Source organism: Leptodactylus fuscus, chromosome 7 (assembly GCF_031893055.1).
Source record: "Leptodactylus fuscus isolate aLepFus1 chromosome 7, aLepFus1.hap2, whole genome shotgun sequence".
NCBI lineage: Eukaryota > Metazoa > Chordata > Amphibia > Anura > Leptodactylidae > Leptodactylus > Leptodactylus fuscus.
The window spans coordinates 141,466,542-141,538,630 of NC_134271.1; the positions used below are offsets into that span (position 1 = coordinate 141,466,542).

General features: G+C 43.6%; 2 protein-coding genes across 2 annotated transcripts; one reads left to right on the plus strand and one right to left on the minus strand.

Moving 5' to 3' along the window:
* Positions 1-13,806: 13,806 nt before the first annotated feature.
* LOC142214597 (T-lymphocyte surface antigen Ly-9-like) lies at positions 13,807-23,479 on the minus strand. Its single transcript, XM_075283540.1, has 5 exons — positions 23,410-23,479; positions 20,354-20,677; positions 18,088-18,369; positions 14,791-14,845; positions 13,807-14,011 (listed from the first exon to the last, which is right to left on the minus strand). Exons 1-5 carry the CDS (start codon positions 23,477-23,479, stop codon positions 13,807-13,809), a joined length of 936 nt encoding a protein of 311 aa, XP_075139641.1.
* Positions 23,480-29,827: 6,348 nt separating this feature from the next.
* LOC142214598 (uncharacterized) lies at positions 29,828-38,748 on the plus strand. Its single transcript, XM_075283541.1, has 9 exons — positions 29,828-29,896; positions 34,256-34,558; positions 35,696-35,740; positions 35,835-35,942; positions 37,297-37,353; positions 37,496-37,549; positions 38,432-38,477; positions 38,574-38,604; positions 38,719-38,748. Exons 1-9 carry the CDS (start codon positions 29,851-29,853, stop codon positions 38,746-38,748), a joined length of 720 nt encoding a protein of 239 aa, XP_075139642.1. The 5' UTR covers positions 29,828-29,850.
* The last annotated feature ends 33,341 nt before the right edge of the window (positions 38,749-72,089 follow it).

A 72,089-nucleotide genomic window follows, 5' to 3' on the forward strand; every position in this document is an offset into this window, starting at 1 on the left:
TAACTTGTCCTCGCAGTTAATTGTTATTTACTTGCTCTTTGCTGTGTTGCCCTAAATAAGTTGTTTTTGTTTCTACCTTATACGGGTTGTGAGATTTATACTTTATACCATATATGCATAGGAGTAGGGAGCTGGAGCGGGTTAGTTATACAGGTTAGGCTATAGTAATAGTGTAATTTCCCGTCCCTGTTATCTCCTTTGTGGATAGCCTTCAGGTTTCCTTTTTGCTAATACTGCACTCGATTATACTCGTCAATATTGTTGTTTTTCATCTAGCCTTCTCTCGCATCTCACCTCTTTCCCTTCCTTTCTTCCCTCCCTCTCTTTTTTTTCGTTTTCTCTCCCTTCTTCCTTGTTCCCTTCCCCCTATTTTTTTTCTTCTCCCTCCTTTTTTCTTTTTTCTTTTCTTTCCTTTCTCTAGGCTCTTCTCGTCCCTTCTTGTAGCCCGTTCCCTATTTTTACAGCTCATCTTCCTCCGAAGGGACAGGTAACAAATCAGGGGCTCGACTGGGGCCGTGCATAACCTCTGCGGAGAATTATGGCAGCCGTCACCGTTACTTCCTTTAATGTGAATGGCCTGAATTCCCCACAAAAGCGTCATGGCATTCTTAGGTTGGTACACAAATTGAAGTCGGACATTTTAATGTTACAGGAGACCCATTTTAAGGCCTCTAGAATACCTACCCTCCCTAAAAGATACTTTGATCAGTGGTTCCTTAGTTCCCACCCTCTATCCGCTTCTAAGGGAGTGGCCATTGCTGTTGGACGCTCCACACCTTTTACTTGCAAACAAACTCAGACAGACTCTGAGGGACGTTATGTCTTTATTAAAGGGCTATTGGCAACAAGACCTATTACATTGGCGTGTATCTACGCTCCGAATGAAAATCAAATCCCCTGGATCAAGCAGACCCTCTCAGATCTTCAGCTCTTCTCAGAAGGTGATGTTATTCTGGGAGGAGATTTGAATGTCTCTTTAAATCCATTATTGGATGCGTCCACCGGCAAATCGGCCATTTCCCAAATAGCGCTCAGTTCCCTGATTAAGTCGATTCAGAATCTACATCTAGTAGATACCTGGAGAACGCTTAATCCGTCAGTTAAAGATTATACGCACTTCTCCCGCCATCATAGGTCCCACCAACGTCTCGATTATGTGCTTTGCTCAACCTCTTTATTGCAATCTTGTGTCTCAGCTAGTATAGGCGTAGCGACCCTCTCGGACCATTCTCCTGTTTCCACCTCCTTTGTCATTCCGGAACTTACCCCTACAGAATGGAACTGGAAATTGAACGAAAAGCTGCTAAACGATGTGGTTTTTGTAGATGATCTTAAGCTGAAGCTAGCTGAATTCTTTCGCCTTAATAACTCCCCTGAGGTCTCCATGGGCGCAGTTTGGGAAGCCCATAAGGCTTTCGTACGAGGTATATTAATTTCTAGGGGCACTTTCCTTAAGAGAGAGAGACAGAAGGAGGTGGATTTGCTGTTGTCCCAAATTTCTACAATTGAGAGAGCACATAAGCGATCACGCTTGGCATCGCTACAGGAGGATTTGCTCTCGCTGAGGGCTAAGCTCAAGCGCATCTTCCACAACCAGACTACCAAACACCATTTTTACTATAAGCTACGTACATATTCCCACGGGGACAAGGGGGGTAAGATGATGTCAGCTCTTATAAAAAAGGCCCGAGCAAAATCATTTATACATGCAGTTAAGGACGATTTAGGTGTTACCCATCAGAAGACGGTGGATATTGCTCGAATCTTTAAGGCTTTTTACGAGAAATTATACAATATTGAGAATACTGGCACTGACGCAGACAGAGTGGCTGCTATGGAAGACTTCTTACAGTCTCTCCAACTTCCTACCGTGTCGTCGGCTGACGCTGAAAAACTGATTTCCCCTGTCACTTCGGAGGAACTCAGAGATGTATTGAGCACCTTTCCTTTGGGGAAGAGCCCCGGTCCAGATGGACTTACAAATCTATACTTCAAAAAGTTTCAAGATGTCTTACTTCCTCAGCTGGCTACTCTGTGCAACGCTCTTATGTCTGGTGAATCTCTTCCGAAACAATCGCAAGAGGCTTTCATTACCTTGATAGCCAAGGAGGGTAAGGACCCTCTTTCCTGCGGTAGCTACCGCCCTATATCTCTCCTCAATTCTGATATAAAAATTTGGGCCAAGTTGCTGTCCCTCAGGTTGTGTCGGATCCTGCCGAGTATCATTCACGAGGAGCAAGCTGGATTTATTAAGGGCAGGGAGGGTAAGGACAATTCGCACAAACTGTTACATGCTATCTCCCTCGCAAGGTCTACTGGCCGGTCATTGGTCCTTCTCGGAGTAGATGCCGAGAAGGCCTTTGACCGCGTCAGCTGGTCTTTTATGGCAGCGACTTTGCGAGCTTTTGGCTTCCCCCCTACATTCATTGATATGGTGTTTTCCCTTTATTCTGCACCGCACGCCAGACTTCGAATTAATGGTACTCTCTCTCCTGCCTTTGCGATCCTGAATGGTACTCGGCAGGGCTGCCCCCTTTCTCCATCCCTTTTTATTTTAACTTTGGAGACCCTCCTGAGTGCAGTTCGACTTCACCCCGACATAACTGGCTTTCAAATTGGACCTAGAGCGTTGCACAGTTTAGCTTTCGCAGATGATGTCTTATTTTTGGTTTCTGATCCTTTGCGAAGTCTGCCCATCATCACTTCTTTAATGAACCACTATGGTAATTTATCTAATTACAAACCCAACATCTCTAAATCTGAGATCTTGGTAATTTCGCTACCGCTGAAGGAAAGGCGACTCTTAGCTCAATCTTCTCCATATATTGTCAAATCCCATTGCATAACCTATTTAGGAGTTAAGCTAACTAGCAATTTATCTGACCTGTATAAGGAGAACTTTACACCATTGTTACAGGATTTGAAAAATTCGTTACATAATATGGATCTACCCTTTATGTCATGGTTTGGGAGGCGTAACCTCTTACAGATGTACGTTCTCCCGAAACTGATCTATAAGATTCAGATGCTTCCTATAGCGCTGCCTTTGAAGTTTCTTAGAGCTGTGAGATCGCTTTTCACAAACTTCGTCTGGAGGGGAGGGTCAGCAAGACTTTCTTATGCTATTCTCAAAAGGAAGAAGGGAGAGGGGGGTATACAACTCCCAGACATCGAATTGTATTATTATGCCAACTTGCTCTCCCGATGGCTTTCTCTGGTTGCGCCAGTGGGAACCTCTTTGATCCGAGATATGCTGGACTTACAATATGGCGCTCGACTCCTAGATCACTTATGGGCACCAAACCCTTCCTTTTTGAAAAGCTCCAACTGTGATGTCCTACTTAAAGGCCCCTGTGAGATGTGGGCGAAATGGAATGCGAAACTGGCCCCTCCCCCGTCTAGATTATGCCCCGCCTCAGTCTTACCGAAACTTTTGCCACATCCTATGACGGGATATTCGGATTTGTGGGACAGCCTCAGCCATGTCACTCTGTCGGAACTATATAACTTTAACCTGGTCCCTTTAACCCTGGAACAGCTTCAGTTTCATCTCCCCGAGACTGCTGTTACTCACCTTCATTACAATCATTTCCGATGGTGTGCTGCTTCCCTGCCTCATCGAGGTTTGTTGTTTCGTCACCCTACGAAACTGGAACAGTTGATCTCGACTTCTTCGAGAGCAGGGAGGAAATTGTCAGCCTGTAAATCACTGCTCCTTTTCTCGTCCTCCTTGGAGAAACCCCACTTTATCACGGCATGGGAAAAGGACTTTGGTACTCAGTTCTCTGATGATGATGTTACATGCATTTTGAAACACTCGCATGGATTTTCCAGGTGTGTTAGGCTTCAGGAAATGCACTACAAAGTTGTTACACGATGGCACATAACTCCTGACTGGCTGTCCACACATGATCTTTCTGACGACCCTTTGTGCTGGCGCTGCAGATCTGAGAGAGGCACCCACCTACACCTCTGGTGGAGCTGCCCAGTGATCCAAACGTACTGGTCTCAAGTCCAAACTCACATTCAACGTATAGTTGGCTACCCGATTGATTTGACGCCCGGGGTTGTCCTCCTCTCTCTCCCTTCCGATGGCCTCAAACCAAGGCGTAACAATTTGGTGACCCATCTCCTTGAGATTGCTAAGTCCCTGATACCTTGTTTTTGGCTACAACAGACAGCTCCACCCATTTCTCTCTGGATTGAGAAGGTGTCCCAGGTGGCACAATTTGAAGAACTATTGAGCTGGACCAATGCTTCTCATGATCGCTTCTTGAAATTGTGGAAACTGTGGCTCTCTGACAGAAACATGCTCCTCAACTCGGACCACTGATGAATACTACTTCTTGGTGGTTGGGAGGAGACCTCCCTGTTTGGTCTCCCCACCCTCCCATGTGACTGCCTATGTATTGCTCTCTCTACATCCTACCCCCCCCCCCCTCCTTCCCCTCCCCCTTCCCCTTCCCTACTGGAAAGAGGTCCCTACCAACTGTCTTTTCTTGTGAACTCTCTTTGACGTTCTCATCGAGTGCACTGTTTACTTATTTCTATTCTCTTAGCTTTTAGTTAAGATGTAACTACGGATATTTACCATTTTCTTGTCAATTTTTTCCATATGTATCTTTGTTCCAGACTGTAATTTTGCTTTGAAAATTAATAAAATTGAGAGTATAAAAAAAAAACAAAAAAACCTTGGGCACTTGACATCACCAGAAAGTGACAGATACTGTGAAAAGGTCCAAAAGAGGTGAAGGAAGGTATAAGGAGTATAAATGGTTTTTATTTATATTTTTTACACCTCTTTTGGGCCTCCGTTTATTTCTAAGGTGGTGGCTATTTTTTTTCGTAAAAACAATTTTGAACATTCTAATCAAACCGGCTTGTTAAAAGTCAATTCACCCATCTTTATTTACAATGATATAGATATTTAAAAAATATCCTGAAAACACTTTTCAAGAACCTGTTGATCTCTGCGATCACATGCTTCCACCTAGCAGGATGCAGTGGAGTTACTGCACGCTACCCATGTCATCTTGGACCTGGTAACTTTAGCTCCTCTAAGGCATTGTTATCCTCTCACTTGGGTAGAAGCTCTGTCGGTGGAGGATCTACATACTCTGGTATAGATGGTTACAAAACCTTACTTAAAAACCTACCCTGTGAAGAACAGAATCTATCGCACCCACCAATGGAAACAGTGAGTTCTTCTTTTCATGAAAGTTGTGGTCACAAAATACTGAGAAATGAGAGTATGGGTGTGTTTTATGTTCCCACACGAAGTTAAGGGTCTTGACTTTGTGAATTAACTTTTGTACATTATTCCGTGTCCAGCACCATCTCATTCGGTAGTAGGTCATAGTAGGGACTCACCAAAAGAAAACCTTAAAAACTAAAATGGAATCACAAAACATAGAGCCCCCTAAATGTAACAACTATAGAGGAGCCTCCATTGCTGACGCCAACCACACAATGAGAGAAAGGAAACTCGAACTATAGCTCAAGAATATAAATCTGTCTAGTGGTTTCCACCATATCCTTCAGACGTGATGAGTGGTTTCTCATGTCTACTGTGTGGTCATCACCTCTCCTCCCCACATAGCTGTCTTATCGAGTGGGATGAGAAAAGATTTGTGCACATGTATGTAATAAATGGAAATACGATGAAAACATTCCTTGGTCATATCTAGAGATGGGCGAGTCTCTCAAGATTCATTTTGGATTCGGTGGCTCGACTAGTGACCACTTCCTTTTCGCCACACACTGTATCTAGCTTTAGGTTCTCGTCTCTTCACCCTTCATCGTATTTAGGGGAGAGGCAGGTCCTAAGGAGTGTTACATGAACAGAGGATGGTGAAGAACATTCTGAAACCTCAGCTTTGTGGGTTTGTTGTAACGGGGCCCTCTGATGTATTGGCCAGGCATGGTGTGATGGTATCTCCTCCCCCTTCCTGGACAGAAGGGTGGTGAGATACAGTACATCACTGACACTGGTAGATGTGGAGTAAGTCTGGATTGTAGCTGCCGCCATGCCGAGTTACACATTAGAAATTCTGTCCATTGTATTGGCAGCGAATCTCATCATCTCAGAAGTTGAGTGCTCTGTATAATATCTGTAACCCCAGATGGATCTATTTTAGTCTAGTTTAGTAAGTTAAGCCCCCATCCCACCCCATAGAAACCCATCATCTACCTTCTGAGATACACTATGGGTTACCCCTGGTTCACATCTACGTTTGGTAATCTTTTCGGGGAGACCCCCCCGAACGGAATCCCGAACACATTGGCAAGCAGTGTGCAGTGAAAGCCTAGACTATCATGGGGTCTGTGTGCTTTCCTCGCTCTGCCCGCACAAGTCATGCAGACAGGAAAGTAGATTATGAACTACTTTCCTGTCCGCATGAGATTGGCGGCAAGCCCATGGACCCCATTATAGTCTATGAGATCCATGTGCTCTCATAAGCTCTCCACTTGCCAATGCGTTGGATATTCCATCCAGGTGGGTCCCCATGCGGACTCCCCAAACGGATTACCAAATTTTAGATGTGAACCAGGGGTTACAAACCTGGATTCTACCAACTCCTTCCCCAACACCACATAACACTTCTGAGGATCAGATATCATTGGGGTATATACTCGGTACTGGGCGGACCTGACTGTACCCGTACACCAATAAGTGAACGGAAGGGATAAAATAACCATTTTCTTTTTCATTCTTCCACGTGATTCTACAGATCACTATAAGGAGACCCAAATTATGTTCTTTTTATATGTTTTTGTATGAAAATTATTCGTTTTTTTGTCGTTGCATAACACTATGGTTTTTCCATTCATGGAACTGCTATGGGCTTGTTTTTTGTGGGATGGGTGCCTATGACTTTTTTATCATTCTTATTAACCCCTTCCCAAGATGCGCCATAATAGTACGGCACATGTCGGGTCTGTAACTATGGCGACCGCCCGGGAGCTGGACGGCCGCCATAGCCACCGGGTGTCTACTGCTTTTAAGCAGTAGACAACCGGCTCTAATGCCTCCGATCGGTCCCCGGACCGATCGGAGGCATTAAACCCTCCGGCACCACAGTCAAAGGCGCCGGAGACGCCATTTTCCCGGCGGCGCATGGGCATGCTCCAGGGCCAACGTCACGTTGCCATGACAGCCGGGAGCCTTGTACAGGCTCCCAGGCTTGTCTGCAAATTCTTTCTTTTGCAGGCTGGTCTATGCAGCCTGCAAAAGAAAGGATGATTTTTTTGCAATGCATTAGCATTGTAATGCATTGCATTAGTGATCAGACCCCCTGGGGTTCAACACCCCTAAGGGGTCTAATAAATGCAAAAAATAAATTTAAAAAAAGTAAAAAAAAAATATAAAAAAATATAAAAAGTATTAAAAATTCAAATCACCCCCCTTTCCCTAGAACACATATAAAAGTAGTTAAATACTGTGAAACACATGCATGTTAGGTATCCCCGTGTCTGAAATCGCCCGCTCTACAAATCTATAAAAATATTTTTCCTGTTCGGTAAACGCCCTAGCCGGAAAAATAGTCAAAAGTGCCAAACCGCCGTTTTTTCACTGTTTTGATTCTGATAAAAATTGGAATAAAAAGTGATCAAAGCAATAACATTTCCCAAAAATGGTAGAACTAAAAAGTACACCCGGCCCCGCAAAAAAAGACGCCCTATGCATCCCCGTACACGCACGTATAAAAAAGTTACAGCCGTCGGAATATGGCGACTTTTAGAAAAAAAATTTTTTAACACCGTTTTGGATTTTTTTTAAGGGGTCAAAATGTAAATAAAACCATATAAATTTGGTATCCCCGGAACCGTACCGATACACAGAATACAGGGGACATGTCATTTTGGCTGCACAGTGAACTTCGTAAAACCAAAGTCCGTAAGAAAGTCGCAGAAATTTTTTCTTCAAATCCACCCCATTCTGAATTTTTTCCCTGCTTCCCAGTACATTATATAGAATAATTAATGGCGGCATCATGAAGAAAAATTTGTCCCGCAAAAATTAAGACCTCATATGGCTCTGGGAGCGGAGAAAATAAAAAAGTTATGGGGTTTAGAAGGGGGGAGTCAAAAACGAAAAACGAAAATCAAAAAATGCCATCGGCGGGAAAGGGTTAAATTTTTTTACAAGATTGAGTTAATAAAAATAATTTATTTTAGCAACCTATTCTGTACGTAGTAATAGGAGGAATTTATTATTCAGGGGCCGGGTCTCTCCGCCTTACTCTGCAGACATTGCTGCAGCTTCTTCTATGCACAGGCCTCGCACGTCTTCCAGGATGACACAGATTTCTCACCAGTTCTCCAGACTTTGGTTCTGGTTCCTTCTACTGGACATATTTCACTGTTGGGCGGCCTGCTTACTTGTCTAATGGCTATGTTTTATGGTTCAGACTGTATTGACTGTATTTATAGCAGTACAAGATTATTGCAGTATATTGTACAGGGGATCAAGTGATCCACGGTCAAATCCCCATATGGGACACAAAGCCATTGTGTGCGCCAACATTGGAGATTGAAGATTGTAGGGGAGACAGGAAAGGTTTATGGGCAGAGACTTCAGGGTGGTGCAGAAGGGACTTGTGGAGTAAAAGGTCTTGTGAGGAGTAAGTGGGATATTATATGTATGTAGGAGGAGGAGGTGGACTGTCTTGTAGGTCAATGTAAGTCTGTAGAAGGATATTATAGATGGGGCCCAATGGAGGGATTGGCAGAGGGTAGAAGTGGGTGAAGCATGTAGTGGATAATACAGTAGGCTGCAAGGGTGTAGGGTTGGCCACAAAATGGGATGTCTAATATTTATAGCATGCCCAGATAGATCTGGTTGTAGTGCTGGTGGGTGACACCAAGCCAATGCGCACCTATCAAAGGAGACATATTGCCGGTCCAAACCTGAAAGCGAATAAAGTTCACATGACAAGACAAGTATACTGTAATGTTCTGTCCACTGAGCGCTCTGTTTGCCTTGTGTTTTTAGGTAAACCGAACGCCCCTCACCCAGTACATGGAGTAATAAACCAGTCCGCTGATCTGACACTGGACGTGAACCAGACTGGGGATATACAAGAAATCTACTGGACTTACAAGACATATATTCTGGCTAGTTACATGAATAATCATCTGGTTGTAAGACATTATGCTTTTGCTAATAGACTGGAGACCCTGAACAGCGGCACAACCCTGAGGATCACTAACCTGAGGAAGGAAGATGGCGGCATATATACTGTATCTGCACATTTTATACACAAGGAAATAAATCAGAGATCCTATAACCTGACTGTATATGGTGAGTTTATCATGGACCACTCAGACGATCATAGCTCAAATATCAGCAAGTAGGAAAAGAGTTTTCTTCAGGGACTAATGTTACAATGTTAGATAAAGGAACGATAATATATTCAGGTGATGCAATACGAGGTATATAGATGACGTATCTCTGAATGTCAAGGAAGGGTTCATCTCTTGACTTGGGATATTTATTAGTAAAACCTTCTACATGATAGACAGCATCCATCCATGTGTCCTAAGGGAGCTTGGCTCAGAAGTTAGTAGAACATTGTATCGTATTGTCACAGACTCCTAGAAGGACGGGCAGATGACTTAAAGGGGTTGTCCCATCACAAAGATCAATACTGCTAGTTTATGTGGCTTTAAGACTTTTCCTAAATGCATTGCTTTATCAAAACTACTTTGTTTGGCCGCTATCTTAATTTATTCACTTCATTGTTTACAATCCTTTTCTATGGCCCTTGGGATTATCTGCTCATTTGTCCAGTGATGTAGCTGCCTGCTCTCAGGGGGGAGGGGGGGGGAGGAGCTGGGATCAGCTCTGAGCTGTTTGTCTGATACGTAGTGGAGCTTCTCAGATAGCGGAGGGGGGAGGTGAGAGCTCCTGGATTTCTGAGCTCTTATCAGTCAGTTTAATTGAATTTGGCTGATAAGGGCTGAGATAGGGAGTCCGTTACCTCTGTATGTAATGCAAACTGACTAAAGGGATATGTGCACACTGGCAGTCCCGATAACCACAAACCTCCTGCGCCATGTCCTGATGGAAGAGTCTTCATTGGCTGATGCTATAGTAATGGCAAAAATGGAAATGCTGGGAAATATGACTAATCCTATGTAACAGGAGAATTCCTATTTTCTCATTACAGATCCCGTTCCCTCTCCGGTTATATGGACTGAAGTGAAGGAGGACACCACAGACCAGTGTAATGTCACTCTCTATTGTTCTGTCCCATCATATACATCAGATTTCTCCTATACATGGATATACAGACATCGGGACTCTGAGTATCAGCCGTATAATAACGGAAGCTCCATCCATATCTCAGAACCACCGGACCACGCGGACATGGAACTACTGTGTATAGTCCACAACCCGGCCGACAAGAAGAATGCCTCTGTTAATGTGCGACACATCTGCCCCAATCTTGTCACTATAAACCATAGGAAATGTGGTAAGAAAGAGATCTTTTATTTCTTAATGTACAAGGAAAAATTAAAGGGCTCTTAATCTTCTGCTTAACCACACCTCCCAACTTCTGATGGGGGGAAAGAGGGACTAAATTTTATGGCATGGTTAACACGCTCGCAGATTTAAGCGTTGTAAGTCCTACCCCCTATCTAGGCCCACTTTAGCCCCACCAATTCCCACTCATGTCCCTTTTCCCCCCCATACAGTAACAGTTGCCCCTTTTGTGGCCCTACATGGTATCATGCCCCCTTTTGGTCCCATACACAGTATAATGCCCCTCAATATGGCCCTTCTCGATAAAGTCCCATGTAGAGAGGCCCTCTTCTGGGTGGTACCTGCACTTTTCTAACTCCCCGGCTTTAGGTCCTGACAAGACTTCTGGCAGTGGGGTGATCCTTCACCCCTAAAGAGCAACCATGGCCTATAAATGTATAGACAATGGACAGTGCTCTCTCTGACCCGTCATTGGCCATAGGCTGCTATGACAGACATAAGCCTAGCCAAGACACCCATGGCTGCCACCCCAACACGGCATTAGGCATTACCTTGGCACAACACTTCGGGGTATAAGTCTATTAACAATCTATTTTAGGTCAGACATTTCATGCAGATCAATACCTTACTATATTTTATTTTACTGCTACAAGGCTCCAAAATCCCATACATAGTCCTAGAGGTAATTGATAAATTGGTAACTGCCTGTGTCCTCCCCTAGGGGGCGCTCAGAGGAATACTGCACACTGTATAACTACCCCAAATGTAAAGCACCATGGAATTAATGGTGCTATATAAATAAATAATAATAATAATAATACTCCAGGTATACAGTCACACATTTATTACAGACTATAATACATTTTCTTACTATTTTAGGCAGAGGACTTCTCTATTACACACTGTACAAACTTGGTTTATCGGTCTTGGTATTGATCCTTGGATGTGCTCATTATAAAACAAGATAATAGAAGGAGAAGGGCAAGAAAAAAGGAGAAGAGGTGATTTTATATGAAATGAAATGGAGTGGTGTCTTATAGAGACTGTGTATTATAGAGACTGTGTATTATAGAGACTGTGTATTATAGAGACTGTGTATTATAGAGACTGTGTATTATAGAGAATGTGTATTATAGAGAATGTGTATTATAGAGACTGTATATTATAGAGACTGTGTATGATAGAGACTGTGTATTATAGAGATTGTGTATTATAGAGAATGAGTATGATAGAGACTGTGTATTATAGAGAATGTGTATTATAGAGACTGTGTATTATAGAGACTGTGTATTATAGAGAATGTGTATTATAGAGAATGTGTATTATAGAGACTGTGTATTATAGAGATTGTGTATTATAGAGAATGAGTATGATAGAGACTGTGTATTATAGAGAATGTGTATTATAGAGACTGTGTATTATAGAGAATCTGTATTATAGAGACTGTGTATTATAGAGATTGTGTATTATAGAGACTGTGTATTATAGAGAATCTGTATTATAGAGACTGTGTATTATAGAGATTGTGTATTATAGAGAATGAGTATGATAGAGACTGTGTATTATAGAGAATGTGTATTATAGAGAATCTGTATTATAGAGACTGTGTATTATAGAGACTGTGTATTATAGAGAATGTGTATTATAAAGACTGTGTATTATAGAGATTGTGTATTATAGAGACTGTGTATGATAGAGACTGTGTATGATAGAGACTGTGTATTATAGAGATTGTGTATTATAGAGAATGTGTATTATAGAGACTGTGTATTATAGAGATTGTGTATTATAGAGACTGTGTATGATAGAGACGGTGTATTATAGAGACTGTGTATTATAGAGAATCTGTATTATAGAGACTGTGTATTATAGAGACTGTGCATTATAGAGACTGTGTATTATAGAGAATGTGTATTATAAAGACTGTGTATTATAGAGACTGTGTATTATAGAGACTGTGCATTATAGAGACTGTGTATGATAGAGACTGTGTATGATAGAGACTGTGTATTATAGAGACTGTGTATTATAGAGACTGTGTATTATAGAAAATGTGTATTATAGAGACTGTGTATTATAGAGACTGTGCATTATAGAGACTGTGCATTATAGAGACTGTGTATTATAAAGACTGTGTATTATAGAGACTGTGTATTATAGAGACTGTGCATTATAGAGACTGTGTATGATAGAGACTGTGTATGATAGAGACTGTGTATTATAGAGACTGTGTATTATAGAGACTGTGTATTATAGAGAATCTGTATTATAGAGACTGTGTATTATAGAGATTGTGTATTATAGAGACTGTGTATTATAGAGAATCTGTATTATAGAGACTGTGTATTATAGAGATTGTGTATTATAGAGAATGAGTATGATAGAGACTGTGTATTATAGAGAATGTGTATTATAGAGAATCTGTATTATAGAGACTGTGTATTATAGAGACTGTGTATTATAGAGAATGTGTATTATAGAGACTGTGTATTATAGAGATTGTGTATTATAGAGACTGTGTATGATAGAGACTGTGTATGATAGAGACTGTGTATTATAGAGATTGTGTATTATAGAGAATGTGTATTATAGAGACTGTGTATTATAGAGATTGTGTATTATAGAGACTGTGTATGATAGAGACGGTGTATTATAGAGACTGTGTATTATAGAGAATCTGTATTATAGAGACTGTGTATTATAGAGACTGTGCATTATAGAGACTGTGTATTATAGAGAATGTGTATTATAAAGACTGTGTATTATAGAGACTGTGTATTATAGAGACTGTGCATTATAGAGACTGTGTATGATAGAGACTGTGTATGATAGAGACTGTGTATTATAGAGACTGTGTATTATAGAGACTGTGTATTATAGAAAATGTGTATTATAGAGACTGTGTATTATAGAGACTGTGCATTATAGAGACTGTGCATTATAGAGACTGTGTATTATAAAGACTGTGTATTATAGAGACTGTGTATTATAGAGACTGTGCATTATAGAGACTGTGTATGATAGAGACTGTGTATGATAGAGACTGTGTATTATAGAGACTGTGTATTATAGAGACTGTGTATTATAGAGACTGTGTATTATAGAGAATGTGTATTATAGAGACTGTGTATTATAGAGACTGTGCATTATAGAGACTGTGTATTATAAAGACTGTGTATTATAGAGACTGTGTATTATAGAGACTGTGCATTATAGAGACTGTGTATTATAGAGATTGTGTATTATAGGGATGGCATCCTCACTGTCCGAGGGACACCATCATGCCAGCTGCCTCTTAGCCTATGTAACCACTAAGCTCATTGCCTCTGTAACCTTTGTGACAATTGCCACTTTTTGAGTAAAGCCTTCTTTAGATTTATCTTCTGTGTCTCCTGTGTGTTTTCTTGAGTAGGGTAAATGTACCAATGATACTCATACTGTAGTATGTAGACTCGCACCTCCCCAACTTGTGGCTCTCTTGATGTTTCCTGCAGCCATCGGGACATGACATAATTTTTTGAGCTGTAAAAAGAGAGAAAAATTAACCATTTGGAATCTGTATTGATGTTGCGGCACAGAACTACACATTTTTGCTTCTCTCAGGCCTGGTTCACATCTACATTCAGTATTCCGTTTGGGGAGTCCGTATGGAAACCCACGAACGGAATTCCAAAAGCATTAAAAAGTGGTGAGCAATGAAAGCACACAGACCCCATAGACTATAATGGGGTCCGTGTGTTTTCCACACAGTGTCCACACGAGTCATGCGGAGAGGAAAGTAATTCATGAAGTCCTTTTCTCTCTGCGTGTTCTGTGCGGATACCGCATGGAAAACACATGAACCCCATTATAGTCTATGGGGTCCGTGTGCTTTCATAAGGTCCTGATACTCTAGGGTTATGCTAATGCTGGTTTGGGGGTATAACTCAGGCTCCAACTCTGAATGGGCACCAACAATCTACACTGGCAATTGGCTACAATGGTCGGATGGAACTCCGGATTGAAGACTCCAAGAACCTCCTTTTATACAGAGACTTTCCTTTAGGGCCGTACCCTTTAGGCAAAATCATCTCCAGAAAGTTTCAAAATAAAAGTGGAGGCGCAATAGCTCAGCACAGTTAAGGTAAGTTCACACAGCAAATTTGGCACCAGTACCAACCATACAAATTCCAATGCAGAAATCTCCATTCACTCCAATCACAGGTTTGGTTAGAATTTGCCCAAAGACCAAAAGAGGACACTTATATTTTTTGCCTAATTATAAAACCAACAGCTGACTACAGTATATAACCCTTCGGTACCGGAGCCTACAGAACACTATAACCAGCTTGTGGACTTGGCTATTTGCTTCTCCTCCTGCAGACACATCAGAGATTATTATATCACATGTTATTCGGGTTATCTGATAATATATTAATCAACCTAAACCATTCTATAATAAAGTTTTGTAACTTTCTATGATACTTTTTGGTTCAGTTTCTCTCCTGTGTCTGGCCCAGACCTTCATCAAGTCTTCTTCCATCGATGACTACTTGTAGATACCTCCAATGCTCCCCATATTGCACCCACTGTGACCAACTGCCTCATTTACATAAACTTCAATGTTTCCACCAGCCCGGATTCAGTGGGACAGTCCTGTGTCCTGTCCCGGTCGGCAGGAGGTATGTCCCTGCTTCAACTCATCTGCATTGGAGGAGAGTTGGATACAATGGTGGAGCAGGAGTCATCCACCTTCTGCTTCACCATTTAGCCCCAGTATGCTTTCGGGAGCTGTAGTCACCATCCTGCCCATAACATATTAACCCAAGCCCTGCAGATACATAGGTTATGGTCACCTAAATATACAGTTTTCCGATTTGGGAATCAGTGACTATTATTTTTGCCAATATGCAAATAAGCTGTATGGTACAAGACTGGAGTTGCCTCTTACCACTTTGGACAACCTAACCAATCTGCTGGGCAGGGTTGATATATTGAGTTCATTGAAAATTACTCTGGCCCTTGGGTCAGCTGCCACCTATACCGGGACTACTCCAAGAGTAACCAACCTGGTGCTCCCTGCAGGGAATACCACATAGATATTGCCCTCTGGAGTAGCCCAAAGCCAAATCAGGGGGATGTCTAAACGGGGCAATCTGTATAATATACATAAAGAGTATAATATCTACCAGCTCTGGGCCATACTACTGTAAATGAGTCACCAGAACTGATGCCAACCACAAGACGAGATAAAGGAAACTCAAACTACTTCTGAAGAAGACAAAACCGTCCTTTGGTTTCCACCATATGCTGCAGACATGATGAGTGGTTTTCTATGTCTACTGTGTGGTCATCGCCTCTCCTCCCCACATAGCTGTCTTATCGACCAGGATGAGATGTATTACAAGAAGGAAGCCGCCCCCACATGTAATATGCAGAATGGTATGGTGCATATTTGGTGCAAGAAAGGTCATTTCCCGAAAACTGGCCTAGTGGGATAGATAAATTCCCCTCACCGTGCTGTCCTATATACGTGCATGTACATAACTGAACCGCAGGACCTTCTGCTCTTCACATGGGCTGTAAGACGTGGAGATTTTACAGTAGATTTGTCTGAAGTGTAAAATCCAGTAGGTGTGAATCCTCCCTAATAATTCAGGTGTAGTTAGATAGGATTAGCCCCAATATCTCTCATCCCTCCATCTCACACTCATTGGGTTTCAGGAAGCTGAGCTATGAGGAGCTGTTTGGTGGATCTCGCTGCCTTTTGCTACCTGTGACCTGAAGGAAGCTCCTTGATTTTGTGGCCGTTGTTCTTCATCCACGTTCATGAAAATACAGAAGCTCTACACGATGGAGACCAAGCCAAAAAGCCCCTCCTATCTCAGCTTCCTGGATCTGTATGGAGGTCACATCTTCACAAGCAGTAATGGTATACACTTCTTCACTTCATCAGGAAACTTGTCAAATATCCTGCGATCGCGGGAGCCGACCTGTTCTTCCGACACCTGGGAGCCTCATGAAGGCTTTCAGGCTTGTCATAGCATTATAGCTATTGAGGCTGGTTTATGACCGGCCTCAATAGCTATGTAGCGAATCTCCCATAGATTGCAATACTGTTGTGTTGCAGTCTATGGGACTTGCAATCAAATGATTGCAGGTTCACACCCCCTGGGGAAAGGAGGGGGGGGGGCACTAAAAAAATAGTAAAAAAAAGTTTTAAAAGAAAACCCTAAAAGTTTAAATCACCCCCCATTTACCTAGAATTCATATACAAGTAAAATATTACTGTGAAACACATACACATTAGGTTTCCCTGTGTATGAAAATGCCCAGTCTACAAAATTATAAAAAGATTTTTCCTGTATGGTGAACGCCAGAAAAAATCAAAAGTGCCGAACCAACGTTACTCAGATACAGTTCAATGAAGAAGAGAAACCACAACAGACACCGATAGAAAAAATCAGTTCTTTTTATAAGAATTGTGGTGACACAATAGACAGGAATAAGGTCACAGACGTTTCACTTGTTCCCACATGTGACTGTATGACTGAGCTCTTGGATTCTTCTTACTGCTCAGCCCCATCTGATTCTTGTGGCTGAGAGATCCTGGAGACGTCTTATGTTGGGGTTGATAGGACCGTCGCTGTATCCTGCACATGGAGCAGTGTCACACTGACTTTACATTGTATTTGATCCCTTTCCTTGCCGACCCCTGGTATCTGCATTATCTATTGAATGTGTCCCCTGGATGCAGATACAAAAAGCTTCACCAGTTTTACAAACCCTTCCTCTACTTCCACCAGGATTTCCCAGTATAACCAGTAATAAAGGAGAGTGGTTGGGCCTGGACAGCATGGCATAGGAGATAAGTTGGAGACAGACCGGCATTGTGTTTCCTACTCCTCTGTAAGTAAGAACCTGCATAGAGAAGGTCACATGGTCCGTTCTGTGCAGGTCCAGAAGCTAGAAAAAGACATGGAAACTGTGAGTTGCTTTAGCCACTATACAGTATACCGTATTGTTTGTCCATCATGGTAGGTTGGAATTGATGGACCCAGTAGAGGGCTGAAGAAATAGTCCAGGTAGTAACACAATACAGGACCTAAGGCAGTTCAGTCCAAGTGTATTCTAGTTGTCCTTCCATGAAATGTGTTTGAAGACTGGCCCATCTTAGATATAGGAGATAGAAGAGAAGTCACTTCTTCATTGTTGTTTCATGTCTTCAGATAATGCACTGCCACCACCGATAAGGAGAGAATGGCGAGAAGTGGAAGATAGATGGAGAGTTTTATCCAGCACGTATTGTCTACAATAACTAAGGAGAAGATGGTTAGAATATTAGCCAAAACTGTGATTCCATGAAGCTATTATGTTTACTATAGCATTAATATTGCACATAGGGTGGAGACTGGAGTCTTATCTACATCCATGGGTGGCTGGTTCTATACATGTCTTATTAGCCGTGAGGAACATATTGTGAGTAGTTGTATATATACTGAGCAAAATGTAAACCCGTCTTATAATGTTATCTGTGGACTGTCATGGTGACAGAGATCACTTATATGGAGTTTCCAGATGTGTCCACCATACTCTCCTACCTCAAGATAACATCTTACCTGGAAAGTTACACATCTCTTGTACTCGGACAGAGACATTCTTCTGGTCGGCTGGGTTGTGGACTATACACAGAAGTTCCATGTCCTGGTGGTCCCGTGGTACTGAGATTTGGATGAAGCTCATATTATTATACATTCGATACCCAGAGTCCCGGTGTTTGTATTTCCATGTATAGGAGAAAGCTGATGTATATGATGGGGCAGAGCAATGAAGAGTGACATTACACCGGTCTGAGGTGTTCTCCTTCACTTCAGTCCTTATACTTGCATTGTGAATGGGCTCTGTAATAAGAAAAGAGTAACATTACGTCTGTCTATGATGTCTATGATGTTCTTCACTTTATTCCACATTGATGGAGAAGGAACAGGTCCTATAAATAAAATACATCAGTCATAAGATGACCATAGACATGACATGGATGTTGCCGTGCCATTATAATAACATCCGTCCCCCACTATGGTGCACTATACATTATGTAATACACAGACGTGCCGTACATTATGTGGGTATCGGTGTCACATGGTATAATATCATACCTCTCAACTTTTGAAAAGTAGAAAGAGGGACAAAATGTGCGGCGCGCGCAGCGCGCCTCGACAAATTTGGATCCGCCCACTTTTATGTTGATTCCGCCCATTCTTATTGATTTTTCACGTGCTCCCACACAGTATAATCCTCCTACAGTCACCCGTAAATTATATGTCCCCCCTCTATCTCTCCCCCAGTTTCATATTCACCCTTCATCTGCCCCCAGTTTCATGTCCCTCCTCTATCTTTGCCCCCAGTTTCATGTCCCCACATCTCTGTCCCCAGATTCATGTCTTCTCCATCTCTACCCCCAGATTCATGTCACCCATCTCTGCCCCCAGATTCATGTCCGCACATCTCTGCCCCCAGATTCATGTCCCCACATCTCTGCACCCAGATTCATGTCCCCTCCATCTCTGCCCCCAGATTCATGTCCCCTCCATCTCTGCCCCCAGATTCATATCCCCCATCTCTGCCCCCAGATTCATGTCCGCACATCTCTGCCCCCAGATTCATATCCCCCATCTCTGCCCCCAGATTCATGTCCTCTCCATCTCTGCCCCCAGATTCATGTCCGCACATCTCTGCCCCCAGATTCATATCCCCCCATCTCTGCCCCCAGATTCATATCCCCCCATCTCTGCCCCCAGATTCATATCCCCCCCATCTCTGCCCCAGATTCCTGTCCCCCAATCTCTTCCCCCAGATTCATGTCCCCCCATCTCTACCCCCAGATTCATGTCCCCTCCATCTCTGCCCCCAGAGTCATGTCCCTCCATCTCTGCCCCCAGATTCATGTCCCCCATCTCTGCCCCCAGATTCATGTCCTCTCCATCTCTGCCCCCAGATTCATGTCCCCTCCATCTCTGCCCCCAGATTCATGTCCCTCATCTCTGCCCCCAGATTCATGTCCCTCCATCTCTGCCCCCAGATTCATGTCCTCTCCATCTCTGCCCCCAGATTCATGTCCCCTCCATCTCTGCCCCCAGAGTCATGTCCCTCCATCTCTGCCCCCAGATTCATGTCCCCCCATCTCTGCCCCCAGATTCATGTCCCCTCCATCTCTGCCCCCAGATTCATGTCCCCTCCATCTCTGCCCCCAGATTCATGTCCCCCCACATCTCTGCCCACAGTTTCATGTCCCTCCATCTCTGCTCCCAGTGTCATGTCGTCGTCCCCTTCACCCCAGTTTCATTTTCCACCTCAATGTGTACACACATTAAACTCACCTTTTCTTCGCTCCCCCGACGCTCTCTCTAAAGTCTCACTAATGCTGTTGTAGGTGTGAGGTGATGACGTCACAGCCACTAGCCGGAGTGCAGCGGCAAAGCAAGGAGCTGAGCTGTGACAGCACCTCGCTTTAGTTGCGTATGTATTCAACTCAGATCTGAATCCTCCGGACGCATATCTGAGTTGAAATCGGGACATACCTCCCTCCAACCGGGACCGCGGGACACGTCACCGAAATCGTGAATGTCCCGCGGAAATCAGGACGGTTGGGAGGTATGTAATATATAACCAAGGCCTTAACCTTGGCCTAATAACACTAGGAATAAAGAGCTGGTCTCGGGAAACATGGAGGAAAGTAGGAGAGGGTATGTGTAATATACAGGTAGTTCTAGAGGTCTATAGGGGGCAGGTGGTATATTGAGGTAGTGGTAAAAATGGGGGAGGGGGATTAGTAATGTATGTTGTTTAAATGACCCCAGATACTGTGCAGTCAATGTGAATACATACCATAGACAGTGACCGTAAATGAGGAGGATTGTAATCTTCCATTTATATCTATAACTTCTATACTGTACATCCCGCTGTACGCCATTGTCAGATCCTTTATGATCAATGTAAATAAGTCATCAGATATTAGTAGACGATTCCTGAACTGAGAAGGATATAGAAAATAAGGTTTCCTAGTAGTGTCCAGGATTGTGATACGTTCTCCATTATTATATTTCCAGGCAATAAATGTTACTGTTTCCATCTTGTGTGAAGGAGAATACGTAAGAGTGACAGATCCGTGTAGTACGGCCGGCTTGTGGACTTGGATATTTGCTTCTCCTCCTGCAGACACATCAGAGATTATTATGTCACATGTTATATTAAGACATATAAATCAATATATTATAATATTCTGCAACTTCCTAATATAACTTTATTCCATTTCCTACTATTTCTTAGACCTCTGCTTCGTGTTAGTGAATCGAATCCCCCTCATAGGGGTCACAGGGCTTATGCTAATAGTCAGGCTTAGTTCCCCATCCCAAATATAGGAAGTATCTGACTTCAATCAATTTCTTCAGATGTAGACTACATTGGAATCGTGGGTCAGAATGGGCGCCCACTTTTCCTAGAGCTCTGGGACCCCGGCGCTGACTCTTGGCTCTGCTCTATCACCTTTCTCTATGAAATCTTTGGCAAGAGCTGACGGCATCAGTCCCAAAGGTGTCATGTCTGTAAATTCATGTCACATTATGTAAATTCTAGAGAAACCCATCAACCAATACAGCGCCAACTAGAGCCCCAACATAGTACAACACTCCATCCCCCAACGCATGATGAGAGTCCTCACCATAAGCAATACTAAAAGAGCATCAGTGGTGACCCCGGGCTCATGACACCACCAGAAGAGTAGAGATGAGCGAGTAGTGTTCGATCGAGTAGGTCTTCGATCGAATACTATGGTACTCAAGATACTCGTACTCGATCGAGCACTACTAGCTGTTCAAAGATTAAGGTTCGATGCAGAACCAGCGTTGATTGGCAGAATGCTATACATTCTGCCAATCAACGCTGGTTCTTCTCTTACCTTTAGAAGTCTTCTCCGTGCAGCGTCCCTGCGACGTCTTCCGGCTGGAATTCACTCTGCCTAGGCATCCGGCCTAGGCAGAGCCGACTGCGCATGCGCGGGCATGCCCTCGTATGCGCAGTCGGCTCTGCTCAGGTGTCGGGTCGAACAGAGCCGACCGCGCATGCGCAGTCGGCTCTGCCTAGGCCCCGATACCTAGGCAGAGTGAATTCCAGCCGGAAGACGCTGCGAGGGCGCTGCGCCGGGAGAAGACTATAATGTTATCGAATTTGGCGTACCCCTGAAACGAGCATTTCCCCCCATAGACTATAATGGGGTTCGAAATCCGTTCGAACAGTCAAACAGTGTGCAGCTGTTCGAATCGGATTTCGAACCTCGGACATTTTAATGTTCGCTCATCTCTACAGAAGAGTATTGGATGTTGCGAGGAGGCCCAAAACAGGTGATTATAAATGGTTCTTTGGTTTTTTTCACCTCCCCTGGGCCTCGAAGATGTATCCACCATTGTTTAGTTTCGTTAAAAACCAAATAGTTTAGAATATTGGGGTTGAACCGGCTTGGATGGCCACGATCATAACATTCGAACACCCAAAAGTAAAAAGTGAAAAAAATCAACCAAAAGATCAATTCCCCAATATTTTGCTGGGATATGTAGCAGTGTCCGTGTTGTGTACAGATCTCCACTAGAGTTGAGCGATTGGGATCGGAAAAGATCAGATTCCGATCGGCGATCGAGTAAATTTCACGATCGCGATCGGAATTCCGACCCGATCTTTTCCAGTGGGATCGAGATCGGAGGTTATCTCAAGATCGGCTCAACCCAAAAGTGACTTTTCCCATAGAAAAGCAATGACTAGGTTTGAAGATCGGGATCGGAAAAGATCGGATCCCGATCAGCGATCGAGCAAATTTCACGATCGAGATTGGGATCGAGATCGGCTGGAAAATGATCGGAAATCGGATTTTAAAATCGATCTTGAAATCTCAAGATCGGCTCAACCCTAATCTCCACATCTTATTTATCTTAGTTACTATAGACACAAAACCACTTCTGTCTTTTCCAAAAAACCGCAAGGTCTATATATATAATTACTGAGCCAACAAGACAGGAAATGTGTGGTTGGGGGATGCTGGTAACGGGAAGCGACCACTCTTCCGGCAAGACTTACATATACACATGTATATTACCTACATGAAGAATTCTCCTCTAAGTGGTTGAGACTTGTAGTTCTGGTACATGATATCGCAGACAATATGAAGATCCATTTCGAGTTTGGGATTAGAAAGATTTAATAAAACACTTTAGGAAGACCTGAAAACGTTCCAAATATTTGCCCCGTAACTACATCTTAATATTTTGGTAGTGAGGACATCTGATCTCCACCACCATTGATATGACCATCACTGAGGTCCATGTGTGATCACTCAGCCTAGAGTAGAAGGGCTAGAGGATGGTAATACGGTGGCCTTAACAATCCATACACAGACACCCTCCATATTAGCCTTCTTTGGCGTACCCAGGTATGTCCGCCAGTATGACCCACAATACTCAACCGAGTGTTACAAATGAATTTCAATGGAAGAGGAGCCAACAGAATTGACATGGACATCTGAGTCAAGTCTAAGGGGCCAAATGCTCAGTAGAGTGTCAATGCCCATTCTTTTGGTTGTTTGAAGTCTCTACTTATAGTATGGTCTGACATATCTCTTTATAAGTGATATACCGTATATACTCGAGTATAAGCCGACCCGAATATAAGCCAAGGCCCCTAATTTTACCACAAAAAGCTGGGAAAACTTATTGACTCGAGTATAAGCCGAGGGGGGAAATGCAGCAGCTACTGGAAAATTTCAAAGATTAAAATGGCCAGAGTTTTTGGGTATATATATATATATATATATATATATATATATATATATATATATATATATACAGTATTCATCTTGCCCCTATAAGATGCAATATAATAAATAAAACATGACCCACCTAGCACCAGTAAGATCACGGCAGTAAACAGAAGAGCGTAGATGTTTCTCGCTGGATCCTGGAGCTTCATGGTGATGAGTAGAGGACCTCCTTGGTGGTGACTGAAGACGTAAATGAGACACGAAGATGTGAGAGAGAAATGGCTGCAGTAACCACATAACCTCACAAGACTGAGAAGCTAAGAGGGTGTTAGAAGTCTTGAGATGGTGTGAGGGCGGCTGACATCATCTTCACAGGAAAGACAAAATATTTTTTTCATCTAGAGAAATTTTGGCTCACTTCTCCATTCTCAGAGCCTTATAAGGGCTTCATTTTTGCGGGACGCGTTGTACTTTGTAGTGGTATCGTTTAATGTCTCATACAATGAACTGGGAAGGTGGAAAAGAAAATCAGAATGGGGAGGAATAAGAGAGAACGTTTGTGAGAATTTCTTCCAGGCTTCATTTTACAGCGTTCATTGCGCAGCCATATTTACTTGTTTTCTGCGGATCGCTACGATTACGGCAATACCAAATTTACTGTATACCAGAGATATATGTGTATGTGTGTTTTTCTTTATATTTATATCTGATCTAGGTAAAGGGTGATTTGAACTTTTTTTTATTTAAAGTTTTTATATTTTTTTTAACTTTTCTCTTTAGACCCCAGGGAATTAGTGAATACACTAATGCATTGCAGTCTTCTGTAAAAATCCATAGACTTCTATTATAGTCTGTCTAGCTAAAAAAGTAAAGCTCACTAGGAAAAAACAAGCCCCTGCACAACCTCTTGAACAGAAAAATATTAAAAAGTCATGGGCCTCAAACTATGGAGATACGATGTATAAAAAAATAAATAGCACTGACCCATTGTGGCACTAAGGGGTTAATTCATCCTACAATATAGCCCTTTATAATTTATGAAAATGGTTAGTTTTGGTGTCGCTGCTTTCCAAAACTTTTCCATCGACGGAGTTGCTTGTTTTTTGTGGGATGGGTGAATATGACTTTTTCACCATTTTTATGGCATGTTTTAGGGGATTGAATTAATAGAAAGGGGTTTTTTTTCAACAACCTACCCTGTATGGGGTAAAGAACAGGGAATTTATTATTGGTGTCTGGTTCTCTCCGTCTTACAGTGCAGACATTGTTGCTTCTTCCATGTACAGGCCTTGCACGTCTTTCCAGGACACACTGACTGATTTCTTCCTGTCCAGGACGGCAGAGATTTCTCACCAGTTCTCCAGACTTTGGCTCCGGTTCCCTCTACTGGACATATTGTAGTAAACACATTGCACAGGCTTATAGGCAGTAGACTGCGTGGTTCGATAACATATCATAATTACCCTTCCTTAGTTCTAATAAATAAGGACCAGGACAACAGAATTTCTCTTATTTGTGTGGGTAGAGGTCGGCCACAGCTTGTTTATTATTTATAAAACACCGTAACTAATGCAACAATGTAAACACTTTAATGTAAACAAACAATATAAGATATTAGAGGATAGCCCAGGCCCCATCTCCCCGTCTAGACACCTTGATAGTACTTAAGGGTTAAAAAGGTTAGTAAAAAATACAGAAGCGCGCACTGACACCTACTGCTCACCGGTCCGCATGACTTAGATTTATTTACACCCGTGTTCTGCAAATAACACTGACGCCTTGTGGTCATTACTAGATATGACATGCCCAGCTTTATATTAGATGTGGATTTTGCAGGATGCGCATTACATGGTTGTACAAAGAATTGTCTAATAGAAGGGACATTGATAAAATAGAATACACTTGTTTTCTTGTACACTTGAGTCCAGGGCAATAAGATTATGACTAAGTTCATTGGTTCAATTCCTTTTCAACCTGGGAGACTTTTTGGAGAAACATTGGATCAGCTTTCGGAAGCTAATAAGAAGGCGAGAGCTCTAGTCTTTCCTTAGAGCAAGGGAAGCGTTAAACCTTGTCTCCCGTATCAGAAAAGATACAACTTGTTCCTGAAGAGAGGGAATAATAGATGAATTGACCGGGGTAGCCACTATCAAAAATTCAGATCCACTACCTCAGAAAAATTAAAGAAAAAACATGAAGATACAGGAGATGTTTGACATCAGGACTTGCCAAGCCTAATATTTGAGCAAGCACGGTGGAATCAGAAGCAAGTTACTGCTGGACTTAAAAAAGTACTCCTGAATACTCGAGTGGATCTTCTGAGCTGGACAATACTCAGACTATCAAAGTAGGAACTAAATCTCAAATATTTTTATCTTCTAACAGACAGATGGGGAATGCCACAGATAGCCATTTTTCCTCTGGTCCAGAAACTTCTGCAGAACATGTTGATGGAAGGTCCATCACTTATAATAATAGCAATGTTCTGGTTTCCTCTATTATTGCAAATTTCAAACAGCGAACAGTGGCCTCTTCCCCGATATCCAGATCAGTTAATCCAGAAAGGTCTGTTCCATCCAGAGTCGAGAAAACTCCATCTCTCAGATTGGTTTGTGAAGGGTCAAGACTAGGGTTGAGCGATCGTATTTGGAAAAGATCGGATACCGATCGGCAATCGAGAAAATTTCACAATTGCGATCGGAATTCCGAACACGATCTTTTTAGGTGGGATCGAGATCGGTGATTATTTCCCACAATGCTTTGCTACTGGCCAAGGATTGTGGGAAAAGCTAACAATGTTAGCCTTCACACTGAGTATACGTGCCGCTCATTCTGAGCGGAGTGTATACTCAGTGTGAAGGATCCACTGCAGTTCCATAGGAATGAATGGAAGCAGCTGACACCCAGCCTCAACCCCCTGCGCACCGGCTGCGTCCATTCATTCTAATGGGAGACTAGCTAACATCTCTAGTAGCTACTTACCTGCAGAGATGACTGGTCCAGTGCCCGGTGTTCCCGTTCTTCTTCACCTCCCAGGTTAGTGTTAAAGAGCTAGGAAGAAGGCGGGGCTTGTGGCTTAGGAGAGTGTGGGCGGGTACAGGGTGGGTACACTCTCCTAACCTGGGAGACAGGGGGCAGCGAGGCGAAGAAGAACAAGAACACCGGGCACCAGACCAGCCATCTCTGCAGGTAAGTAGACACCAGGGGGGACTAAGTAGCCAGAGGATTAAAAAAAAATCCTTTGGCTACTTAGTGATTAAAAAAAAATCACTACACAGCGTGAATTCTAATAATTAAAGCGTTCAATTGTTAGATTCCATGCTGTGTAGTGAATAGGATTGTTTTTAAAATCCGATCTCCGATTAGTAAAAAAAAATCCCATTGACTTGCATTGGGATCGGAATTGGGATCGAGATCGGGTTCGAATGAAAAATGATTGGAAATCGGATTTCAAAATCGTTCCTGAAAAGTCAAGATCGGCTCAACTTTAGTCAAGACTGGAAAACAGGGTTTTCTATATCAGTAATTTATTCTCTATTGGCAGTCATAAGGACTCTACAAATAAGACTTTATAAAATATGGTCTAAATTTTCAAGCCAGGTTCCTAAAATTATGTAAAGGGGCTTTTCTAGTAGCCAAATATCTGCTAAATGGCTAGAAGAGCTATTGGCCTTATCCTTAAGAGGCTCGTACTTAAGATTCTTGCCAAATGGGTTTCTCCTGAGAACGTTGCCAAGTTTCATACCTAAAGTTCCTTCTTTTCAGAATACTAATAAAGAATCCAGTTTTCCATCCTCATCCTGAGACAGATGAACAGACAAGTTTCCACACTTTAGATGTTATAAGAGCTATCTGGATAGAACCAAGAATTTTAGAAAAGAAGAACATGTATTTGTACATTTTTCAGGCACCAAAGACACATTGGCCAGATGGATCAAGTCTACTATTCTGGAGGCCTAGAGATTAGCAAAGCTCTCCTTACCAACCACACCAAGGACACATTCTACACGTTCCACAAAAGCGTCATGGCCTGAAAACACACAAGTATCTATTCTGGATATCTGTAATGTGGCTTCCTGGAGATCTTCTTCTATCTTCATCAAGTCTGGACATCTACTCAGAAGGTCCAGCCTTTGGCACAACAGTGTTTAATATGGTTTCCAAATGATGATCTCCGGCTGTGAGTTCAAAATAGTCACTATACCCCTTGACAAACTCATTGAGGGGTGTAGTTTCAAAATGGGTTAACTTTTGGGGCTTCCATTGTACTGACTCTGCAAATGAGACATGGCACCTGAAAACTATTCCTGCAAAATCTGCTTTTCAAACCCTTAGTGTTGCTTCTTCCCTTCCGCGCACTGCCGTGTGAACAAACATCAAGGATTTCTGTTCTCCAGAAAAAAAAAACTGCATAACAAATTGATAGACGCATTTTCACCTTTAACCCTTTTTGAATGTGCTAAATGAACGTATTGAAAATGCGTAAATTTCCCGTCTGTATTGTTTTAGTCTCCATAAAATGCTTAAAGGGTTAATGAACTTCCCAATGTTTTTGAGTTATTAGAGGGGTGCAGTTTTGCAAATGGGGTGACTTTTGGGGGGGTTTCTAATATATAGGCTTTTATGATCCCCTTCAAAACTAAAGTGGTCCCTAAAAAATGGATTTGGGAAATTTTCATGTAAATTTGGAAATTCGCTGTTACACTTGTAAGACCTGTAATGTCCAAAATAAATTCAAGGACAATTATAAGATGATGCCAATATAAAGCACGGATATAGTAGATAATATTTATTAACGTATTTGGGTGGTATGACTATCTCTCTGATAAGAAGAACATTTCACATTTTGAAAAATTTAAATTATTCCAAATTTTCTATTTTTCTGGAAAAAAAATGCAACAAATATTGATCACAGTTCATCTCTAACATGAAGTACATAGTACATGGGTCACAGACAAAAAAAAATCTCAATCACTTGGGTAAGTGAAAGTGTCCCAAAGTTATAACCACCATGAAGTGAGACTTGTCAGTTCTGAAAAATGGGGCTGAGTCCATAAGGAGTTTTTAGGTCCTTAAAGGGATTCTACCATTAAAACCTCTTTTTTTTGTGGATAAGACGTTGGAATAGTCTTTAGAAAGGCTATTCGTCTGTTACCTCTAGATGGGATCTCTGCCACGCCGTTCCTTAGAAATACCATTTTTTACCGGTCTGTAAATTAGTTCTCTGACAGTGATGGGGGTGGGCCCCAGCCCTGAAAATGCGATGGGGGCTTCCCCACTGCTGCTCGAGAACACGATCCTGCGACGCCTCTATCTTTGGTTGGATCCTCCCCTTCTCTGTCATCTTCCTCCTGCGTCACCTCCGACGCCTGCGCAGTTGGCTCTGCCACTGAGACACTAGTAGAGCCGACTGTACATGCCGGCTGGTGGCCATTTTTGGGAGGCCGCTCCTGCGCTTGTAGTTCAATGCAGGAGCGGCCTCCCAAAAATGGCCACTGGCCGGCATTCGCGCTCGGCTCTGCTGCTGTCTCAGGTCGGAGTCGGAGGTGACGGAGGGAGTCGGAGGTGACGCAGAAGGAAGACTACAGAGAAGGGGAGGATCCAACCAAAGATAGAGGCGTCGCAGGATCGTGTTCTCGAGCTGCAGTGGGGACGCCCCCATCGCATTTTCAGTGCTGGGCCTGCCCCCATCGTTGTGAGAGAATGAATTTGCATAACGGTAAAAACCGGTATTTCTAAGGTAAAAGACGAATCGCCTTTCTAAAGACTATTCCGACGTGTGATCGCCAAAAAAAGAGGTTTTAATGGTAGAATCCCTTTAAAGGGCTATTTTCTACTTGCCTGTGTACAGGGTCCAGGATGTGATCTATCCTGTATACATAGTTAGGCCTTAGTCACACAATCGTGGATTAAAAACGACTGTGAAACCTGACGAAAGAGTCTCTCGGATCCTCTTCTGACTGTCTGCTATTATATGCAGACGCATTGATCTCTATAGGGAGTAAATATAGGACACGCAAATGTGCCCATTGTATTCAATGTGTCGCAAAACGTCTGATTTCGACGCTCATGTGAAAAACACATCGATAGGGTTGAGCGATCGGGATCAGAAAAGATCGGATTCCGATCGGCGATCGAGCAAATTTCACAATCGGGATCGGCTGGAAAATGATCGGAAATCGGATTTTAAAATCGATCCTGAAATCTCAAGAACGGCTCAACCCTATACATCAATGTTCTTCGCCTTGTCCTGTTTTCGCCTCTTAATACACGTCCCAAGAAAGGGTTAAACCCTATAGTTGTTCTCTGCTTTATTACTAAAAACTTCCGACAGGTTTTATGGGTTCTCGTGAATCGCCCCTTGGTGGAGGACTCTAACCTGCAGCCTATTCACAAACCTGGCGAGGGCTCGGGTGGAGGCCAGGAACACCACGGTTTTGATAAATCACCATAACATCGCCAACCAGCCAACCAGGGGAGGTCCTAAGTAGATTAGGAAGTGATACTGATTGGTGGACATGGTCATGGGACTGTGGTCCTAGTTGGTGGACCTTCTCCGTCACTCCTGTGCCCTAACATAATGGCGGCTGCAAAGTTTCTAGTGGTTACAACATTACTTGCTGTCGGTGAGTGATAGTGTTTAGTGTTTGTGTAGCCGTCTATGAGTCCTGTGCACTCACGTCCCGCTTCACATGTGGTTGCATGTCTAAGCTCTTTGCGATGCTTTCCCTGTAGGGTTAATTCTGCTCTTTATGTTCTGGTATTTCCTGATCCTGTCCCTCCAGCTCTTTGCTTTTCTTCAGCACTCAATAGGACAGAGTCTAAGCCTCCGCCGCAGATAACAGGGCCTGATGACGTCATCGCAGCGTAGCGTGGGGGGGACAACAATGCCCAGAAGTCCTGTTACTTGTGTAGGAAGTTAGGACGTTGGCCTACAAGCCTCGCCGCTGCACCCCGTACATGTGATGTTTATGTGTTGTTGTTTATCCGCTGCCATGATGATATGTCACAATATGCACAGCTTGTATTTAGGTGAATATATGATCTGCACCTATGTAGGATGATCTGGGGACCTTATTGCCTGCACTACTATGATCGACATCCAGCGGACACCTAACAGACCCCATTATAGTCAGTGGGGTCCCTTAGGCCTTGTTCAATGGCATAACTACCGGGGTAACAGGGGTAGCGGCTGCCACAGGGCCCGTTTTTTTTTTTCTTAATAGGCCGTTACCAACTGGAGTTACTCCAGCCGGTAATGGGCCCTATTTACTTTTCGATCCTGGCAGGGGCCGAGATCGATAATTGACGCCGTGGGCCCCACAAACACTATTATTATACTCGGAGATCTTTTCAGACCCCCGAGTATAATGATTGGAGGCCCAGGAGAGGTAACGGAACATAAAAAATAACGTTACTTACCTCTTTGGGCAGGCTTCGGGCCTAGTTGTGTGACGTTCATGACGTCACAAGACCGGGACCTGTGTCCCAGGTCATGCGATGTCCCGAACGCCATTGAAATTGGCCGACACCACCAAGGACTGCAGCGAAGCCGGAGATAGGTAAGTAACTGTTTTTTATGTTGGTCCCCCCCCCCCCCCCCTTTGATCTCAGATTATTATACTTTGGGGTCTGAAAAGAGCCCTAAGTATAATAATTGTTCATGGCTGTTCACAATGAAATAAAATACTGTGTATAGGGACCACTATGGGGCATAATATTAAGTGCAGGGGCCACATTGGGCGTAACAGTATGTGCAGGGGCCACACTGGGGCGTAATAGTGTGTGTATGGGCCACTATAGGGCATATTAGAGCACGCAGGAATGCAGGGGGGGGGGAGTCGGACAGGGTCTCCGCTGTCGGTCGGGGGGGGGGGGGGAGATTGTCAAAAGTTTGCCACGGGGCCCCGCCATTCCTAGTTACGCCACTGGCTTTGTTCATGTCTGTTATGTAGAAACTCAGCGCAGAACCTTAGAGGTTGTGTAGTGCAGATTTATGTTTGTGTAGTGTAGTGTATATGTAATGGATCCGGCTCAAGGCAGTAGAGATGTTCTGCAGCAGGCTGGGTCTATACATGTAGAACATGGCAGCCTGTTACTTCTAGCAGGATTTTCCCTTGTGTTGGAATAAAAGGAATGAGGAAGAAGGATCCTGTGCGTGTGTGCGGCGTGCCACTGGTTTACCACCAATTCTATACATGATATCATGATATTTATCCCAGTGTTAAGGGGATATTGTCACTCCTTGGGGAGAGACCACCATATAGGTGTGTGGAGACTTATTAAGCCTTTAGCACTCCACTTCGCAAAGGACCATAGGAAGAATATGCAAATCTGTCTTCCATGATGTAATTAGGAAGTCAGCTGCTGCCTCAGTGTTGCAAACCAATAGAGGGCGCTCACTGGAATGTGCAAGCCTGTCTTCCCTGATGTAGTTAGGAAGACAGAATTCCAGTGAAATAACCCAATAAAGGCTGCTCCCTTTATTGGGTTATTTCACATTATTATTATTGGGTTATTTCACATTATTATTATGGTGGTGGCTAGTAAATATTCTTATGGGCTGTGATGACTCCCTTTACTGTAGAGTGGAGGAGCAACCACATAAACATTGTAATTATGGCATTCTCCGCTGGAAATCCTAAAGCTTGTTGTGGATTCCTAAATCAGTGTCTTGCCTGTTATAACTTACATGTACAGCAGTTTACACCTTCATGGGCAAATCTGATATGGGAATATGGAAGACCAGAAACTTTACATTCAGCACTCCTGACTAGGGTTGAGCCGATCTTGAGATTTCAGGATCGATTTTAAAATCGAAAATTTCCGATCATTTTCCAGCCGATCTCGATCGCGAAATTGGCTTGATCGCCGATCGGGATCTGATCTTTTCCAATGCCAATCGCTCAACCCTAGTCAATGCTTCTCTATGGGAAAACTCAATTTTAGGGTTGAGCCAATCTTGAGATTTCAAAATCTGATTTCCAATCCTCAATCCTACTCCTGACCCTTCGCACTAGTTTAGATGAGCCAGGTCACACTTCTGCAGCCTACTTTCTTCTTCATCTATGTTAAGGAACCTTTGACCCTAGGACACTATGCAATTCCTGGTCCATATACTAGAGGCAGAGCTTGCTTGGAACAACAAAGCAACATTTTGGATATGGGAACATTTTTAGGAGTCGTTCGGATGGTAGAGACCTAACAATTTCTCTGGATGTCTTAAAGGGTGTTTCCTGCTCCAACTTGAATTTTTAGACTACAAGACACCTAGACCCCACGAGGTCATCTGTTCTAGCAGCTTCAGGGTGAATAGGAGGCGAGTGCAGTACCGCTCTCATTAAGTAATAAAATCAGTAGATCAGTACTGCAATTCACCGGAAACACCTGTGGATGGGGCTGTACACTCTACCCCTGGTACCCAGAGGCTGCTAGAACAGGGAATCTGTGGGGGGTTCATGTAGATCTGAGGTTCCCAAATTTAGATCTAACGAGTCTTCATTCGAGTCTTCTGTGGACCCCTGGGGGTCCACCTGGACCACTTTGGGAATCACTGATGTAGATAGATCCAATTTGGGTCCAGAAAACCTCTTTACTTACCTTGGCCACTGGCATAGACCTATCCTTCAAAGAAGATACCAGAGAAGCTGCACAGGAAAGGAGGGTTCATGACTTGTTCCTGCTTCTAGAAGCTTTTTCTGACCCCTGTTGCTCCCTCAGTAGAAGAACCAATGCAGGTTTGGTTTCGGGCTCAAGTCCTTGATCCATTTCAGGTTGAACAAATTCAGATAGAACCAAAAGTGACTTATTATACTGTCGGGTCTCTTCAGATCTCAGAGTATATTAGGTGGAGCTCGGGGGGGAGGGGGGGGGGGTAAAAAATAAAATACCTTTATACTCACCTTCCGTTACCTCCTTGTGGTGTCTGAAGAGACCCCCGAAGTATAATAATTTATCTAAGTGCATGTTACAGAGGCCATTTTGGTTCATCCATAACAATTTTGGATATTCGGATCGAACCCAGATCGGAATTAATTGGTTTGTCCATCTATGGTTACAATCATGGTGATGTTTTGGGTAGAGGCGCTGCATGAAGAAGCGAGAGCTACAGTACAACTATTCCTGGCATTATTAACCCCTTAGCAAACCCTGCAGGAGGGGATGTTACCATAAAAAGAACAAAAAACTAAATCTAAACCCCTTGAATCATCTCCAGCTCACCAAGCCATGATTGTAGGGAAGGGCCTATAACGCACGTGTCATGTGCTTACATGGCAGAAACTCTTGCCTTGGGTGGCAGAAAAGGTGTGACAATCATTGCCCAATTTTCCCAATATATGCCCACCATTTCCATGGCCTGCGCTGCCACACACCACTAACCTATCACATTTCAGTCACGAGGACTGCATATCTATCCTTCAGAACATCCCAGAATTAATAAAGACCCCAGACCAAACCCAAACCCTAAATGCACCCCAAAATGAACAACTCCAGATTAACCATGAAATGCACCCCAAAATACAGACCTGGACAAGACCCTGAAATAGACAGACCAGACCCCAAAGTCTCAGTCAGACTCCTAAAGAAGTATAAACCCCCCGTGATACAGATCTGATGGCACTCTGTGTTCGTACAAGACGTCGTAGGTGCCATAGTAGTCTCCCAACCCAATAGTATAGTAAAAGAAGAACTCAAGTGTACAATAAAGCGCTGTATTTTATTCTACACTTGAAAAAGGGGTATCACCCCGAAACGCGTAGTGTGTTATTTTAATAACAGAATTTCTGGATTTTACTACTAAGCCCTGTTCCTGTTTTCTTGACCCATTTTTTGGGGGTCTACTTTGGTCCATACTACAAGTTTTATTGGGAGACATAAGACAAAATTTGGGGGGAGGGCATTCATTGAAATATCAGGAGAAGCTTCTTTTACTGTACATAGGATGTTGTAATGGTAATGTCCCCATTTCATGTCTTCTGTTGTAGCGGAAGGTCACCGTCATACCAACATATCCGGATACTTACATTCCTCCGTTAAATTCGAAACATCATCTGGCAAATCAATAGAAGTTACCTGGACTCATATAAATCCACCCAATGAAACACGGGTTGCTAAGTATCAGAATGGCACAATTACTGATAGACTGGATGATAGATATAAGCTGAGCCATGATGGAAGACATCTGGTTATCGAACATCTGACTGAGAAGGATAGCGGACTCTACATTGCTGAATTCACTTTGCCAAACGGTACATTGGTAAAGGAGACGTTTAACCTCACGGTTCTTGGTGCGTATTCACTTTAGTTATAATTGTTAAAATCAAATAAAAACTAAATCAATAATGGAAACAAACTATGATAACCAGTGTGGAACTGGCCCACCAGAATACTAGGGGCAGTGTTGGACTGAGGTTTATCTGGTTCACTAGATGTTATGATTCTGGGCCCCCACCCTCGGACAACCCCTAGGAATTAGAACTTAGCATCCTTGGGTCTTCTCTGAAACCATCATTGTCTTAGATCCTGAGCCCACTGGTGGATCTTCTGGTATTCTGGAAGGCCAGTCCAGTGGGCCTAGGCTCTAACGCAGAAATCGTCCATCATAAGACACCAAATTTAAGGGGTACTATTATATGTGCCTCTAAGTGGTGTTAGAAGGTGGGCCTAAAGAGCCTCACTCCAATCCTTGATGAATTTGGGATGAGAACATAATTTTAGAAAGGCAAATGCTCTGAACGTTATCCAATAGTAGGTCAAACATTTAGAAGGAATGTATATTATGGACATATACCGGAACTAGCCACTAGACCACCAGGTCAATCAAAAGTGTCCTCAACATTCAGGTTATTCATCTTTATGGCCTATCCTTATTCCCATCTTAATAAGTTACGGTATAACTTCTAGATCCAATTGCAGATCTGATGGAGTCCGACAATTCAGACCTTCACCAATCAGGGTTTTGTCCCCCATTCTGAATGGAGAGGTGATTGGGCCAGTGTAGCACTGCTCCATTCATTTTAATGGGGGAACTACAGTGCTTGACTATCTATAACACCCCCATTGAATCCGCACACCAGCCCAACCTTCTCTCCATTCAAAATGGGGCACAAAACTCTGATTGGTGGGGGTCTAAGTGGTCATACCAACCCTCAATTCAGAACGGGGTGATAGGGGGCTGATTGATAGATGACTAAGAGGTCGGACCCCCGCCAATCTGCTTATCCCCTATCCTATGTGTATTTACTTGTTCAGACATATTGGCCACACAGCCCCCAACGCCCTGATGGCTACAACATCTCATGTCCAGTTTACCAAATTGGAGTCTTGATAGACATTTAACACCTTGGTGAATGATCCCCATTGCCACCATATTAATAGGAAGAGACTATTTTTGAATAAACCCTATAATACGTTATTATTCCTAGGAAAACCTAAAGATGAAAAGCCGAAAAAGAACGATATAGATAAAGGTGAGATAAGGGGTATCTTTCTTCTGTAAAGATCGGGGAGGGGGAGTTTATGGCTTTATTACCTTTAGATATATGAATTTTTATGTTTTTACAGATGATGGTTATCTAGCAATTGTTATCTTTGGTATAACTTTGTTAGCGATATATGTGGCTCCGAAATTGTGGGAACGTTGGAAGAAATTTCGAAGCACAAACAGACCAGGTATGTTCAGTCTAGTTAAGAATTTATCAATATCCAATCGCCATCTCTGTCCTTACAAAGTCTGAGATAAAATGCTGCATAGAAGGGAGCACTGAGGAAAATAAATGGCAGGGTATCGCCCCCTCTTGGTAGTGACTTAGATTTTCAGTTTTAGCTGCTTTAACCCCTCCCTGCTGCCGTACACTAAGTGTATAGTTAACGCTCAGCACCGTAATAGTATGACACCGTAATGGCGCACGCGCAGAAGCTTTGCCTGTGCATTACTTCCAGCATTCAGCTGTATTACACAGTCGAGACCCAAGACTAGCCATAAGTCAGAAAATAATCCATTTGGTGGATTAACCACTCACATGCCATGATCAAGAGCAACTATGGGGGGTCAACCCCACAAACACCACTATCATTATTCCTGGAGGTCTTTTCAGACCCTCGAATATAATGATTGTAGGGCTAGAAGAGGTGAGGGAACATAAAAAACACTGTTACTTACCTCTCCTGGGCTCCAGAAGGCTTCAGGCCTATTTGGTGACGTCCCAGATGTCACGTGGGTCGTGCTTGTGTTATAATACGTCCTGATGTAGGCCTGGCTCAAGTGATAGCTATTTCATCATTGAAGATGGCCAACATCAGCTGGGAGTGCACCAGAGCACAGGAGAGGTAAGTAACAGTGGTTTTTTTATGATTGCATCCTCCACTGGGTCTCCGATCATTATATTATGTTCTCGGGTCAGGTCGCTCTGGGTGAGGGGGGGAAGGGGCCATGTCAAATGTTCACCTTGGGGCCTCGCCATTCCTAGTTATGCCACTGGAGCAAACCAATTCATAATGAGACAGATTCATTATAAGTTTTCAAAACATTTTGAGTTTGTCTGAATCACTATTATACTCTTGAGACCTCAAAATATAATAAGAGGAGGCCCAGGCGAAGTGTTGAAATACACAAAAATACTCTGCTTCCCTTACCTCTACTGGGCTCCCTTGCTGTCCTCTGTGACCATCTTTTGGCTACCTGAGAGATGTCACAGGCTCTGGGGACAGTGAGGCTTGTGACAGAGCCTCCTTGGTCACTTGGTGCGCACAGATGCCATGACACTTGGACACCATGATATAGCCACACGCCACCCATCTTATGAGGTTCGCCGTCTCTAGTTGTTATCAGAAACTATCGCCAAGCTTCTTACTATCAACTATAATATAATACTCATGTCTATTGTGTCTACAGTGAAAAAAATATACATACCAAATATTGGCAGTGGCCAGTGGTCTTGCCCATCATTTGTTAGCTTGAGAGATGAGCCTGATATAGTTCTCTGCAGACTATGACAATTTATCTTAATTATCTTGTTGTTCCTAGATGGCCAAAATGATGGGGCGAAGAGGGAAAACCTGCAGCCTTCTGTTCAAGATACAGGTAAGTCAATAATATCAGCGAGCTAAAGGTCTCACCAACAAAATCCATGGAGGCCAAAACTCGCAAATCATATTTTCCATTGATCTAACATTGCACACTTCATTGCTAAACTTGTTATAATACAGTAAGGTCTTGTTTCCAGATGACCAAAATGGGGCTGAGACTGAAAACTTGACAGCTCCTGTGCAGGATACAGGTAAGTCAACAGAGCGGTAAAGGGAATGGGGTAACGGTCAAACCAGCATTCTCAGGATTGGGACATCAGATGTTTCCACCAGTATTGGGCCCTTCTTCTGTAAAGATCTATGGTGGCCATATTAGTCAAGAGATCTTGGAAGAACTTTAATCTTGGGTCATGAAATGTCCACCCTTGGCTAGTGGAATTGTTGGGATGTATACAGTATATGGATGGGTTTATGGAACTAAAATGGTCCACCATAAGTGGTTAAAAGCTGCTAATATTGACGTGTTGGTACTGGAGATGGGTAAACCTCACAAGATTAATTTTGTGACTATTGTGAGACTTGTTCACCTTGGTTCAGTCTGAACTGGAAGTGACTCTGGGATCTCTTCAGACTCCAGGGACGGTGTGAAAACATAATAAACACTGATACTCTATTTCCATCTCCTCTCCTGATCTCCGTTGGGGCGTCCGATGCTCCCTCTGGATCCTCTTTGGTCATTTTCCAACCTCTTCCAGCCTCTCTGATGATTTCATGTCACCTCTGAAGAGACCCCCACAGTATAATAGTGATTCATAGATGATGAACCTCAAAAAATGTGGGTTATGTTGAACCCAAAAATTTTGGAAAATTCTTAACAAATCCATCTTGTTATGAACCTGTTCACTCATTTCTAGTTGGTACTGAACCTCATACTTCCCATGAAAGATTAAGCCTGCTCAATAAAGGAGTTGGATAACCCCGTTCTGAAGGTGGGCTGATCATGGATCTCAACTTTGCCCCGAGTTGGTCATCAATGGTCCGGTTATTGGTCTATGTATGGACACGAGCCCAATGAAACTTACAATACATGTTACAGACTTGATAAAACCATTGTTCTTCTGTTTTCTTCCTAGAAACTCAAGAGTCTATATTCATCGAAATTCCTCGCAAAAAGATTGAGTAAGAAATTTGCAGTTTTTCATTTGACTTCTATAAATGTGATTGATAAAAATACTCGATCAAGTCTAACATTGATCATATTGTCTCTTTATGTAGCGTAAAGCCTGAGGAGGAAGAAGAAGAGGAGGTAAGTCGCTGAACTCTGCTACCTTTACAACCAGATTTGTAGAGCGGAGTCTTCTGGTCATCGATGAAACTTACTGTACCTTTGTTTTCGATCTTGAGTATGTTACTTCTGTAGAAAGGGATGTCTACATCACATCCCCCATGAGGCTGATCATACCCTAGATAGTTGTCTTCCCGGGACCTTCATACACCTGCACAGTTTGGAGATTGGAGACACCTCCACCCACATTAGTTGGTCAACTGGTCTCAAACAAAGGACCAATTTTGACCATCGTTCATCCAATGTTTATGAACACTTTTAGGGTTTCCTTCCAACAACGTGACCTTCCCTATTCTACAATGATGTGGTTACCCTTTAGGTAAACAGAGTTGATCGGCCCCTCAACCTGTAACCACAAGTAATAGTCTACAACATTAATATAATACAAGTAATATAAGGATTAATAGAATTAAAATGTTATCAGTGTCGATCTGTGCAAACATTAAACATCTCCCCCTCAAGATGGACCTTACAGCGGTGAAACGTGATAGAGACGATGTCTACGTACACCTATAAGCACAAATCAAGAACTTAGAGGGTGTTGGATCCCACCAATCATCAACTATCCTTAGGATAGTTCATGAGACATGTTTGGAATTCTTCAACCAACATCAATAGGATTTGGGCACCTTTAATTTGAGCCATGTTCTTGTTATTCTAAATTTTGATTGACATCTCCGCTCACAGACCCATTCACTATTTTCACCTCTATCCCTTTTTTTAAATATCTCACTAGGGAAGCAAGACACCTTCATCACCATCTGGTCACAGCTGCGGAGTTGGACTTGGAGAGTCAGAGTTGGAGTCATTTTTGGTGGATTCAGAGTTGGAGTCAGTTTTAGTGGAGTCATAGTCAATAGAAAGGTACCAAGTTTGGCTTCAAAATAAAAATATAATATTGTATCAATAATGAATTAAATGCATAAACTGTTACATGGATCTTCATTGGAATTTAGCTTAGAAATGTTAATCCTATATGTTTTATCAATAGAAGGTCCTTGTATAATACTGATATAGATGACATTTCTTACCGAGGTTTTATCCTTATCTTGGCCAGTTGGTGGTTCTTGTAGGACTTCTACTTCTTCCGGCACAACTCTGATTTTTTTTTCTGGTTTCATCTAAGAGTTTTCTTTGGACTCTTCCATCTCGGAGGCGTTGATGTCTCTTTTGGTGGTCTCTATGTCTCTCTTGTCTTCTCATCACAATCACTGGTTCATTTTAATAAGAAAATTAGAATTAAAGGGGTTTTCTGGCCCCAAATTGATTTTTCTGAGGATAGCCGTGCCTCACCCCCATAGAAGTGAATTGAGAGACCTGCTCTATGCAGCCAAGAAAAGTGGTTGGGGAGATGTTGAGTTGAGATGTGGGACCTAGAAGCAGGACCCATATGTATTACTCTATGTTCGCATCTGCATCTGGAAGACTGGTTTTCGGGTCCCCAAACAAAATTGAAGAAAAAATATTTTTTAAAAATTGTTTGACAAATCAGACGATCCCCAAAATTGTAAAAATAAAAAATACAACTTACCCTGGAAAAAAAGAGACCTTACACAGCTATGTACACTACAATATGAAAAACTTATGGGTATTGATTTGTGATAGATGAGAATTTATCAGTCTGGGTTGAAGACATGGTGTGGAAAATTGAGTCAGAGCCGCTGGAAGAGACATCATCTTGGCTCTGAATGGGCAACGATGACATCAAAATTGCCCAATCAGATAAAAATGTTCTTTATATATATATTCATAGTATATATGGACATGGTGGATCATGAAGACGTGTCAATTTTGTTTTCTTTAAGTTCTCCCAAAATATCTGTAATGTTGTGTATTCCTCAGATTCCATCTTCAATGGATGGAGATGAGACTGGTTGTCCATGACCCATTATTGTCCCTCTCTAGATTGTCGCATGGAAATATTTTTGCTTATTTTATACATGCATTTTTATTTACTACCCTCCTTTTTTTTACAGATCCATATTGGAGAAGTGCTCGGAATAGCTGGACTGGATGAGACTACCTCCATTTCTCCATCTTTCCTGGGAAATACTGTATACATTTCTTCAAAGTCTAGATGATGTTTCGGGAGTTTAGGCCACTTGGTGGCCCTATAATTGGAAGTCTGTCCCATGCTTTTGACCACTAAGCTAATAACACGTGTAGACATACCTGTGTGGCCACAATAAGACTTGTCAGTCCAGTGAAAAATTATTCTTGCTGTTATTCTCTGCATTCAACAGATGCGAGAGTCACTGGTGGAGAAGGATCCAGATCATAGACCATATAACAGCACAATGTCAGTCAGCTGCTTTTAAGGCCAGGAGAATATTGCCAGGTATTACTAGAGGTACAGAGATGTAATCTTACCACTTTACGAGACCTCAGAGCAGCCTCATCTAGAGCAGTGTTCCTCAAATTTTCCAACTAAAGTGAAGAAAGTTCCAACCAAGTACCACCAAAGTAGTGATCAGTTACAAATGTCCACAAAGTATGGCTCCTGGGTGTCACATTTGAGAGATGACTTACATGCTAGATTAGGTGCACCTAAGGCACTTGCAACCTTATGTACCTACAAAATAAGAGTCCTTTTTCTCTGCAATCCTAATGTCCATTCGCGACCAGATGGCCACAAAGGTCTGTTTGCACACCTGCTCACTCCCCTACACAGTAATGTTATTAGTTTAGTGACTTTTATGAGGGAGAAAAAACCCTCACTATCTGACAGTGATGAATGTATCGATATAAACTATGACCATGTTTGGTTGGACCAAAGATTTCATGACTCTACTGGAAGATTGTAAAGTGAAACCTCTATGGGACGAACCATTCAAATTTGCACTGGAAAGTTGTCTTCTAGACGGGTGATTTCTCAAAGTAGATGGCCAGTATGTGTACTATATGGTGGAAATGAAGATCGTCACAGGAGATCTGGTCCAGACAAAAGGCTGGTCCTTTCAAAGCCATGGTCTTTTTGAAGTGTTTCATTTAGTCTTGGAAAGATTTACAAAGACATTCAAGGAAATGAAGTTCCTCAGCATTACATATTTATTGAAGTGACCTATGGAAACTGGAGAACCACAAGTGGTCAAGCAACTTCTCCTTGGGAAGATCTAACGTTGGACACCACAAGTGGCCAAGCAACTTCTCCTTGGGAAGATCTAACATTGGACATCATCCTAAAACATTATTTATATCTTATTGTTATTTATAGTTATGGAAACTACAAGAATTATTTTTGGACTTTCAGTGTTATAAGTTCTATTTAAGAAGAAGTCATTCGATCAAAGAATATTTTTGGCATGGATAGTGGATGAAGCCTTGACCAGAACCACAACTGAGCAGGCAATGGTGCCATCTACTGAGCCACGGTTCTGTCTTCCATTATCTATGATATGACTCAGTATTCTTTGGTTTTGTATTTAACAGGGATTGTAGCCAAGTTTAAAAGAGCACTCAAAATTAGGAAATGGTTTGCTCAAGTAGCTTCCCATATAGTGGCTGATGTTGATAGGACTCGTCTTCTCGTAGCTTGTACAGTCACAACACGTAAGCACAACTCAGGTTGGACAATCTTAGATCAAGTTAACTCAAAGCCACCCATGTCATCGTGTCAAGGAGGTCCGGTATCTGGTGGATCTTCTAGGTGTAAAGCAATAACATAGTATACATATAAGTATGTGACCCTCTCTGCTATCATATCTACATAGGGTTGTCTGCTAGTCAACCTCATAGGTCAGACCTTGCCAACCAAAGTTGAATGTCCATTCTTACAATATGCCAAAGTTACGGTATATAAAAAAATCACTTATGATGTATATGCACGCATACAGTATACAGATATTTATGAATGTTTGAGTATTTGTTGGCTAGGTTAATTTATACATAGGTGTATAGATATAGGAGCAGCAGTCACAAGCGGGCCCTCGTGCCTGAGGGGGGCCTAAAGGTCTCCGTGCCATATAAGTGCACTTAATAGTACAGAAGGATGAAGTGGTCAATAAGTTACATTATTGGAAGGTTTACACCAAAGATTATTACTGTGAATGAGGAATACTCACAATAGAACAACTATAGATCTGATCTGACTATTAGTGGGTGAAGGAAATGATCTTCTCAAGGATAACCATTACTGATCATGATAAACCAGGCCATGTAGCCCCCTCAGCCATCCTTTGGAGTTCATTACATTTTTACCTTGGCATCATGTGGCTCATGCTATCTATTTTCTAGGTTTACTCACCTTTATTTTATATTTATGAGTTGTAAATATTTTTGTGTTAATTTTTGTTTCGACATTTGATTGTACTTTCCTTGGAAGGCTCAGTTTCCACAACTGTTAGAGGCTCCATTCTCAGAAGATCTCACAGGACGTATGGTGCCATATGGGAACAAGGTCTCTGTGGCTTATATGGTGGATCCGATGGAGCATTGTGGCATCAGTTCTAAATATAAGCCATATCTAAAATGTGAACAGAGCCTGAATTGTGTTATTTTATATCTTGTACATGTTGGACTGAAATTTTTGACATTTTTTGTGAAAATGCTTTCTTAGTAAGCAGTCATAATAAATGAAGCTGTCATTTGTTTCCTTTGTGGTGTCCTGACCTCTTCCTTGATATTGTTTGTGGGAGTGGATGTTTTGTTTTTTTTTACATTTCTTGGGTTAGCCGCTCTCTTGGGGGTGTTTTATCCAGTTTTGATGTAGGCATCTCATCTACATCCTCGAGCAGTGAAGTTATAACACCCATCTGCTCCAGGACACAGAGGTGTTGTAATCATGGTGCCTTAGAAGCTGCAGGTCTGAAGTGGATTGTCTCCTACAAGGTATTACAACCATCAGTGTCCTTCAGAACCCAATCCAATTGAAATTGCCACACAGATCCAGTGGGAAAAGGGCCAATGCCGTGGCATCCTCCACCTGGTATGCCTCCAAGTCCATGCTATCCTATTGGAAGCCAAGAATATCCACCTTTGCCTTTGCCACTAGCCTCTAGTCTGACCTTATACTACATGAGCCCAACATTGACCATTTTGCTGTTCAGCAGGGTGAGGTAGGTAGCCATTGTGGGAAGTTGGGGTGCGGTAAGAAAGAGGAGGGATCCCATTTTACTCTTGCACTAGGATCCCTGAACCTTTAGCTATGCTCCAGGATAGTATCCCCTCAATATGATGTAATGTCATACAACCTACAAATATCTATATCACATAGGCATGGTATAAGCAATCTGATTCAAGCTTCAGAAATTTTCTAAAAAGATTTTTTTTAAATTAAAAAAAAGTAAAAATTCAAATCACCCTCATTTCCCAAAAAATGCATACAAAATAAACAAAAATAAAAAACATTAGACGTCCCCTTGTCTGAAAATGCTTAAACTAGAAAAATATTTTTAAAATTTATCTCATACTGTTGTGGCAATAAAATTCAAAATAGCGAAATAACCACATGGACATAAAAATGTTACATTTGTGCCTTTTTTCATATTTTAAAATTTTTTGTAAAGGTGTTAAAGAGATCCTATCATTTAAACTAAATTTAGTAGATCGTACCGACCCGCAGAATATGAGGAACAGGTTATTATTACCACAAGGTGAACGCTGTAAAAATTACACCCTTAAGAAAATGGAGAAATTGAAGTTTTATTTCCAATTCCAACCTATTAATTTATAGTAAAATTTTAAAAAATAAATAAATGAACGGCTTTCGGAAGACGAAACGAAAGTGCAAAAATTAAAAATGGCTTAGATGGTAAAGGGTTAAATAAGCCAGCAGTGGATGAACTACATCGCCCATCCACTGGGTAGAGCTAGAGAGTGGGGGAGGTAAAAGAGGGAGAAGAATAGTGTAGTCCTGTCTGTGAGAGCAAAACAGAATATATAAGAGCCCGACCAGCCGCCATTTTAACTGACATAAGTCTATGACAGGTGTAGGCGACCTTCGTCACTCCAGCTGGAAGTGAATGGAGCATGCTGGGAGTTGTAGTTTCATAGCAGCTGGAGTGTCGAAAGTTGCTGACCCCTGTCCTAAGTAGAAAGAGATATCTGAGGAAGACTGAGAGAGAAATACAGTCCTATGAAAAAGTTTGGGCACCCCTATTAATCTTAATCATTTTTAGTTCTAAATACAGTCCTATGAAAAAGTTTGGGCACCCCTATTAATCATAATCATTTTTAGTTCTAAATATTTTGGTATTTGCAACAGCCATTTCAGTTTGATATATCTAATAACTGATGGACACAGTAATATTTCAGGATTGAAATGAGGTTTATTGTACTAACAGAAAATGTGCAATATGCATTAAACCAAAATTTGACCGGTGCAAAAGTATGGGCACCTCAACAGAAAAGTGACATTAATATTTAGTACATCCTCCTTTTGCAAAGATAACAGCCTCTAGTCGCTTCCTGTAGCTTTTAATCAGTTCCTGGATCCTGGATAAAGGTATTTTGGACAAACAATTCAAGTTCAGTTAAGTTAGATGGTCGCCGAGCATGGACAGCCCGCTTCAAATCATCCCACAGATGTTCAATGATATTCAGGTCTGGGGACTGGGATGGCCATTCCAGAACATTGTAATTGTTCCTCTGCATGAATGCCTGAGGATTTGGAGTGGTGTTTTGGATCATTGTCTTGCTGAAATATCCATCCCCGGCATAACTTCAACTTCGTCACTGATTCTTGAACATTATTCTCAAGAATCTGCTGATACTGAGTGGAATCCATGCGACCCTCAACTTTAACAAGATTCCCGGTGCCGGCATTGGCCACACAGCCCCAAAGCATGATGGAACCTCCACCAAATTTTACAGTGGGTAGCATGTGTTTTTCTTGGAATTCTGTTTCTTTTTGGACGCCATGCATAACGCCTTTTTTTACAACCAAACAACTCAATCTTTGTTTCCAAAATGAAGTTGGCTTCTCCAAATGTGCTTTTGCATACCTCAGGCAACTCTATTTGTGGCGTACGTGCAGAAACGGCTTCTTTCTCATCACTCTCCCATACAGCTTCTCCTTGTGCAAAATGCGCTGTATTGCTGACCGATGCACAGTGACACCATCTGTAGCAAGATGATGCTGCAGCTCTTTGGAGGTGGTCTGTGGATTGTCCTTGACTGTTCTCACCATTCTTCTTCTCTGCCTTTCTGATATTTTTCTTGGCCTGCCACTTCTGGGCTTAACAAGAACTGTCCCTGTGGTCTTCCATTTCCTTACTATGTTCCTCACAGTGGAAACTGACAGGTTAAATCTCTGAGACAACTTTTTGTATCTTTCCCCTGAACAACTATGTTGAACAATCTTTGTTTTCAGATCATTTGAGAGCGGGCTGTCCATGTTCGGCAACCATCAAACTTACCTGAACTTGAATTGTTTTGTAGAATGAAATGGTCCAAAATACCTTCATCCAGGATCCAGGAACTGATTAAAAGCTACAGGAAGCGACTAGAGGCTGTTATCTCTGCAAAAGGAGGATCTACTAAATATTAATGTCACTTTTCTGTTGAGGTGCCCATACTTTTGCATCGGTCAAATTTTGGTTTAATGCATATTGCGCATTTTCTGTTAGTACAATAAACCTCATTTCAATCCTGAAATATTACTGTGTCCATCAGTTATTAGATATATCAAACTGAAATGGCTGCTGCAAACACCAAAATATTTAGAACTAAAAATGATTAAGATTAATAGGGGTGCCCAAACTTTTTCATAGGACTGTATTTTGGTGTTTGCAACAGCCATTTCAGTTTGATATATCTAATAACTGATGGACACAGTAATATTTCAGGATTGAAATGAGGTTTATTGTACTAACAGAAAATGCGCAATATGCATTAAACCAAAATTTGACCGGTGCAAAAGTATGGGCACCTCAACAGAAAAGTGACATTAATATTTAGTAGATCCTCCTTTTGCAAAGATAACAGCCTCTAGTCGCTTCCTGTAGCTTTTAATCAGTTCCTGGATCCTGGATGAAGGTATTTTGGACCATTTCTTTCTACAAAACAATTCAAGTTCAGTTAAGTTAGATGGTCGCCGAACATGGACAGCCCGCTCTCAAATGATCTGAAAACAAAGATTGTTCAACATAGTTGTTCAGGGGAAGGATACAAAACGTTGTCTCAGAGATTTAACCTGTCAGTTTCCACTGTGAGGAACATAGTAAGGAAATGGAAGACCACAGGGAGAGTTCTTGTTAAGCCCAGAAGTGGCAGGCCAAGAAAAATATCAGAAAGGCAGAGAAAAAGAATGGTGAGAACAGTCAAGGACAATCCACAGACCACCTCCAAAGAGCTGCAGCATCATCTTGCTGCAGATGGTGTCACTGTGCATCAGTCAGCAATACAGCGCACTTTGCACAAGGAGAAGCTGTATGGGAAAGTGATGAGAAAGAAGCCGTTTCTGCACGTACGCCACAAATAGAGTTGCCTGAGGTATGAAAAAGCACATTTGGAGAAGCCAGCTTCATTTTGGAAACAAAGATTGAGTTGTTTGGTTATAAAAAAAGGCGTTATGCATGGCATCCAAAAAGAAACAGCATTCCAAGAAAAACACTTGCTACCCACTGTAAAATTTGGTGGAGGTTCCATCATGCTTTGGGGCTGTGTGGCCAATGCCGGCACCGGGAATCTTGTTAAAGTTGAGGGTCGCATGGATTCCACTCAGTATCAGCAGATTCTTGAGAATAATGTTCAAGAATCAGTGACGAAGTTGAAGTTACGCCGGGGATGGATATTTCAGCAAGACAATGATCCAAAACACCGCTCCAAACCCTCAGGCATTCATGCAGAGGAACAATGACAATGTTCTGGAATGGCCATCCCAGTCCCCAGACCTGAATATCATTGAACATCTGTGGGATGATTTGAAGCGGGCTGTCCATGCTCGGCGACCATCTAACTTAACTGAACTTGAATTGTTTGTCCAAAATACCTTTATCCAGGATCCAGGAACTGATTAAAAGCTACAGGAAGCGACTAGAGGCTGTTATCTTTGCAAAAGGAGGATCTACTAAATATTAATGTCACTTTTCTGTTGAGGTGCCCATACTTTTGCACCGGTCAAATTTTGGTTTAATGCATATTGCGCATTTTCTGTTAGTACAATAAACCTCATTTCAATCCTGAAATATTACTGTGTCCATCAGTTATTAGATATATCAAACTGAAATGGCTGCTGCAAATACCAAAATATTTAGAACTAAAAATGATTAAGATTAATAGGGGTGCCCAAACTTTTTCATAGGACTGTAACATCTTCATTATACCTAAGAATAAATAGAGTCTCCTCCATTACACCTAAGGATTAGAGATGAGCGAACACTAAAATGTTCGAGGTTCGAAATTCGATTCGAACAGCCGCTCAATGTTCGTGTGTTCGAATGGGTTTCGAACCCCATTATAGTCTATGGGGAACAGATACTCGTTAAGGGGGAAACCCAAATCCGTGTCTGGAGGGTCACCAAGTCCACTATGACACCCCAGGAAATGATGCCAACACCTCTGGAATGACACTGGGACAGCAGGGGAAGCATGTCTGGGGGCATCTAACACACCAAAGACCCTCTATTACCCCAACATCACAGCCTAACAACTACACACTTTACACACTCAATACCACCTCTCTGACAGTAGGAAAACACCTTGAAACATGTGTATTTGGCACTTGCAGTGAGGAGAGCTTGTCACCAGCAGTGAATTTGGCCCTTGTAGTAAGTTGAGGTTGGCACCAACATTTGTTTTGAAAATCAGGGTGGATTGAGCCTCTAACCAGCAGAGTTTGGGCAAATTCATGGTGGAGGGAGCCTCTAAACACCCCAGTTTGGGCAAATTCATGGTGGAGGGAGCCTCTAAAAACCCCAGTTTGGACCAATTCATGGTGGAGGGAGCCTCTAACCAGCCCAGTGTGGGCAAATTCATGGTGGAGGGAGCCTCTAAAAAACCCAGTTTGGACCAATTCATGGTGGAGGGAGCCTCTAACCAGCCCAGTTTGGGCAAATTCATGGTGGAGGGAGCCTCTAAAAAACCCAGTTTGGACCAATTCATGGTGGAGGGAGCCTCTAACCAGCCCAGTTTGGGCAAATTCATGGTGGAGGGAGCCTCTAACCAGCCCAGTTTGGACCAATTAATGGTGGAGGGAGCCTCTAACCAGCCCAGTTTGGACCAATTAATGGTGGAGGGAGCCTCTAACCAGCCCAGTTTGGACCAATTAATGGTGGAGGGAGCCTCTAACCAGCCCAGTTTGGACCAATTAATGGTGGAGGGAGCCTCTAACCACCCCAGTTTGGACCAATTCATGGTGGAGGGAGCCTCTAAACAGCCAAGTTTGGACCAATTCATGGTGGAGGGAGCCTCTAAAAACCCCAGTTTGGACCAATTCATGGTGGAGGGAGCCTCTAACCAGCCCAGTTTGGGCAAATTCATGGTGGAGGGAGCCTCTAAACAGCCCAGTTTGGGCAAATTCATGGTGGAGGGAGCCTCTAACCAGCCCAGTTTGGACCAATTAATGGTGGAGGGAGCCGCTAAACAGCCCAGTTTGGGCAAATTCATGGTGGAGGGAGCCTCTAAACAGCCCAGTTTGGACCAATTCATGGTGGAGGGAGCCTCTAAAAAACCCAGTTTGGACCAATTCATGGTGGAGGGAGCCTCTAAACAGCCCAGTTTGGGCAAATTCATGGTGGAGGGAGCCTCTAACCAGCCCAGTTTGGACCAATTCATGGTGGAGGGAGCCTCTAAACAGCCAAGTTTTGGGAAATTCATGGTGGAGGGAGCCTCTAACCAGCCCAGTTTGGACCAATTCATGGTGGAGGGAGCCTCTAAACAGCCCAGTTTGGGCAAATTCATGGTGGAGGGAGCCTCTAAAAAAACCAGTTTGGACCAATTCATGGTTGAGGGAGCCTCTAACCAGCCCAGTTTGGACCAATTAATGGTGGAGGGAGCCTCTAAACAGCCAAGTTTGGACCAATTCATGGTGGAGGGAGCCTCTAAAAACCCCAGTTTGGACCAATTCATGGTGGAGGGAGCCTCTAACCAGCCCAGTTTGGGCAAATTCATGGTGGAGTGAGCCTCTAAACAGCCCAGTTTGGGCAAATTCATGGTGGAGGGAGCCTCTAACCAGCCCAGTTTGGACCAATTAATGGTGGAGGGAGCCGCTAAACAGCCCAGTTTGGACCAATTCATGGTGGAGGGAGCCTCTAAAAACCCCAGTTTGGACCAATTCATGGTGGAGGGAGCCTCTAACCAGCCCAGTTTGGGCAAATTCATGGTGGAGGGAGCCTCTAAACAGCCCAGTTTGGGCAAATTCATGGTGGAGGGAGCCTCTAACCAGCCCAGTTTGGACCAATTAATGGTGGAGGGAGCCGCTAAACAGCCCAGTTTGGACCAATTCATGGTGGAGGGAGCCTCTAAAAACCCCAGTTTGGACCAATTCATGGTGGAGGGAGCCTCTAAAAAACCCAGTTTGGACCAATTCATGGTGGAGGGAGCCTCTAACCAGCCCAGTTTGGACCAATTCATGGTGGAGGGAGCCTCTAAACAGCCAAGTTTGGACCAATTCATGGTGGAGGGAGCCTCTAAAAACCCCAGTTTGGACCAATTCATGGTGGAGGGAGCCTCTAACCAGCCCAGTTTGGGCAAATTCATGGTGGAGGGAGCCTCTAAACAGCCCAGTTTGGGCAAATTCATGGTGGAGGGAGCCTCTAACCAGCCCAGTTTGGACCAATTAATGGTGGAGGGAGCCGCTAAACAGCCCAGTTTGGGCAAATTCATGGTGGAGGGAGCCTCTAAACAGCCCAGTTTGGACCAATTCATGGTGGAGGGAGCCTCTAAAAAACCCAGTTTGGACCAATTCATGGTGGAGGGAGCCTCTAAACAGCCCAGTTTGGGCAAATTCATGGTGGAGGGAGCCTCTAACCAGCCCAGTTTGGACCAATTCATGGTGGAGGGAGCCTCTAAACAGCCCAGTTTGGGCAAATTCATGGTGGAGGGAGCCTCTAAAAAACCCAGTTTGGACCAATTCATGGTGGAGGGAGCCTCTAACCAGCCCAGTTTGGACCAATTCATGGTGGAGGGAGCCTCTAAACAGCCAAGTTTGGACCAATTCATGGTGGAGGGAGCCTCTAAAAACCCCAGTTTGGACCAATTCATGGTGGAGGGAGCCTCTAACCAGCCCAGTTTGGGCAAATTCATGGTGGAGGGAGCCTCTAAACAGCCCAGTTTGGGCAAATTCATGGTGGAGGGAGCCTCTAACCAGCCCAGTTTGGACCAATTAATGGTGGAGGGAGCAGCTAAACAGCCCAGTTTGGGCAAATTCATGGTGGAGGGAGCCTCTAAACAGCCCAGTTTGGACCAATTCATGGTGGAGGGAGCCTCTAAAAAACCCAGTTTGGACCAATTCATGGTGGAGGGAGCCTCTAAACAGCCCAGTTTGGGCAAATTCATGGTGGAGGGAGCCTCTAACCAGCCCAGTTTGGACCAATTCATGGTGGAGGGAGCCTCTAAACAGCCCAGTTTGGGCAAATTCATGGTGGAGGGAGCCTCTAAAAAACCCAGTTTGGACCAATTCATGGTGGAGGGAGCCTCTAACCAGCCCAGTTTGGACCAATTAATGGTGGAGGGAGCCTCTAAACAGCCAAGTTTGGACCAATTCATGGTGGAGGGAGCCTCTAAAAACCCCAGTTTGGACCAATTCATGGTGGAGGGAGCCTCTAACCAGCCCAGTTTGGGCAAATTCATGGTGGAGGGAGCCTCTAAACAGCCCAGTTTGGGCAAATTCATGGTGGAGGGAGCCTCTAACCAGCCCAGTTTGGACCAATTAATGGTGGAGGGAGCCGCTAAACAGCCCAGTTTGGACCAATTCATGGTGGAGGGAGCCTCTAAAAACCCCAGTTTGGACCAATTCATGGTGGAGGGAGCCTCTAAAAAACCCAGTTTGGACCAATTCATGGTGGAGGGAGCCTCTAACCAGCCCAGTTTGGACCAATTAATGGTGGAGGGAGCCTCTAAACAGCCAAGTTTGGACCAATTCATGGTGGAGGGAGCCTCTAAAAACCCCAGTTTGGACCAATTCATGGTGGAGGGAGCCTCTAACCAGCCCAGTTTGGGCAAATTCATGGTGGAGGGAGCCTCTAAAAACCCCAGTTTGGACCAATTCATGGTGGAGGGAGCCTCTAAAAACCCCAGTTTGGACCAATTCATGGTGGAGGGAGCCTCTAAACAGCCCAGTTTGGGCAAATTCATGGTGGAGGGAGCCTCTAAAAACCCCAGTTTGGACCAATTCATGGTGGAGGGAGCCTCTAAAAACCCCAGTTTGGACCAATTCATGGTGGAGGGAGCCTCTAAAAAACCCAGTTTGGACCAATTCATGGTGGAGGGAGCCTCTAAACAGCCCAGTTTGGGCAAATTCATGGTGGAGGGAGCCTCTAAAAACCCCAGTTTGGACCAATTCATGGTGGAGGGAGCCTCTAAAAACCCCAGTTTGGACCAATTCATGGTGGAGGGAGCCTCTAAAAACCCCAGTTTGGACCAATTCATGGTGGAGGGAGCCTCTAAAAAACCCAGTTTGGACCAATTCATGGTGGAGGGAGCCTCTAACCAGCCCAGTTTGGACCAATTCATGGTGGAGGGAGCCTCTAAAAACCCCAGTTTGGACCAATTCATGGTGGAGGGAGCCTCTAAACAGCCCAGTTTGGACCAATTCATGGTGGAGGGAGCCTCTAAAAACCCCAATTTGGACCAATTCATGGTGGAGGGAGCCTCTAACCAGCCCAGTTTGGACCAATTCATGGTGGAGGGAGCCTCTAACCAGCCCAGTTTGGGCAAATTCATGGTGGAGGGAGCCTCTAAAAACCCCAATTTGGACCAATTCATGGTGGAGGGAGCCTCTAAACAGCCCAGTTTTGGCAAATTCATGGTGGAGGGAGCCTCTAAAAACCCCAGTTTGGACCAATTCATGGTGGAGGGAGCCTCTAACCAGCCCAGTTTGGGCAAATTCATGGTGGAGGGAGCCTCTAACCAGCAGAGTTGTGGGAAAGCAGGGTGGAGGGAGCCTCTAACCAGCAGAGTTGGTGGAAATCAGGGTGGAGGGAGCCTCTAACCAGCAGAGTTGGGGGAAATCATGTTGGAGGGAGCCTAGTATTAGCAGAATTGTGCAACGCTTATGGTGGATGAGTATGAGGATGCGGAAGAATTGGAGAGGTTGAGTACAGACATGGAGTTTCATGTTGGGGTGCTTTACACAGGTGGGCACAAAAATGAAGGCTCTATCCAGTGGTGGTTCATTTTTATCAAAGTGAGCCGGTCGGCACTCTCAGCTGACAGACGGGTGCGCTTGTCAGTGATGATGCCACCGGCTGCACTGAACACCCTCTCAGATAGGACGCTGGCGGCAGGACAGGACAGCACCTCCAAGGCATATAGGGCAAGTTCAAGCCACAGGTCCAACTTCGACACCCAATACGTGTAGGGCGCAGAGGGGTCGGAGAGGACAGGGCTGTGGTCGGAAAGGTATTCCCGCAACATGCGCCTATACTTCTCACGCCTGGTGACACTAGGACCCTCCGTGGCGGCACTTTGGCGAGGGGGTGCCATCAAGGTGTCCCAGACCTTAGACAGTGTGCCCCTCGTTTGTGTGGACCGGTGAGAACTTGGTTGCCTACTGGAGGAACTGCCCTCCCTGCCGCCAACGTCACATGCTGGAAACATCTCCATCATATTCTGCACCAATTGCCTGTGGCAAGCATTGATGCGATTGGCCCTCCCCTCTACCGGAATAAAAGACGAGATGTTGTTTTTATACCGGGGGTCAAGGATAGCAAAGATCCAGTACTGGTTGTCCTCCATGATTTTGACAATACGCTTGTCGGTTGTAAAGCACCCCAACATGAACTCAGCCATGTCTGCCACAGTGTTAGTTGGCATGACTCCTCTGGCCCCACCGGAAAGTTCAATCTCCATTTCCTCCTCATCCTCCATGTCTACCCATCCGCGCTGCAACAATGGGACGATTCGAAGTTGCCCGGAAGCCTCCTGTATCACCATCACATCATCGGACAACTCTTCTTCCTCCTCCTCCTCCTCCTCCATTAAACGCAGTGAAGCGGACAGATGTGTGGACCTACTCTCCAGCTGTGACGGATCGGATGCTATCCCTAACTCCTCTGTGTGATCTGAGTTATCCCTGATGTCAATCAGGGATTCTCTCAGAACACACAAGAGCGGGATTGTAAGGCTCACCATCGCATCCTCAGAGCTCACCCTCCTTGTGGACTCCTCAAAGACCCGTAGGATGTCACAAAGGTCTCTCATCCATGGCCACTCATGGATGTGAAACTGAGGCAGCTGACTTTGTGGCACCCTAGGGTTTTGTAGCTGGTATTCCATCAAAGGTCTCTGCTGCTCAACCACTCTATTCAACATCTGAAACGTTGAGTTCCAGCGTGTGGGGACGTCGCACAAAAGCCGGTGTTGTGGCACATGCAGGCGTTGCTGGAGAGATTTTAAGCTAGCAGCGGCTACTGTCGACTTGCGAAAGTGGGCGCACATGCGCCGCACTTTCACCAGTAGCTCTGGAACATTGGGGTAGCTCTTTAGGAAACGTTGCACCACTAGGTTGAAGACGTGGGCCAGGCATGGAACATGTTGGAGTCCGGCAAGCTCCAGAGCTGCTACCAGGTTCCGGCCGTTATCACAAACGACCATGCCTGGGCCCAGGTGCAGCGGCTCAAACCATATTGCCGTCTCATCGAGGAGGGCATCCCTCACCTCGGAGGCAGTGTGCTGTCTGTCCCCCAAGCTGATCAGCTTCAGCACAGCCTGCTGACGTCTACCAACGCCAGTGCTGCAACGTTTCCAACTCGTAGCTGGGGTCAATCTAACAGCGGAGGAGGAGGCGGTGGCGGAGGAGGAGGCGGTGGCGGAGGAGGAGGCGGTAGAGGAGGAGGAGGAGGGGGGTGTTCTTCTCGTGTCCCTGCCAGGAATGTTAGGCGGGGAGACGAGGTACACCGGGCCAGTTTGGGAAGCAGTCCCAGCCTCAACTACATTCACCCAGTGTGCCGTCAGTGAAATGTAGCGTCCCTGTCCGCATGCACTTGTCCACGCGTCGGTGGTCAAGTGGACCTTTGTGCAAAGCGCGGAACTAAGGGCCCGCCTGATGTTGAGTGACACGTGCTGGTGCAAGGCGGGGACGGCACACCGGGAGAAGTAGTGACGGCTAGGGACGGCATAGCGAGGTGCCGCAGTTGCCATCAGGTCCAGGAAGGCGGGAGTTTCAACAAGCCGGAACGCCAACATCTCCTGGGCCAGCAGTTTAGCGATGTTGGCGTTCAAGGCTTGCGCGTGTGGGTGGTTAGCAGTGTATTTCTGCCGCCGCTCCAATGTCTGAGAGATGGTGGGTTGTTGTAAAGAAACGCCTGATGGTGCCTTTGATGGTGCAGGAGAAGGAGATAAGACAGGACCAGGGGAGGATGAGGTAGAAGTCAACAAAGTGGCGGAGGCAGATGAAGTGGTGTCCTGGCTCGTCCTCTGGAGTGCATCGCCAGCACAGTCAGCAGTGGCAGTGGCAGAGGCAGAGGCAGTGGCAGAGGCAGTGGCAGTGGCGTGAACGGCAGGCGGCCTTTGTCCTGCCGTTGCTGCCTGCCACTGATTCCAGTGCTTGGATTCCAAATGACGGCGCATTGAAGTGGTGGACAGGTTGCTCTTCTCAGAGCCCCTAATCAATTTCGAGAGGCAAATTGTGCAGACAACACTATATCTGTCCTCGGCGCATTCCTTGAAAAAACTCCACACCTTCGAGAAACGTGCCCTCGAGGTGGGAGTTTTTCGGGGCTGGGTACGAACTGGAACATCTTGGGAGATTCCGGGTGTGGCCTGGCTTTGCCTAAGCTGCTGACCTCTGCCTCTGCCTCTAGCTACCCTTTTTGGTGCTGCACCTGCCTCAATATCCACACTACTTTCCCCGCTTGACATCCCCCTGTCCAGGTCGGGTCAGTGTCCTCATCATCCACCACTTCCTCTTCCAACTCCTGTCTCATCTCCTCCTCCCGCACAATGCGCCGGTCAACTGGATGCCCTGACGGCAACTGCGTCACATCATCGTCGATGAGGGTGGGTTGCTGGTCATCCACCACCAAATCGAACGGAGATGGAGGAGACTCTAGTGTTTGAGCATCTGGACACAGATGCTCCTCTGTTAGGTTCGTGGAATCGTGACGTGGAGAGGCAGGTTGAGGGACAATGAAAGGAGCGGAGAACAGCTCTGGGGAGCAGGGACAGTTTGGGTTATTGTTCTGTAAAGCTTCGGAATTTTGGGAGGAAGGAAGACAAGACTGTTGGGTAATAGGAGGAGAGGAGGCAGAGTCTGACTGGCTGCTGGACAATGTGCTGTAAGCGTTCTCTGACAGCCATTGCAAGACCTGTTCCTGGTTCTCGGGCCTACTAAGGTTTGTACCCTGCAGTTTAGTTAATGTGGCAAGCAACCCTGGCACTGTGGAGTGGCGCAATGCTTGCTGCCCCACAGGAGTAGGCACGGGACGCCCTGTGGCTTCACTGCTACCTTGCTCCCCAGAACCATTCCCCCGACCTCGCCCACGGCCTCGTCCACGTCCCTTTCCGGGAGCCTTGCGCATTTTGAATTCCTAGTTAGAAATTGGCACTGTATACCAGTAGTAAAAATTGTGGGTGCACGTAACCCCAATATATTCTTTGAATTACCAGTCAGAAACTGGCACTATATGGCAGTAGCAAGAAATGAGGGTATTTGTATTCCCAATATATTCTTTGAATTCCCAGTCAGACACTGGCACTATATGGCAGTAGCAAGAAATGAGGGTATTTGTATTCCCAATATATTCTTTGAATTCCCAGTCAGACAATGGCACTGTATACCAGTAGTAAAAATTGTGGGTGCACGTAACCCCAATATATTCTTTGAATTCCCAGTCAGACACTGGCACTATATGGCAGTAGCAAGAAATGAGGGTATTTGTATTCCCAATATATTCTTTGAATTCCCAGTCAGACAATGGCACTGTATACCAGTAGTAAAAATTGTGGGTGCACGTAACCCCAATATATTCTTTGAATTCCCAGTCAGACACTGGCACTATATGGCAGTAGCAAGAAATGAGGGTATTTGTATTCCCAATATATTCTTTGAATTCCCAGTCAGACAATGGCACTGTATACCAGTAGTAAAAATTGTGGGTGCACGTAACCCCAATATATTCTTTGAATTCCCAGTCAGACACTGGCACTATATGGCAGTAGCAAGAAATGAGGGTATTTGTATTCCCAATATATTCTTTGAATTCCCAGTCAGATAATGGCACTGTATACCAGTAGTAAAAATTGTGGGTGCACGTAACCCCAATATATTCTTTGAATTCCCAGTCAGACACTGGCACTATATGGCAGTAGCAAGAAATGAGGGTATTTGTATTCCCAATATATTCTTTGAATTCCCAGTCAGACAATGGCACTGTATACCAGTAGTAAAAATTGTGGGTGCACGTAACCCCAATATATTCTTTGAATTCCCAGTCAGAAACTGGCACTATATGGCAGTAGCAAGAAATGAGGGTATTTGTATTCCCAATATATTCTTTGAATTCCCAGTCAGACAATGGCACTGTATACCAGTAGTAAAAATTGTGGGTGTATATAGCCCCAATTCTATTGCTAGGGGACTTGCAGGGTATTTCTGGGGTGAAGGTGGGGGGGCACACCGTTGGAACGGGTATCGGGGTATATATCGGGTATACGGGAATACACTGACAGTGTATTCCATTCAGGATCCTGGGAAAGCTGGGTTGCGGCGATTGAGCCCGTCAGTGCCACGTTACACTGACAAGCTTCTCCCTGGAATTTAGCTCTTACAAGAGCTGTTGTGGTTGTCTTCTCCTTCCTATCCTAGCCTGTCCCTGCCTACCCAGAATCTAAGCCCTAGCTAGCTGGACGGAAACCTCCGTCCTCGGTGAATTGCAAGCTCAGAATGACACGAAGCTGGGCGGCGCTGTTCTTTTAAATTAGAGGTCACATGTTTTCGGCAGCCAATGGGTTTTGCCTACTTTTCTCAACGTCACCGGTGTCGTAGTTCCTGTCCCACCTACCCTGCGCTGTTATTGGAGCAAAAAAGGCGCCAGGGAAGGTGGGAGGGGAATCGAGTAATGGCGCACTTTACCACGCGGTGTTCGATTCGATTCGAACATGCCGAACAGCCTAATATCCGATCGAACATGAGTTCGATAGAACACTGTTCGCTCATCTCTACTAAGGATAACTAGAGTCTCCTCCATTATACCGAAGGATAGCTAGAGACTCCACCATTATATCTAAGGATAGCTAGAGTCTCCTCTATTACACCTAAGGATAGCTAGAGTCTCCTCTATTACACCTAAGGATAGCTAGAGTCTCCTCTATTACACCTAAGGATAGCTAGAGTCTCCTCCATTATACCTAAGGATAGCTCAGGTATGTATGTGTAGGATAAATGTATGGACTTAACCCTTTAATGGCTACTTTCTAGTTGTCTGTATAAGCTAAGAGTCCAACCTTGTAAGGACCAGAGATCTGCCATTGTTATAATCGTTGGTGATTTATCTTGTGTACATAGTTATATACCTTATGACTAGAGAAGGCCGAACCTCTAAAAAGTTGTTTCATATCAGGTTCGGACAAGTTGATTCTTCAGTTTGTTTCGGTCAGAACTTGTTCAGATAGAACCAAAAGTGAAACTATTATACTTTGGGGTCTCTTCAGTCCCAGGGGAGGTGTAAACAGTTATACGCACCTTACTTCACCTCTGCTGGGTCTCCTCATGGTGTTTGATGCTCTTTCTTGGTCCTCTTCTCCTGGGTGACATTATGTTCCCAGGGTTAATACTGAGGTCTGTGATTGGCCCTCAGCTGTCACATGGGACTCAGTCACATGACCTCACTGGTGACCCTAGTGCACAGGGCTTCACTTAGGGGGCCGGAAGGCTTGAGGAAAGGTGAGTATGAATGTTGGGGGGTTACACATATTATACACTGGGGGTCTGAAAAGACGCGGAGTATAATAGTTTCGCTATAGGGTCCCAGGTGATGAACCCCCAAATTTTTAAGTTTGAACAAACACAAAACTTTTGGAAGATTCAGATTGAATCCGGTTCAATCCAAACTGGTTCGCTCATCTCTACTTACGGCTCTGCTCTCAGTACAAAAAGGACATTGTGCGGTTTCATTGTATGATGATTCTCTGTTAGGGACCAGATGCAACAAATAACTCTGTAAGTCCTGGGCAACTAGAATCCTCAAGTGCTGAGGCGAAAACAGTCCTGGATGTGCTACGCTCTGCCAACCGGAGTGGAACCAGGCCACGGAGTTCTTCACTAGAGCTCCTGATGGTGGAGTTGGACTTGGTAAAAGTCCGAGTCCCGGATCCGCAACTGCCCAGAGAGCGACGCACACCCAGCGAACCCCAAGGACCTAGACACCAACCTGAGAGTGAAGTCTAGAGAGCAGGATGGACTGGAGTGCAGATGAGAAGAAGGGTAAACCAGGGGAGTCACACGGGTACCCAAGGAGCAAATACAAGGTCAAACAAGCCAAGTCATATACAGGAGATCAGTGGAGTAGCCAAATCAGGATCCAAAAGGGAGGTCAGGTGGAAGCCAAAGGTCATACACAGGAGGTCAGGAAGGTGCCAAATCAGGATCACAGAGGAGAGGTCTGTAAAGCAAGCTAGGTCATACACATCCAAGGAAAGCCAGGTGCAGGAAAAGAGGCAGGAGGTAGCAGGACAGGAGACAGGGAACAGGAGAGGCTCTGTCACTAGGGGAGCTGATACCGCAGGGAAAAACAAATAACCAGCGTAGGGCCAGAATGAGGCCTAAATAGCCTCTGGCCCGCTGCTGAACCCCTGACCCCAGAAGTGCTGGTTCTATCACTAGAGGGAAACTGGAACCTGCGTAGACTCGAGCGGAGGCTCCAGCCCCCCCACACACACACACACACACACACCTTCCGGGACTAGGGGCGTCATTCCGATAACGGACACAGAGCGGGCCGGGAGCTTCCGCGCAGCACGGCAGTGGCCCCGGGTCTTCCTATCATTCTCCAGGTGTGAAGCGTGTGGTAATATATGATAGTACATACCATTATAGTGGGGGATGGCCTGTAACACACGTGTAATGTGCCATAGGTGGAGCAGACATTGTGGAGCTTCTGTCTCATTTCTCTCCCATCTATACATTATGGAGCCGCTAACGTTACTCGTGGTTGTTGCGTCCCTGCTTGTGGTCGGTGAGTGATCATGTTTAGTGTTTGCCTTGTTCATGCAGGTCACTTGTTTTGCATGTCTGTACTGGCTGAATCACGGCTTACGGGGTTACTTATCGGCCATATTACTCTCTGGAATTCTTCTGCTCCTTCTTCAGGACTTCATCAGCCTTACTCCAAACCTGCAGAGGACAGGACCTATTAGTCACAAAGTAGTGGTGGCGAACAACAACGCTCAGCAACCCTAGAAACCTATTACAGATGGCTGACAGCTGTATAGGAACTTAGGAAGTCTACGGTTTTTGATCAGTTTTGTGACACAGTTTTGAAGCTAAAGCCAGTTGTAGAACAAATGGGGTGAAGTTATGTAAAGTTTAGGTAGGGGGTGTTATAGTTCTCCCCTCACTAGGGGGCAGTACATCCACCCTAATCTCTTGGGAATCTGGTGGATCTTCAGAAGTGATGCTGCTGCAGAACTGCTTCTTTTCTCAGGGTGAGCTGATGAACCTTCAGGACTTCAGGGGACGTCATCCCCTGTATTCTTTATTAGACTTTTATCTGTAGTTGTCCATAGAATCACCTTTATTCGTGGTGTGGGCTTCCATCAGCTAATGCTTTCCAGAGAATTAACCCCCTAACACAGGGGTAGGCAACCTTTTTTGTTCGGCGTGCCGATTTAAATAAAAAAATCAAAGATGAGGTCCTCGGAGTGCCGGGCAATAATTGTAAAGCTGATGACACCTACACTAAAGTCATATAGCACAAACCACAACATAGGGGTGCTGTCATACTGCGCTCCCAGCCACATGCGCTTACCACTATTTGCCTGGGTACACATGTTCTTTTCCATTAGAAGCAATGTAACATATGTAACCCACAATTAGTGGTAATGTATGTGACTGGGAGCAGAGTAAGGTCATACCTGTAAAGAGCCGACACACAATGTACCTGTATGCTCCATCCAGTCCTTGGCCCTTCAGTTTTCTGTAAGTGAAACGCAGATTAATTTCAGTCACTTTTAGTTCCTGCACAAAACAGAGGCAGGAGACGGAAACCTGCAGGAGTCATTCTCACCCATTCATTTGAATGGGTATGAAAGATGTCCGGCTGTGAGCGGCGGTGAGCGTTTTATGCTCTCCGCCATGAAACCGTTTTTTTTTAAATCGGACACAGAGTCGGACATGCAGTACTCTGTGTTTGATTTTAAAAACCGGTTTCACGGCGGAGAGCATAAAACGCTCACTGCCGCTCACGGCTGGACCCGGTCTGACAGCTTTCCGTCTTCTGCATGCAGAAAGCTGAGAACGGAGATTGAACGCTAGTGTGAACCTAGCGAAAGCCAGGAGTGGATTGAGCAGAAGGGAGACGTATAAGAAGCTTCCTATATATTTCCCATTCCTTCTGTAGCCATTTTTAGCTTTGGTTGAAATAAACTGCATCAACATCTACAACAAAAACGCTGCGTTTCTGCAACGTGGGGTCTCAGCCTTACACCTCCTGCACACAAATGGCAGGGATGTGGTTTTCACTGACCTATATGTTAAAAATGAATTGACAAGGCGGAAAATGCAGACAGTTATAGGGTACGTATAGGACAGATATAGGGAATGTATAGGACAGATATAGGGTACGTATAGGACAGATATAACGTATGTATAGGACAGATATAGGGTACGTATAGGACAGATATAGGGTACGTATAAGACAGATATAGGGTACGTATAGGACAGATATAGGGTACGCATAGGACAAATATAAGGTACGTATAGGACAGATATAACGTACGTATAGGACAGATATAGGGTACGTATAGGACAGATATAGGGTACGTATAAGACAGATATAGGGTACGTATAGGACAGATATAGGGTACGTATAGGACAGATATAGGGTACGTATAGGACAGATATAGGGTACATATAGGACAGATATAGGGTACGTATAGGACAGATATAGGGTACGTATAGGACAGATATAGGGTACGTATAGGACAGATATAGGGTACGTATAGGACAGATATAAGGTACGTATAGGACAGATATAGGACCTGCTCCATAATTTTTAGCTCTTCATTTTGGCCCAGATACACAGCCACAAAAAATGGCTATATATATATGGGTCAAATGAAATGTATAGGTCTGTACTCTTATCCAAAGTTGTGGATAAAAAGTCCGGTCATGTGCATTACAGCTTAGTAACTCAATGTGCCTCATATTAATAGCAGTTAACCCCATCACGTCCCTCACATTAACCCCCTGTGTGCTTTACATAAGGGACACTGATATGTGAGGCATATGGAGGTAATAAGTGAATATCTTCATTATATAGGTCCTTTATTAGTACCTCCATATGTCTCACATATCAGTAACCCTTATGTGAGCCACACAGGGGTTAATGTGAGGGACATGATGGGGTTAACTATTATTAATGTGAGGCACAGGGGGGTTAATGTGAGGAACATGATGGGGTTTATTCCTATTAATGTGAGGCACATGGAGTTACTAACACTAAATTAATAAAACCAAATGCCTGACATTAATAAGAATAGCTAGTAACACACACGTACCTGGTGTTTTTACTTTCATTTTGCTTCCTCTCCTCCTCAGGACTGCAGACGGCAGGAGCTCCTCACGTGTAACAGCAGGTCCAGGGAGCCCTTATCCTGTGCAGTTAGAGGCTCACCTCTGATTGGTGGCAGGGAGAGAAAGGGGCGTGTCCTACACCTCAGCTCGAGCAGAGCACTGAAGGGACGCTCTCTCTCAATTTAGTGCATGAAGGTTGCAGGCTGGCTGGCGTGCCAGCAAAATATGCCTCGTGTGCCACTCTTGGCACGCGTGCCAGGGGTTGCCGACCCCTGCCCTAACACTTCTGGGAACAGTTTTGCAAAATGACCCAAGGTCATCCAAAAGGGGGTGCTATAGTTGGTCCATTGTAGCAACTCATCTGTTTGGTGTTGTATCCCTGGTTAGGTAAACGGTTATTACAACTCCAGTGGTCTGGTGGTTTGTATACAGGTCTTGTGCTGTAAATACGAGGGGACCGACGCAGCCAACGAAAGGCCTTAGGGATAACCTTGTTATAAATGGCTTGTTACAGCTGAAGGTTGGGAGGTCAACGTTAAAGTTTTAGGATAATGATAATGTCCCCATTTCATGTGTTCTTTTGTAGCACAAGCTCCACGTCATACCGCCATATCTGGACACTTACATTCCTCCGTTAAATTGGTAACATTATTTGACGAAGTAATAGGAGTTTCCTGGAGGCGTAAAAATCCACCAAATGAATGGCAGATTGCAAAGATTCGGGAGGGTGATATTATTGACAGACTGGATGATAGATATAAGCCGGACCGTGATGGGAGAGTCCTGGTCATCGAACATCTGACTGCGAAAGATAATGGAGTCTACATTGCTGAAGCTACTTTGGTGGGTGGTGCATTGGTAAAGGAGACGTTTCAGCTCACGGTTCATGGTGCGTATTCAGTTTGAACAATATTTTTGTATTTATTTCTAAAAAAAAAAGTAGGAAATTTGAGAATATCTCATGGTGGTTGTAAACTGCTGTATGGGTACATGGTGGGGCTCGGAATGGGAAGAGCGCTATTTGGCTTTGGGAGGACAGATTTTGCTGGAATAGTTTTCAAATGCCATGTTGCAGAGCCCCTAAAGTACCAAAAAGTGACCCCATTTTAGAAATTATACCCTCAAGGAATTTCTCAAGGGGTATTATCATTTTGAACCAAAGTATGTTTCCCAAAAATTAACATACAAAATGAAAATTTAAGTTTGAGAAGAAATAAGTCATTTAGTGCCCACTTTGTGTCTTCAAAAACACGCCATGCTAAAACTTTTACATGGGATATGTCAAGCACAAAAAAATTGTATATGTGAGTATACACTGCTGCTAAGTCCAAAGGAGGGCTCAGAATGGAGCACTGCACTACGCTTCATTGCTTTTAGGGTACAGATTAAAAGGGACTTTTTGGACGCCATGTTGTTTTTACAGAGCCCTTGAGGTCCCATTAAATCGGAATTCCTCAAGAAGTTACCCCATTTTGTAGGGGCAATTTTAGGGTGTCCGTAACTGTGACACGGTGTCCAAAAACGAACAATCTTAATCTGCACTCCAAAAGCACATGGTGCTCCTTCACATCTGCACCCTGCTGTGCGTCCATACAGTAGTTTACACCCACATGTATGACACTGGTGCACCCAGGATAATGTACGTAATGTCATCTGTGGGTAGAAATGGCTGTTTGGGCACAGCCGGGCACAGAAAGGAAGGAGAGCTATTTAGGGTTTTGGAGCACAGTTTGGTTTTTGAACATCATGCCACTTTTTCAGAGCCAATAATTTGCAGGTAAAGAGAAATCCACAGACAAGTCACCCCATTTTGGAAACTACACCATTGAAGAGACTTTTCAAGTGGTGTAGTGAGAATTTTTTAACCCTTTAGTCTTGCATTAATTTCATTTTCATAAGTGAATGTATCAGCAGAGACAAACTCAAAAACTGTTATGCGGGTATCCAGGACACCAAAGTTTTTGGAGAATTTATCTCTAATACAAGTAGGGCACTTACTATGCACTTATTATGCACTGAAATGACGGATTCCTGGAAAAATTGTCATTTTCACCTTTCACCATCAGCTGCGTATTCATTTAAAGTTAATAAATTATAGCAACACTTAGAGGTTAAAAATGTTTACTGTACACCTGGATATGTTCCTTTCAGGGTGTAGTTTCCAAAATGGGGTCACATATCAGAGGATTCCACTTAACTGGCATTTTAGGGTTCTGCAAAAGTGATATGGCGTCCAAAAACCAAAACTGTGCTCCAAAGACCACATGGCACTCCTTACCTTCTGTGCCTGGACGTTATCCCGGGTACAGCAGTGTCATACATGTGGCATAGATTGCAGTTTGGGCACACAGCAGGGCGCAAAAGGGAAAGAGCGCTATGTGGGTTTTGGAGCACAGATTCAGATGTTTGATATCTGGACACCATGCCATGTCTGCAGAGTCTCTAAAATACCAGAAAAGTGGAATCCACTAAGGAGTGACCCCATTGTGAAAACTGCACCCCTTAAATAATTTACCAAGGGATGTAGTTAGCATTAGTATGCCAGACGTGAACGTACAGCGGACGGTGAAAAGTGAATATGTAAGCTGTGCGGAGTACATTAGGAACACCAAATTCCCTACTATTACCCAGGTGGCTCCTATGACTGGGGGTTCACTCTGGGGGTCACTTCTGGTTTTGTTTCTCTGATAAGCTCTAAATCTGGGGTGTACCCCCAAATATGTTAGCACAATGTATACATTCCCTTCCTGCCGCAGCCAGTTGTGTTCCAATGATTTGGTGATTTTCTTTGGGGGGGGGGGGGTTGTCTTCACATTACTAGATGCTATGTTTCCTTTATTCTTATGGTGACATGACCATACGAGGGCTGTTTTTTTTGCGGGATGAGATGCATTTTGTAATGACAAAATTTTGATGATGTGATGATTTGTATTATATTGTCATTGACTTATTACATGGGGTTATATGAATTTTTATGTCTTTTTGCTTTTTCTTTTTACAGAAGAGATAACAAGTCATTGTCATATTTGTCGCTTTGTCCTTGGTACCGCTGTCACAACAGTATTAGGAGTATTTGTGCTGATGCTTTGGATATGCTGGAAGGGGATACCATTCACAAGCACACAAGGTAAGTCTATCTCTAGATCAGGGCTCTCAAACTCTGCAGGGCAAATGGGATGCAAATAGAAAAAATGTAGATTGTGAGCCCCAAATAGAGCTCACAATGTACATTTTTTCCCTATCAGTATGTCTTTTGGAATATGGGATGGAAATCCACGCAAACACAGGGAGAACATACAAACTCCTTGCAGATGGTTTTTCGCCCTTGGTGGGATTTGAACACCAGGACTCCAGCGCTGCAGTGCTAACCGCTGAGCCACCGTGTGGCCCACTAAATAGAAAAAATTTGAATATGAAGAATGACAGGCTGCATTCCTTCCAGTACAGTTTAAAGTCCCCAACCAGTGGCCCCACATAGTTTAATGTCCCCATTAAACTATTACCATTCAACTTTATGTCAAACTTTGTAAAACTTTTATGGCCCCTTCCTGTTCCCTGTATTATACTCCAGAGCTGCGCTCACTATTCTGCTGGTGCAGTCACTGTGTACATACATTACATTACTTATCCTGTATTATACCCCAGAGCTGCACTCACTATTCTGCTGGTGCAGTCACTGTGTACATACATTACATTACTTATCCTGTACTGATCCTGAGTTATATCCTGTATTATAATCCAGAGCTGCGCTCACTATTCTGCTGGTGCAGTCACGATGTACAAACATTACATTACTTATCCTGTATTATACTCCAGAGCTGCGCTCACTATTCTGCTGGTGCAGTCACGATGTACAAACATTACATTACTTATCCTGTACTGATCCTGAGTTACCTCCTGTATTATACTCCAGAGCTGCACTAACTATTCTGCTGGTGCAGTCACTATGTACATACATTGCATTACGTATCCTGTACTGATCCTGAGTTACATCCTGTATTATACTCCAGAGCTGCGCTCACTATTCTGCTGGTACAGTCACTGTGTACATACATTACATTACTTATCCTGTATTATACTCCAGAGCTGCACTCACTATTCTGCTGGTACAGTCACTGTGTACATACATTACATTACTTATCCTGTATTATACTCCAGAGCTGCACTCACTATTCTGCTGGTACAGTCACTGTGTACATACATTACATTACTTATCCTGTACTGATCCTGAGTTATATCCTGTATTATAATCCAGAGCTGCGCTCACTATTCTGCTGGTGCAGTCACGATGTACAAACATTACATTACTTATCCTGTATTATACTCCAGAGCTGCGCTCACTATTCTGCTGGTGCAGTTACGATGTACAAACATTACATTACTTATCCTGTATTATACCCCAGAGCTGCACTCACTATTCTGCTGGTGCAGTCACGATGTACAAACATTACATTACTTATCCTGTACTGATTCTGAGTTACCTCCTGTATTATACTCCAGAGCTGCACTAACTATTCTGCTGGTGCAGTCACTGTGTACATACATTACATTACTTATCCTGTACTGATCCTGAGTTACATCCTGTATTAAACTCCAGAGCTGCACTCACTATTCTGCTGGTACAGTCACTGTGTACACACATTACATTACTTATCCTGTACTGATCCTGAGTTACATCCTCTATTATACTCCAGAGCTGCGCTCACTATTCTGCTGGTGTAGTCACTGTGTACATACATTACATTACTTATCCTGTACTGATCCTGAGTTACATCCTGTATTATACTCCAGAGCTGCACTCACTATTCTGCTGGTGCAGTCACTGTGTACACATATTACATTACTTATCCTGTACTGATCCTGAGTTACATCCTGTATTATAATCCAGAGCTGCACTCACTATTCTGCTGGTGCAGTCACTGTGTACATACATTATATTACTTATCCTGTACTGATCCTGAGTTACATCCTGTATTATACTCCAGAGCTGCACTCACTATTCTGCTGGTGCAGTCACTGTGTACATACATTACATTACTTATCCTGTACTGATCCTGAGTTACATCTTGTATTATACCCCAGAGTTGCGCTCACTATTCCGCTGGTACAGTCACTGTGTACATACATTACATTACTTATCCTGTACTGATCCTGAGTTACATTCTGTATTATACTCCAGAGCTGCGCTCACTATTCTGCTGGTGCAGTCACTGTGTACATACATTATATTACTTATCCTGTATTATACTCCAGAGCTGCACTCACTATTCTGCTGGTTGCTATTTGACATGAGTGAACTGATTTGTAATGAGCCAGATTTGCTACAAATTTGCTACACTGATACTTCACTGCACTCACATCACCAGAGCTACCTGATGGTCTTTTTCAGTCATCTTCCAGTCTCCAAGGTGACATCATAGGTCCCAGTTGACCACTGAGGACTGCGATTGAACCTTTGTTCCTAGTGTGATAAATACAGTAATCCTCCTAGAGGCTGTACTGGCGGCTGTTGAGCTCCAGTGCTGATACTCCCCCTGCACAGTCCAGCATGAAATGTACAAGGTGACTGCTCTCTCTGAACTGGCCTTCAACAGTCACCCGCGAGATTATAGCCTCCTACAACCCCGCCCAGTGGGCTGTGATAGGCCAGGGCTAAATCAAGGAAAGGTTTTGAACAGTGAGGGTGTAAAATTACAAGGGAATTCTGCAAATAATGACATATAACATAGAAGATTGGACATACCAACATAACCTGGAGGCACAACAGACAAACACTTAAAGCAGTACTCCAAGATGCTACAACATCACCCAAGAGACCAGAAGATGACCATCAAGGGTGCCATCAGGAGTCTTCAGGCACTGTAAAGGAGCCCAGGAGAGGTGAGGGAAGGCGAGTGTCAATTATACAATGTCTTCTGCATAATCCTTTTTGCCTTTCATGTAGTGCTCTGCAGGGGGCGCCACTTTATCTCAGCATTGCATTGTTGGTCTGTCCTGTTAGGTGACCGAAATGATGACCCTGAGACTAAAAGCCTGCAGACTCCTGATCAGGATACAGGTAAGTCATCAATATCAGCGAGGTAAAAGTCTCACCAGCAAAATAATGGGGACTATCCTCATCTCAAAATCATTCTCCATGTCTATGGAGGCCAAAACTTCCAAATCAGATATTTCCTTTTTTTTTTTTTTTCTTTTTTAATGTAGATTGTGAGCCCCACACGGGGCTCACAATGTACATTTTTCTCTATCAGTATGTCTTTTTTGGAATATGGGATGGAAATCCATGCAAACACGGGGAGAACATACAAACTCCTTGCAGATGGTTTTTTGCCCTTGGCGGGATTTGAACACCAGGACTCCAGCGCTGCAAGGCTGCAGTGCTAACCACTGAGCCACCGTGTGGCCCCTCCAGATATTTCCATTGATCTAACATTGCATTGCTAGACGTGTTATAATAAGGTCTCATTATACCAAGATGTCTCCAAAATAATTATGCTAAGGCAGAGAACAGATTATTCTAAAAATGATTCTCTGTGTCAATGGAGGCCAAAACTGAGAGATCAGATGTTTCCACAAATATATCTAACCAGGTGTCCTTGTGGTAAAATGATCATGCCAGGGAAGAATGTAAATGATCTTGGGAGAATGTTGTTCCTTTGTCATGAATTGTCCAATTTTGACTAAAAAATAGGGGTTCCGAGTGGTGGATCTCACAGGGCATATAGACAGGAATTGGACAGATTTGATCATGTGAATATGATAAGTTTTTTCTGATCTCTGGAGGTCCTTTCTCTTCCATCAATGGTCAGATTATTGGGTTGTAGTTGGACACAAGTCCAATGAAACTTACCATATATGTTATAGATGTGATAAAACGCTTCTTCGTCTGTTCTCATTTTAGAAACTGAAGAGACTGTGTTCATCAAAACCCCTGACAAAAAGTTTAGGTAAGACATTTATCATTTTCTTTTTGCATATATAAATGTGTCTCGATCGATCTAACATCCATCTTCTTGTCTCTTCATGTAACGTGAAGCCTGAGGAAGAAGATGAAGAAGTAAGTCGCTAAAATCTTGTACCTTTACTATCTGGAGACAAATATCTGCTCTACTAGATCCATTTCTGCTCTTTCTAATATAACTGGGATTGGGAATCTTCAACCAGACTTGTAGAGCGGAGTCTTCTGGTCATCACAAATGTCTCCTTCTATTTTACAGATCTGTACAGAAGAGGAAGCTGTCAAATTAACAGATGGGATTAAGTCTTGTCTTCCTTCTTTCCTGGGAAATACTTGTATAAGACTTCTTCAATAACTGGATCATGTTTTAGGAGCTTAGATTATTTGGTGGGACCAAAAGTCACACGTGACCAATTTTAAAGTACAATTTTAATGTCCATTTGCAAAAATTTTTTAAAAATACAATCAATTGACAAAAGTATATATATGTAATATTTAATTTTCACTTGTGGTACAGTTTACCATCAATGAATTAAAAAAAACTGTAGAGGATATAACAAATTAACAATAAAAAACGTTAGGGCCATTAAGACAACTCAAATGTGTCTTGTCATTAGGGCTTTTTCTGGCCTGGTCATTATGGGGTTAAGTCCCCCATTAGCTTAGTAGCCATAAAGCTTGTGACAGACTCCTTATAAGCACTAACTTTTATGATGGAGATCAAAACCCTTCCTATTAGACAATGAAGTATGTATCGCTAAACTGTGGCCATGTTGGGTTGGGTCATGGATCAACCAAATTGAAGTGAAGAGTAGTCTTCTAGGCCAGTGGTCTTATCAAAGAAGATGGAGGAACTGAAAATCTGATCTGGTCATCAGAAGGAAGTGATCTTTTTTTGAGGTGTTTCACTTATTTTTGATAACATTTCCAAGACATTTCTAGGAGTCAATTACCTTAAACTTCACATATTTATTGAAGTGTCCTACAGAAAGTGGAGAACTGCAAATGTCTCAGCAGATTTTTGTTGGCAAGGTCCAACTTTGGTCTTCACCTTGAAACATCTTACACAAGATTTTTTCATAGAATTTTTATTATAATAGAATCTATTTAAGAGGAAGACTTTCAGAGTACATTGGATGGTGGATGAAGCCTTGACCAAACTTGGAGCCATAATTGAGCAAGTTAAGGATACCATCCATTGAACCACTGTCCCATCCTCTACAGTCATGGCCAAAAGTTTTGCGAATGATACAAATATTAACTTTTACAAAGTCTACTGCTTCAGTTTTCCTAATGGCAATTTGCATATACTCCAGAATGTTATAAAGAGTGTTCAGCTTAACAGCAATTACTTGCAAAGTCAATATTTGCCTAGAAAATGAACTTTATCCCCCAAAACACATTTCAACATCATTGCAGCCCTGACTTAAAAGGACCAGCTAACATCGTTTCAGTGATTGCTCCATTAACACAGGTGTGGGTGTTGATGAGGACAGGAGATCAATCTGTCATGATTAAGTAAGAATGACACCACTGGACACTTTAAAAGGAGGCTGGTGCTTGGCATCATTGTTTCTCTTCTGTTAACCATGGTTATCTCTAAAGAAACATGTGCAGTCATCATTGCACTGCACAAAAATGGCCTAACAGGGAAGAGTATCGCAGCTAGAAAGATTGCACCTCAGTCAACAATCTATCGCATCATCAAGAACTTCAAGGAGAGAGGTTCCATTGTTGGCAAAAAGGTTCCAGGGTGACCAAGAAAGACCAGCAAGCGCCAGGACCGTCTCTTAAAAGTGTTTCAGCTGTGGGATCGGGCTACCAGCAGTGCAGAGCTTGCTCAGGAATGGCAGCAGACAGGTGTGAGTGCATCTGCACGCACTGTGAGGCGGAGACTCTTGGAGCAAGGCCTGGTCTCAGAAAAAACATCAGGGACAGACTAATATTCTGCAAAAGGTACAGGGAGTGGACTGCTGAGGACTGGGGTAAAGTCATTTTCTCTGATGAATCCCGTTTTCGATTGTTTGGGACATCTGGAAAACAGCTTATTCAGAGAAGACGAGGTGAGCGCTACCACCAGTCTTGTCTCATGCCAACTGTAAAGCATCCTGAAACCATTCATGTGTGGGGTTGCTTCTCAGCCAAGGGAATCGGCTCTCTCACAGTCTTGCCTAAAAACACAGCCATGAATAAAGAATGGTACCAGAATGTCCTCCAAGATCAACTCATTCTAACTGTCAATATAAGTTTTGGTTACTCATAATATGATTGCAATTATATTTCTGTATGTGATAAAAACATCTGACAAACACACATAAAAACCAGAGGGCAGCAGATCTCGTGAAAATATAATATTTGTGTCATTCTTAAAACTTTTGGCCATGACTGTAGTATGTGTGATAAGACTCCGTATTCTTTGACTTTATATTCGATAGGAATTAACACCAAGAATCAATATGTAGAATAAAAAATGAGTAGACTAAAATCTAGGACAGGTAGAGTTCTAGGAAGTTGATAGGACATGTCTTCTCGTAGCTTGCACAGTCCCAACATGTAAGCACAACTCAGGTGGGACAATCTTAGACTTAACTCCAACTTGCTCATGTCTTTGTGTTGAGGTCATGGATCCAATGGATCTTCTAGATGTAAAGTTTATAG

What these genes read in the sequence shown, in the direction of transcription:
- LOC142214597 (XM_075283540.1), bottom strand. Translation starts at nt 23,479, where the DNA reads ATGAAGCTCCAGGATCCAGCGAGAAACATCTACGCTCTTCTGTTTACT. An exon ending in CGTGATCTTACTGGTGCTAG is followed by an intron (nt 20,678 to 23,409) that starts GTGGGTCATGTT and finishes ATGTGTCTGCAG; the next exon opens with GAGGAGAAGCAAATATCCAA. An exon ending in ATTTACGGTCACTGTCTATG is followed by an intron (nt 18,370 to 20,353) that starts GTATGTATTCAC and finishes TTCTTATTACAG; the next exon opens with AGCCCATTCACAATGCAAGT.
- LOC142214598 (XM_075283541.1), top strand. Translation starts at nt 29,851, where the DNA reads ATGGCGGCTGCAAAGTTTCTAGTGGTTACAACATTACTTGCTGTCG. An exon ending in GTTTAACCTCACGGTTCTTG is followed by an intron (nt 34,559 to 35,695) that starts GTGCGTATTCAC and finishes TATTATTCCTAG; the next exon opens with GAAAACCTAAAGATGAAAAG. An exon ending in AGCTCCTGTGCAGGATACAG is followed by an intron (nt 37,550 to 38,431) that starts GTAAGTCAACAG and finishes TTTTCTTCCTAG; the next exon opens with AAACTCAAGAGTCTATATTC.